The sequence below is a fragment of the Scyliorhinus canicula genome, unplaced genomic scaffold (genome assembly GCF_902713615.1).
Source record: "Scyliorhinus canicula unplaced genomic scaffold, sScyCan1.1, whole genome shotgun sequence".
Lineage (NCBI taxonomy): Eukaryota > Metazoa > Chordata > Chondrichthyes > Carcharhiniformes > Scyliorhinidae > Scyliorhinus > Scyliorhinus canicula.
In genome coordinates, this window is record NW_024056011.1 from 1,000,969 (window position 1) to 1,062,065 (window position 61,097).

The 61,097-nt window shown below is 46.8% G+C and overlaps 1 protein-coding gene and 1 long non-coding RNA gene across 2 annotated transcripts; both read left to right on the forward strand.

Annotated features, from left to right (window-relative positions):
- The first annotated feature begins 5,960 nt into the window (after positions 1–5,960).
- Positions 5,961–20,645, forward strand: LOC119961489. The gene is made up of 3 exons (XR_005459670.1): positions 5,961–6,132; positions 7,484–7,599; positions 20,451–20,645. It is a non-coding gene; the product is annotated as an uncharacterized LOC119961489 (long non-coding RNA).
- Positions 20,646–20,649: 4 nt separating this feature from the next.
- LOC119961495 (zinc finger protein 585B-like) lies at positions 20,650–52,999 on the forward strand. Its single transcript, XM_038788848.1, has 2 exons — positions 20,650–21,566; positions 51,986–52,999. Exons 1-2 carry the CDS (start codon positions 20,892–20,894, stop codon positions 52,922–52,924), a joined length of 1,614 nt encoding a protein of 537 aa, XP_038644776.1. The 5' UTR covers positions 20,650–20,891; the 3' UTR covers positions 52,925–52,999.
- Positions 53,000–61,097: the final 8,098 nt, after the last annotated feature.

A 61,097-nucleotide genomic window follows, 5' to 3' on the forward strand; every position in this document is an offset into this window, starting at 1 on the left:
GTGTGGGAAGGGATTCATTTCATCATCCAACCTGGTGAGACACCAATGGATGTTGGTGAGACAAGGGAGACGATATTCACCTGCTCTGTGTCTGGGAAGGGCTTTACTCAGTCTTCCAACCTGCTGAGACACCAGCAAGTTCACACTGGGGAGAGGCCGTTCACCTGCTCTGTGTGTGGGAAGAGATTTGCTCGATCGTCTCACTTGCTGACACACCAGCGAGTTCACAAATGACTACGGAAGTCAGGTTCTGCTGTTAATCACATCATTTGTTTGTTTATGTTGCTGTTAGTAACTCCTGTAACTGAGACACAGTTTAATTATCTGGATATCTGTTAAATAAATTGGTGATGATGAAAGCAGACAATGCCGTTGTACGCGGATAAGGGTTAGGAGCAGGATCAGACCAGACAACCTGTCTCACCTACACTGTTATTCAATACAATCATGGCTGAATGAGCCTCAATTCATCCCTCCTGCCTGTTCACCAGAACCTTTAATTCTCTGAGAGTCCAAAATTCAGTCTATTTCAGTCTTAAATATGCTCGACAATGGAAACAGAAAATTTAAATTCATAGGACCAAAGGAGGCCAGGTGGCCCATCTCTCTCTCTCTCCTCTCTCGCTCCCTCCCTCCCTCCCTGGAACAGTCCCTTGTTAACACTCACCATCCTGCTTCAGCCACTGGAGGATGGTTCACATCAGAGGATGGGGGAGGGGGGGATAATAAATAAGAGCTGACACTTTGCACTCAAATGAATGAGGACTCTGAGCTCTGGGAAACTATTAACAAATGTCTCCATGTGAAACATCAGCTCAGGATTACATTGGGCAGGAAGAGAGCCAGAAATTAAAACAGGACAAGACACTGAGTTTAACAGAGAGCGAGAGAGGGAATAGAGAGAGAGAAAGGCGAGGATCTGCAGTGGAATAAGAGAAAAAAATGTTCCCTAGGAACTAGAATTGTCTGTTATGCATTTCTATCTTCCACTTACAGTGATGACTTTGGTAATCTTCTTTTACAGAGCATGGGAAGGTGAGGATTTGCAGATGTTTAAAGCAGTGAAACAAAACATCATGTCAAGATCTGACAGTCATTTGATTCACCAGGACTTGAATATCATCAGCCTTTGAATGTGGAAGGAGAAATGTTTGTCTATTCTGTCTGTGGGAACAGATTTCAAATATAAGTATGACTGGAAAAGCACCGATCCCACACAATACACACCCAAGTGAAAGTGTTCCAGTGAACTGACTGTGGAAACATCAGTATGACTGGAAAAGCACCGAGACCCACACAACACACACCCGAGTGAGAGAGTTCCAGTGAACTGACTGTGGAAAGAGCCACCACCAGTTACACAACCAGAAACCTCACAGTAACATTCACAGTGGGAAGAAACTGTACATGTGTCCTGTTTGGACGAGGCTTCAACTGATCGTCCAACCTGGAGAGTCACAAGGACACCGGCACCATGGAGAAACCGTGGAAATGTAGGGACTGTGGGAAGAGATTCAATTATCCATCCCTGCTGGAAACTCATCAACTCAGTCACACCCGAGCCAGCATCACACAGAGACCATTGAAATGTGGAGACTGTGGTAAAGTTATCAGATCCCCATCAGAGCTGGAAATTCACCAACGCAGTCACACCGGCGAGAGGCCATTCACCTGCTCTAAATGTGGGAAGGGATTCACTCAGTTATCCACCCTGACTAGACACCAGCGAGTTCACACTGGGAAGAGGCCATTCACCTGCTCAGAGTGTGGAAAGGGATTCACTCAGTCATCCCACCTCACTGAACACCAGCGAGTTCACACTGGGGTGAGGCCATTCACCTGCTCTGAGTGTGGGAAGGGATTCATTAATTTAACTAACCTTACTTCTCATCAACTTGTTCACACTGATAAGAGACTTTTTAAATGTTCTGACTGTGATAAGAGCTTCAAAAGCACAAGGGATCTAAAGAGACACCAACACATCCACTCTAGACAGAGCCCATTCTCCTGTTCCGTGTGTGGGAAGGGATTCCCTCGGTCATTCAGCCTCCTGAGACACCAGCGAGTTCATACCAGGGAGAGACCGTTCCCTTGCACTAAGTGTAAAATGAAATTCACTCGGTTATGCGTCCTGCAGAGACATCAGAAAGTTCACACTTTGGAGAGTCCATTCACCTGCTCCGAGTGTGGGAAGGGATTCATTCAGTCATCTGCCCTGCTGAGACACCACCTAGTTCACACTGGGGAGAGGTCATTCATCTGCTCCCAGTGTGGGAAGGGATTCATTGAGTCATCCCACCTGGTGAAACACTGGCGAATTCACACTGGGGAGAGGCCGTTCACCTGCTCCAAGTGTGGGAAGGGATTTGCTCAGTCTTACCACCTACTGAAACACCAGCAAGTTCATGAGTGACTGCAGGGTTGGATTCTGCTCTTATTGCTTCTGTTAATCACATCCAGGACTGAACTATGTCCATTCTGACAGGGCTTGTTTTCCCTTCCATTAATAATGCCTGTGACTGGACTGGAGTTTAATATTTTGATATGCGTTAAGTATAACAGTGTTTTCTAAATACAGTGTGTTAGGTATTTGTTTTCCCCAAGAGGAGACTAATTGCTGTCCTTGTTGTGATATCAAGTTCAGGAGATTTTTTTGTGAGGAAGTAACCAGGATGTAAAGCAGCTTCCGGTCAGCAGCTAGTATTGGGTAGGAATTGCAGGTAAATCCCCAGGGTCTGAGAATCTGGATCCCAGAGTGCTTAAGGAAGTGGCTCTGGAAATAGTGGATGCATTGATGGTTATCTTCTGGGATTTTGTAGACTCTGGAACAGTCCCTGCAGTTTGGAGGATAGCTCACGTCACTCCAATATTCAAAAAGGGAGGTAGAGAGAAAGCAGGGAATTATAGACCAGTAAGCCTAACATCGGTAGTGGGGAAAATGCTTGAATTCAATATCAAAGATAGGTGCTGGTTTAGCACACAGGGCTAAATCGCTGGCTTTGAAAGCAGACCAGGACACAGTTCGATTCCCGTACCAGCCTTCCCGAACAGGCACCGGAATGCGGCGACTAGGGGCTTTTCACAGTACCTTCATTTGAAGCCTACTTGTGACAATAAACGATTTTCATTTTTTTTTCATAGAATTTACAGTGCAGAAGGAGGCCATTTGGCCCATCGAGTCTGCACCGGCTCTTGGAAAGAGCACCCTACCCAAGCCTATACCTCCACCCCATCCCCATAACCCAGTAACCCCACCTAACACTAAGGGCAATTTGGACTCTGAGGGCAATTTAGCCTGGCCAATTCACCTAACCTGCACATCTTTGGACTGTGGGAGGAAACCGGAGCACCCGGAGGAAACCCACGCACACACGGGGAGAACGTGCAGACTCCACACAGACAGTGACCCAAGCCGGGATTCGAACCTGGGACCCTAGAGCTGTGAAGCATTTGTGCTAACCACTATGCTACCATGCTACGTTATTTCATTTCAAGGACTTTATGGCGAAACATTTAGGAAGCACTAGCAGGATCAGTCAGAGTCAGCATAGATTTATGAAGGGAAAATCATGCTTGACAAATCTGTTGGAATTCTTTGAAGATGTAACCAGTACAGTGAGCCAGTCGATGTGGTACATTTGGACTTTCAGAAGGCGTTTGACAAAGTCTTGCTTAAGAGATTATTGTGCAAAATTAAAGCGCATGTGATTGGGGGAAATGTATTGAGGTGGATAGAAAACTGGCTGGCAGAGAGGAAACGAAGAGTAGGAATTAATGGGTCCTTTTCAAATTGGAAGGCAGTAACTAGTGGGATCCCTAAGGGATCGGTGCTGGGACCCCAGCTATTCACAATATATATTCATGATTTGGATGAGGGAACAAAATGTAACATCTTAAAGTCTGCAGATGATACCAAGTTGGGTGGGAGGGTGAACTGGGACAAGCATACAGGGATTCTACAGCAAGATCTGGACAGGTTGGGTAAGTGGGCAAATCAATGGCAGAGCTATATAATTTGGATAAGTGAGAGGTTATTCGCTTTGGAAACAAAAACAGGAAGGCAGATTACTACCTGAATGGTTGTAAATTGGGAAAGGGGAGTGTGCAGTGAGACCTGGGTGTCCTTGTGCACCAGTCGCTGAAGGTAAGCATGCAGGTGCAGCAGGCGGTAAACAAGGCTAATGGTATGTTGGCCTTCATTGCGAGAGGTTTCGAGTACAGAAGCAGGGATGTGTTGCTGCAATTATACAGGGCCTTGCTGAGGCCACACCTGGAGTATTGTGAGCAGTTTTGATCTCCTTCTCTGAGGAAGGATGTTCTTGCTCTCGAGGGAGTGCAGCAAAAGGTTACCAGACTGATTCCAGGGATGGCGGGATTGTCATATGAGCAGAGATTGACTCGGTTGGGATTGTTCTCGTTGGAGTTCAGATGAATGAGGGGGCATCTCATAAAATTCGAACAGGACTAGTCAGGGTAGATGCAGGGAAGATGTAACCAATGATGGGTATGTCCAGAACCAGGGGTCACAGTCTGAGAATTCAGGATGAACCATTTCGGACAGAAATGTGGAGACATTTCTTCACCCAAAGAGTGGTGAGCCTGTGGAATCCATTACCACAGGAAGTAGTTGATGGTAAAACATTGAATATATTCAAGAGACGGCTGGATATTGCACTTGGGGTGAATTTAATCAAAGGCTATGGGGAGAAAGCAGGATTAGGCTATTGAGTTGGATGATCAGCCATGATGGTGATGAATGGTGGAGCAAGCTCAAAGGGCCAAAAGGCCTCATCCTGCTCCTATCTTCTATGTATCTATGTACTGTCTGTAAATAATGGTTGCTGAATCCCAAGTGTAGATCTGTCTACTGAGCCACCTTGTCATGTATCTTCAATTAAACCAAAGCTATGACTAGTTCAGCAATCCTGTGTGACATTGGTTAATTGGTGCAAAGACACATCAACACAACATGGTGACAGCAGTGGATTTGCGAACCACAGGAGCCGCCATGGAAAAGATTTAATGCAAATCGGAAGCTGTATGTGTATGGAAGCCACAGAAGGAAGAGTCCCTCCACAAACAGTGATTTGCAGAACAGTGAATATCTGATGTGTGGGGTTACTGGATTGAGGGTGAAAGTAAAGCCACAAGTGAGTTCAGGGTCGTGCTGTGCAATCAGTTTTGAATCTGGCATTAAAAGCTGCAGGGCCATTGAAACATCCTTGGGGCCATTCCTGTGCAAAAGACAACAGTACGTGAGGAACTGCTGTCAAAAGAAGAAAGGAAAAACAAACCCAGCAGCTGCAATGTGAATCTCCCCACAGAGCAGAGAGGTTACATATCCCTTTCATATCAAGGTTGTCCGTAAAACACCGGGAACATCAGGAAGGTGACCACCAAATCCCCTAGCAGGAATTGGAAAGCCACAGATATCCAATCTACATTTAGGCTTTTCAAACAAAGGATGGAATTACACTTCTGATTTATCCATCACTTAACTGGATGAACGTGCAGTGAAAATGAAGATAGGTCATGAATTCAAAGGGCTGTATCGAGTCAACACTTGGGGTCTGTCTGAGGAGTATCAGAACAAGCCTGTTAAACTATGGAACATGTTGAAAGAGCAGCTTCATATAAAGGTGAACTTTAGAATACACTGAATGGAGCTGATCACTTACAGGCAACGGCCAAATAATCAATCAGTTCGTCAGTAGGCACCGTGATAGGAGAAATGAATATGATTTTTTCAGAAGCTGAGCTATCTGAACAGAGTTATTTTGTATTATCTATTTGACGTTTCAATTACCCATGATTCACCGCGGTTGTGAATGTGCCCTATTCACTGCACAGGGGCCCAGTGCGCCGACGCAGCTCTGGGCTTTATCGGGAGCATGCGCGGTTTCATATTGCTCGGAGACCTTCGAGTGCGGTAATGGCTTGTTCTGTGGGTGAGAGTCGGTGGGGCGGAAGGAGGAATTAAGCGGGAGTCGGGATGCGGAGGGTGCAGAAACTTTATAAACAGCCGGTGTATGCCCTAGGACCGGCGTAAGACCCTGAAGTTCCCGCGTTTGCAGCTGTGGAGCTTTTCCCTGGGATCAGGCCCAGTTCCAAGGCCGCCATCTTAGTTCAGAGGTGAGCAGAGCGCATGCGCGGCCATCTTTGTGACGTAACGGAAAGTAGGCGCACCGTCAGGGTTCAAGTGACCAGGAGAGAAAATGTTGGATTCCTGAATTGACAGGGGGCCGGGTTGACCGACACCTCGACATCGCAGAGCGCATGTGCGGCCATCCGAATCACAGAAGAATAAGATTGTAGAATCTGTACAGTGCATATGGGGTCCATTGAGTCTGCACAGACCCTTCTAAAGAAAACTCTACAGATGCACTCACCCATCAATCACGCGCTATCTCTGCAACCCCATAATCGAACCTGCACATCCATGCACACTAAGGAGCAGTTTATCATGGCCAATCCACCGAGCCCTCACTTCTTTGGACTGTGGGAGAAAACTGGAGGAAAACCATGCAGACACCGGGAGAACTTGCAAACTCCCCACAGACAGTGACTGGAATTGAACCTGGGTTGCTGGCACTGAGGCAGCAGTGCTAACCACTGTACCACCATACCATCCTAGCACTGAGGCCTCAGCGCCAGGGACCCAGGTTTGTATCTGACCTCGGGCGACTGTCTGAGTGGAGTTTGCACATTCTCCCTGTGTCTGCGTGGGTTTCCTCCGGGTGCTCCAGCTTCCTCCCACTGCCCTGAGATGTGCAGGTTGGGTGACTCGGCCATGCTAAAATTGCCCCTTAATTTGTCCAAAGATTAGGTGGGATTATCGACATTGGGGGAAGTGGGCCTAGATAGGGTGCTTTCAGATGGTTCATGCAGACATGATGGGCTGAATGGCCACATTCTCCACCATAGGGATTCTATGTTTCTAATTAGGAGCAGGAAGAGGCCACTTGGACAAACCGGCTCCCTAACCTTTGACTCAGTTGTAGGTAGAAATCTCTCCGAGGGAAAGAATTCTGCCGGCTCTCTGAGTCACAATTTCTCCACATCTCTGTTTGAGACTCTTATTTTTAAACTGTCCCTGCAGATTGAGATTTCCTGTGAAGAAAAATCATTTAAGCAGTTACCCTGTCAAGCACCCTCAGAATCTTCAAAACTACCTTTCATTCATCTAACTCCAATCAGTTATAGAGACCCCGTCCAACTTTCCCCCATAAAACCCTTCATACCAGGTATCAGCTGAGTGAATCTTGTCTGAACTGCTTCCAATGTCAGTGTATCCCATATTCTGTAATCCTGCACCAGGAAACCAGAGAGGATGTTATGAATTTATATCCCGGACTTTGAAAACTCCTTTCAGAGGGAGTTAGAAGGGGAGGATTTACACACAGCAATCTCAAATTTAAGTTAAAATGTTTCTCTTCATTTCTAACCACAATTGACACATGACTCTTGTAATCTTCTTTTGCAGGGAGTGAGAAGGTTTGAAGACTGAGAATTTTCTCTGATTCCAGTGCTTCTGATATCTTTCCAGCTGCAGCTCCAGTAGGTGGTTTGAAATTTGAAAACAGTGAAATTGTTCCAGAGGTGAGTATTATCGAGCATTCATCCATAATTTAAAGTTTTTAGCATTGTGCTTTGTTATCTGTGCTCTGGTTTCAGGGCTCTGGGGCAGGTTTGTCTCCTTTATTGTGGATCTGAATCCATGTTCACCCATTGCTCTGTTTCAGCTCTGCCCTCCCTCATCACCTCTCTGCCATTGTTTAACGTTTTCTGCCTCTAATCGTGGATTTATTTTAACCATGTTTGGTATTTTATTGTTATTTCTCCCAATGTGTCTCAATGAAGATTTCACTGCTGCCCATCGCTTGGCTGTAGAACATAGAACAGTACAGCACAGAACAGGCCCTTCAGCCCTCAATGTTGTGCCGAGCCATGATCACCCTACTCAAACCCACGTATCCACCCTATACCCGTAACCCAACAACCCCCCCTTAACCTTACTTTTATTAGGACACTACGGGCAATTTAGCATGACCAATCCACCTAACCCGCACATCTTTGGACTGTGGGAGGAAACCGGAGCACCCGGAGGAAACCCACGCACACAGGGGGAGGACGTGCAGACTCCACACAGACAGTGACCCAGCCGGGAATCGAACCTGGGACCCTGGAGCTGTGAAGCATTTATGCTAACCACCATGCTACCCTGCTGCCCTGTGTGCTGCTGATTTACCATCTTTATCTTCCCATGGTCAGGAATTGTTTTTCCTGCACTAGAGATCATTTCTCTTCTGTTCATCAGCTAATATTAACCATCAAATTCTGCACCATATTTATTCCGTGTAATTGAAGATTTGAGATTACTATCAGACCAGCCACGACCTTATTAAATGGTGGAGCAGGATTGAGGGGCTGAATGGCGACTCCTGCTCCTTGTTCTTATGTTTATTGATTCTGTCACTCTGAGATGTTAAATCTGTTTCTCTTGCCACAGTTACTCACTGACATAATGAGTAGTTTCATTTCAGAATATTTTTATTTCAGATTTTCAGCAACCAGTATTTTGCTATTATTTTGTTGCAGACATTTCTCACAGAAGCAAGTCTAGAATCAGAGATAGACCAATTAAGAACTGATTTGTGTTGGGGGGGGGGGTGGGGTTTGTGGAGGTTAGTATCTGGCCTCCAGTTACAGTCCTTTTTCACAGAATCATTGAATGATTACAATGCAGATGGAGGCCATTCAGCCCACCATACCTATGCTGCCTCATCCCACTCCCTTGCCCTTTCTTCACTTCCTTGCAGTGTTTTTTTCTTTCCAAGGTCTTGTCCAATTCCCTTTGGTTTGTTGTATCAGTTTGGCTGGAATGGAGATGCAGGAGAAGCTGCTGGGTTTAACCCCGAGGACTTTGTAACCCAGTATTGAGCAATAATTTCAGATGTGAAGTTGTCAAGGGAGGTACGGGGAACGGCACCAAGTCATCATCCTCATTTGGAGATCCGGTGCAGACACAATGGGGATTCTGCACCCTAACAATTCAGTGATTGGGTGATCTATAATAGTTTGCTCTGTGGCCAGCTGTTCTTAAGAAACTGCCCCCAAAACACACTCTATGTGCTCATCTGCAGGGAAGCACGGTGTTGCAGTGGTTAGCACTGCTGTTTCACGGCACTGAGGACCTGGGTTCGATCTCAGCCCTGGCTCCCTGTCCGTGTGGAGTTTGCACATTCTCCCCATGTTTGTGTGGGTTTCACCCTGTAGCCACCTAAAATGGATGCTGAGCTACAAAATAGGTCAACCGCTAAGACTGCTGGGAAACAGACAGTTTAGCCAGAACAGCAGTCTGCAAAGAGCAGTTTGCATTCTGCAGCAGCAGAAACCAGTTTGGGCTCAGGTGAGAAGACCTTAGCTAGGTGCAAATGGCAAAACGCTTTGCATGCTAATGAGGCCATCAGACTTGAACACCCACACAATAGATACATTTGGTTCTGAATGGACACATTCTAATCAAGGCCCAGACATCGAGGCACCAGAAACCTCCAAACAAAAGGACATAAGAAACGCCCCCTCCATCACGGAGACCCCCTCGCATTGGGGAATTAATCCAGTATCGATAAGAAATTGATCCAATAGGTAGAGCCCGCCCGAGAAGAGGGAAGGACAATGGAACCCCTATAAAAGATAGGGACCTCGTGTTGTCCGGTCTGTTTTCCGTGCTCCGGCTCAACTTCGGTCAAGGTCTGTTTTTCCGTGCTCCGGCTCTGACCACGACTTAGAAGATCCACTCCGACTCCAGCCGTTGAGCACCAGCCGCCGAACCGTAAGTGCCAGTACGACGCTCGCTACGCGAACTAAGCCCGCTAGAACCCCCGGTGACCAGAACGCTTGCTGAAGGTTGCAGCCCAAGACCAGGACGAAGGCCGCGCTCCCTGACCTTGCCTGTTCCTGTTAGATAAGTATTCTGATTACTTTAGTTTAGTCATAGCTTAGTCTCTTAGTGTGTGCATGAATATTTATTATTACTGTATAATAAATATTATCGTTTGGACCTTACTAATCGGTGTATCGTCTTTATTACTTTGAACTTGACCTTGGAATACTAGTGACGTTGTCTAAACGGCAACTGGCGACTCCTAAAGCTGAATAAATACATACAACAGAGCCTAGCGGTGTTAAGCACTTGGAAGTTAATACACCCCAATAAACGCGTTTTGCGCCCATAGTAAAACGTGCAACATTTAGTGGCGACTCCCTGACGGGACACGGTTGTAAGTGGAAACCCCACACCGTCCAGGACCCTGAAATTTGAATTAGAACTCCATATTACAGAGAAAGTAAAGAAAATCACGAGTATTCAAGGTGTTCAAACTAATAAGCGTAATTCGGAAGTGTGTTTAGTGCATGCGTACTAACAGGGCTGTAAGGTAAAACTGAAAGCATTTTGTTGCGACAAACTTTCGGCAGTTTTGTGAACGGAACATAGCGTAAGCCGTACCCGTTTCTTGAAACACAACCCCAGCAACCCCCTGTTCCAAATTAACTAAAAGAGAGTCAGAGAAAATGGCCATGCAGGCAATGGAACGTCTGATGGATCCAGAAAAGTTTGTGGTCGCAGCGACCAGCAACAGTAGCAGGGTAGGCCAGTGTCCCACGTGGGAGCTGGAACTCCGCAAATATTTACAAGGAAAGGGATGGCCCCTTTGGAAAGAGTTTTGCTTGAATGAGGAGACAGGTCCCGGAAGTATAGGACATACTTGGTGGGAGAACCTCTCTCAAATTCACAAAAAGAACCTCAGTAAAGCACGTAAGCCGATGGCGATTGTGTCCTGTTTGGCACAATTGCGAGGCACAGAGGAGGTCGTCAGGACGCTCCGGGCAGAATTAGAGGAAAGGAACCGCATGAGTAAGGTCGATGTCAGGGACATTGAGAAGGAAAATCTGGATCTAAGAGGGAAGTTGATGGAGAAAGGTAGAGAGGTGGATGATGCCAAGAGGGCACATCAGTCTTGTCTAGCCCATCTCAGCAGTTCCCAGACCCAGTACGAAAAGGCTTATCAGGACGTGCAACGTGCCGTTCTGATAAGGGAGGAATCAGAGAAGCAGGTGGAGGCATTGCAGAGGCAATGCTCTGATCTCAAAGCAGCTTTGAGAGCACTCCATGCTGCAACCACAGAACAAAGGCAAAGTACTGTGGATCACGCGAAATGCAGGAAACAGATTGCAGAGCTGCAATCGCTGCTTTCGGTGCAAAATGGGTTCCAAAGCACCTTTGGGACCCAGTTAGATGGAGAAAATGCCCCAGATTGGCAAGAATTAAGTGAAACAGCACAGCGATATGTTCAGGGAACATGTGCGCCAACAACGCAACAGAAAAGGCAGGCACCCCCACCCCCCACAGATCAGATCATATCCGCACCCATGAATCCCGTAACCACGCAGAGAAAAGCCATAACAGAAGGCGCACCAGATATAACCTACACCACCCCCTTAACTGTAACCCAGCTCAGGGACGCATGTGAGAAGATCACTCCGTTCCTCCCCACCGCAGACCCCCACCAGTTCTTCGCTAAAGTAAAACAGCAGGCTACCATGTACGGCCTGGATGAGAGAGAGCAGGTTAAGCTCACCGTGCTGAGCTTAGACCAGTCAGTAGTAGCAGCCCTCCCCGACCCACAGAACGTTGCAGGAGGCACCCTAGAGGAGATGCACACCTCCATTTTAGATGCCATCGGGTATAATCGAGGTGACCCCGTGGAAGGTCTTAATAAGTGCCGGCAGAAAAGATCCGAACACCCCACAGCATTCGCAGGAAGGCTGTGGATTCACTTCAATGCAGTTTTCGGCGAGTTAAACAGAGCGCATTTGAACCGGGAAAATATGGTCAAATGGACGCGCACCATAATCTCACACGCGACAGAGGCAGGACAGAGCGCTTGCAACAGTTATGACCCCTCAGAAGAGGCCCATAATGAGAAATGGGTCCTGAAAAGGTTGTCCCGCGCTTGGGAGCAATCAATTCAGGCAAAGAGTAAGGTTTAATCCCCAGAAGAGGCTCAGGCTGCCGCAGATATTCAGGCAGTGAGAGAGCATCAGAAACCCGCATGGGTCAATGAAGGGAAGAACAGCCCACAGCAGAAAGGCCAGGAATGCTATAACTGTGGACAGTTAGGGCATTGGGCAAAAGAATGCAATGCACCCCAGCGATCTCAGAGAGGCCAGCAGACAGGCACTCTGAACCGCAGTAAGGCAAAACCCATCCACAATGTAGCAGTACAGTCAGGACCCACCAATGTGGACAAGACGAACTGACGGTGTTCGGGCTCCCCCACTTGGGTCTGTGACACACTCTGGGACTCATCAGGGAGACCCGTAGTCACAGCGAGAGTAAAAGGGAAGCCCATAGAGTTACTGTGGGACACAGGAGGCTCCCGCACCACCATTAACTCTACGACCACGGCACACGCAGACACGTGGCCGACCACCTCCACCATTACACTTAGCGGGTTCACCAGACACTCGCAGCAGGGACATATTACAGCACCCGTAGCGATCCAGCTAGGGAACATCACAACCAAACACTCCGTAGTTCTAGTAAATCTTCCCCGGACAGCAGAACACATCCTGGGGATAGATTTTATGAACGCTCATAGCTTGTCGTTCGACCCAGTGAACCAGTGTGTCTGGCGAATGGCTAGATCAGACAGAGCACCAGCCACCCTCACAGTAGGAGACTACGCTAATCGGATTAGCGCAGTGGGAGAGTACTCATTCGACCTGACTACACTCCACACTGACAGACAAATAAAAGCCCTACTGAACAAACACAGGACAGCATTTGCAAGTCACCGTCATGACTGTGGCAGAATGACTGGACCAGTTCACGTTACCGGACAGGACCCCCGACCACATAAACAGTATAGATTTCCCCTGGAAGCAGAGGTGGAAATAGAAAAGGTGATAGGAAGCTTATTGGAGCAAGGTGTGCTCAGAACGGTAGCCTCAACCAATAATGCCCCCATTTGGCCAGTGAGGAAGCCCGATGGATCATGGCGTCTGACCATCGATTATCGGGAACTCAACAAAGTCACCCCCGCAGTAGCCCCAACGGTAGCTACTAGTCCCGAGACCATGCTCAAGCAGGGACTCAACTCCAAATACTTCACGGTATTGGACATCAGTAACGGATTCTGGTCAATACCATTGGCAAAAGCGTGCCAGTACAAATTTGCCTTCACTTTCAAATCGCAGCAGTATACGTGGACATGCCTTCCACAAGGATTCCACAATTCCCCCTCCATTTTCCACCGACAGTTGGCAAATGGTTTAGAGAAATTTTCCCGCCCCGAATGTCTGGTACAGTATGTAGACGACCTACTACTGCAGACAGACACAAAGGCAGAGCACATTACGCTTCTGGCCGAACTCCTGGAACTGTTGACTTCAATTGGATGTAAAGTTAACCCAAGAAAGGCCCAGATTTTGGAAAGTAAAGTGATGTATTTGGGAACAGTCATCACACACGGCAAACGCGAGATCGAATTCAAAAGAATTGATTCGATTGTCAAATTGCCCCTTCCCCAAAATGTATCAGCCCTCCGGTCGTTTTTAGGACTGGTTGGCTATTGTCGGAACCACATCGACGGATTCGCGACAAAAGCCGCCCCACTCTCAGACCTCCTTAAGAAAGGAGCCCCCTGGGAATGGCTTCCGCAGCATACAGGCGCTGTGGAGGAGTTAAAACGAGCCCTTAGTGCAGCACCCGCGCTGCTAGTCCCAGACCAACTTTCACCCTACGCAATCGAGGTAGCGAGCACCGATCTGACCCTGTCGGCCGTGTTGCTTCAGGAACGGCACGAGCAACTAAGACCAGTGGCTTATGCCTCCCGACTGTTAGACCCGGTAGAACAAGGATTCTCTGCCTGTGAGAGGCACCTCCTTGCTGTCTTCTGGGCAGTACAATACTTCTCATACATCACCGGACTCAACCCCATTACTATTCTGACCGAACACACACCCACACAGCTACTCCTAGACGGTCGATTGAAGGACGGTTCAGTTAGCCAGATTAGGGCAGCTAGATGGACACTACTTTTACAAGGACGGGACATCACAGTAAAACGGACCCGCACACACACATATTTAGCAGACAACCTCCAATACCCAGGACAGCCCCATGACTGTGAAATTGTAGCTCCCCTGCATAACACAGGACCCTTTATCGCAAAAACACCCCCCAGGAAGATAGGGAACCCAAAACAAAGCCCCCAACCCACAGACACGTGTGGACCACTGAGGATTTATGTAGACGGTTCCTCCACAATTTTAAATGGTGAGCGTATCACAGGATGCGGCATCTATGTCGAGGACGCGCAGGGTCGCGCTCTCGAAGAAATCGCTCTTAAATTACCAGGTCACTTAGGCGCGCAGGCAGCAGAGCTCGCGGCCATAGCGTATATAGTGGACCACCCCGCTTCTTTCCCCAGCCCAGCAGACATATATTCAGACAGCTTATATGTATGCAATAGCTTAACAGATTTTCTGCCCCTGTGGAGGACACAAGGTTTTGTCTCCGCAGACGGGAAACCCCTTCCATCAGCCCCTCTACTCCAGCATATCTTAGAAAAAGCGAAGGACAGGACCTTCGGCATAATAAAGGTTAGAAGTCACCATAGGTCATCACCCCCTGGGAATGTAAAGGCCGACGCACTGGCTAAGGCAGGTTCCAGGCGAGGACACTTATGGACCCCCCCAGCTAGCGCCCCTGTGAGCGCAGTCCAAATCTCACAGACAGATATTAAAGATCTTGTGGCAGCACAAAAACAGGATAAGGACCTCCGGGAGGTTTTTAAAGGCAACTTTGTGCCAGAGTACGAGAAATTTAAACACGCACTGACCACACATGAGGGTGTGATCATTAAGGAACAACTTTATGTGGTCCCGCAGCAGGACAGGAATGCAATGATTGCTTTATTCCATGATAACCACGGGCATCAGGGAATTGATGCAACAACGAGGCACCTCAGGCAACTCTGTTGGTGGCCTAATCTCAGGACTGATGTCACACATTACATTGAGAATTGCCTTATTTGTGCACAGAATAACCCGGAGCGGTATTCTAAGAAGGCACAACTTCGGCATACTCGCCCAGTAAACGGCCCCTGGACAAACCTCCAGATCGATTTTATAGGACCATTGCCCCCTTGTAGGAATGGCTATAAATACGTTCTGGTGGTCATCGACACCTTTACCAAATGGGTAGAGGCATTCCCCTCCAGAACAAATACAGCTAAGACAGCTGCAAAGATCCTGACCCACCACATCTTCACGAGATGGGGTTTACCCCGAAGTATCGATTCGGACCAGGGATCTCACTTTACAGGACGGGTCATGAGGAACGTCCTGACAATATTCGGAATAAAACAAAATTTCCACATTGCGTATCATCCACAGTCCAGCGGGATTGTGGAGCGCATGAATCGGACTCTAAAAACTACCCTTAGGAAAATGGTTCAGGAGAATAACTCCACATGGGATTCAGTGCTCCCATTTGCACTCATGTTCATAAGGAACACTGTCTCCACTTCCACAGGATACACACCACACACACTCATGACCGGACGCCCTATGAAAGGTACAGAATTCCTTTTAGGACTGGACATGACCAGCCCCGAGGTGACAGCCCTCACACACGAAAAGACGGTTAAAGACTTGGTTGAGACTGTGAGGTCTGCACAGCTTGCAGCCGCAGTTCAGCTAGGCAAACGCCGTCAACAACGCACCGCTTGTTTTAATAAGACCGTACACCCCACAGAATTCCAGGTTGGGCAACAGGTAATGTTATCGGTTTACAACCCCAGCAGTTTTTTGGCTCCAAAATATTCCGGTCCCTACTCAATTTCGGATAAAATTAGCCCCTCAGTTTACAGGGTAAAATATCCTAATGGGAAGACCGCGTGGTTCCATATCAACCAGTTAAAGGCATATGGGACACAGTCTAACCATGCTCACCATGTACTGCTAGATGCAGCAGAACACTTCACCCCGCCCACTAGAGACACTTTTCCACCATCCCCCTCACAGACCAGTTCATCAACGGACTCGCCCACGACTCCGCCCACAGACCACGACAGACCACGCCCCGAAACGCCCACAAGCTGCCACAGCAGAGACAGCAGGACAGACACTGACTCTGAAGACAGCGACAGCACACAGCCATACAGCCCACACTGCACCAACTACGACCCCGACTCCAGTGACCCCATGGAAGTCACTTACCTTAAAAACCCAGAACCACCACCCGACCCCGACTACCCCGACAACACACTTGACACAACACTATGGCACAGGGACAATTCCTACAGACTTGTCCGCAATGACGAGAGTGACCCCCGGTCACACAATTCGAAAATAGCATGCCTGATCCACACAAGGGTGTGGGATCCGGGAGAGCAGGACGACACGGTGTCTGACTCCCGACACGGCAACCCCTTTGTGACCCTGTTCACAGAGACAGAGAAAAAGTGAGGTGTCCAGATGATGTAAAATAGGAATCGTTTGAGGGAAACGATGTCCTTTCTGATGGAACCTGCACGTATGTTTGTCTTCGTTTTATGTTTGTTTTGTTTCAGGATTGTAAATGGTTCAGCTGGAGGATGGACATCTTCTTTTCAGCTGAAAAGATTGTGACCACCTCACATACACGTTAGCTTGTCCGCCGATACCTTTGAGAACTTCGGTTCCAACACACACAATAGTTTCTCTGCAGATACGTCTGAGAACTTCTATGGTGAGCAGCTCACCTTATCGGCTAAATTGTCTGAAGCCCAGCTCAATTTCCCAAAAGGAGCATCTTGGCTCCCTTGTGTTTAGGTGCCCCTCTATTCGGTGAATAGAGGCTGCAAGTCACGGTAACCACATTCGTACCCGTTTTACCCCAGGTTACTCAGGCAGTGGACAAACGGCACTGAGGACCCGCCCTGTCTGAGAACCCACTTTGGTCAGCCAAGCTCGGGTATGGCGCAGCACGCCCTACCCGGGGATCCCATCCAACTCGTACCCGTAGCGGCCCATACGCAACTCATTCGGACGTTCCTTTCAAAATTTTGTTTTCATTTTTCGTTAGGCAGCCCTTCGGCCGCCATCCCACATGCTATTTACATCCAGGAACATTCGGATGGTAAATGAGCAAAGCCTGCGAGACGGCTCGCAGGAGAAGGATTGTTAGGTGTATTCTGGTCTTCAAATTCGCTTTTGAAAAAGAAAAAATGAGGGGAGTCACAGGGTGTGACTTGGCCAGTCATTTTTAAAGGGTCAATCGGAATATAAAAGACAGATGCAATAACAAGTAAAGATCTTAAACTGTGTATTGACAGATACTGTGCTTGATCCCACAGCTTTCGAAGGTCGAGACAGGGATCGAAGCAAGGATTGTCCATACAGGAGGAAGAAAGAAGAATACCAAGATAAAGATGATGGAAGCTCACCTACTGTTGTTAACTGTTGTATTTGTTTGTGTAGAAACAAGACACGTTTCCCCCACAACCCCCACCGTAAATGTTTCCCTTACAACCACTCCCCAGTGCTCAGCTCTGATCAGTGAGGTTCAGACCTGGTGCACTAAATTTATGACATGGTACTCCATGTCATATGTAATCGAATCACTACTGGTGATTGCGATCCTCGTTATCCTTGTACAGACCCTCAGGTTGAGGAAGTGGAAGAGGAGAGCCTCCCGTTCTTGCCCTTCCGTCTGTGGAGTTCGATCTCCGATTTTTCGATTTCATCAATCCCCTCTGCCCCATGATGAATAAAGCACTGTGTAAAGAATGAATAAAAATTCGACCCTGTATTGTATTGTCCTATACTCGACTGCCGAGTTAGGAAATGTGATGTTGTGGTGTGAATGGTTAAGGTTTTAGAGTGTGAGGAAATGTTTAAGTAAAGTTAGGGATAATTGTGATAGGTAGAGGTTCCCAGTTTATGGTAATGCATGTCCCCTTTGACATAGCGCCAAGTAGAATGTTAGGTAAAAATTTTTTCTTCCCATAGTATAAGATAGAGTAGCCCAGGAACTGGCAAGAGGTCAGGGGACACAAAGAAGGCAACCCAGATGCACTCAAGGCGACGTACATTGTGATCCTTCACAATATTTTGATTGTGAGGATCACAAGGAGGGAATGTAGCCACCTAAAATGGATGCTGAGCTACAAAATAGGTCAACCGCTAAGACTGCTGGGAAACAGACAGTTTAGCCAGAACAGCAGTCTGCAAAGAGCAGTTTGCATTCTGCAGCAGCAGAAACCAGTTTGGGCTCAGGTGAGAAGACCTTAGCTAGGTGCAAATGGCAAAACGCTTTGCATGCTAATGAGGCCATCAGACTTGAACACCCACACAATAGATACATTTGGTTCTGAATGGACACATTCTAATCAAGGCCCAGACATCGAGGCACCAGAAACCTCCAAACAAAAGGACATAAGAAACGCCCCCTCCATCACGGAGACCCCCTCGCATTGGGGAATTAATCCAGTATCGATAAGAAATTGATCCAATAGGTAGAGCCCGCCCGAGAAGAGGGAAGGACAATGGAACCCCTATAAAAGATAGGGACCTCGTGTTGTCCGGTCTGTTTTCCGTGCTCCGGCTCAACTTCGGTCAAGGTCTGTTTTTCCGTGCTCCGGCTCTGACCACGACTTAGAAGAGCCACTCCGACTCCAGCCGTTGAGCACCAGCCGCCGAACCGTAAGTGCCAGTACGACGCTCGCTACGTGAACTAAGCCCGCTAGAACCCCCGGTGACCAGAACGCTTGCTGAAGGTTGCAGCCCAAGACCAGGACGAAGGCCTCGCTCCCTGACCTTGCCTGTTCCTGTTAGATAAGTATTCTGATTACTTTAGTTTAGTCATAGCTTAGTCTCTTAGTGTGTGCATGAATATTTATTATTACTGTATAATAAATATTATCGTTTGGACCTTACTAATCGGTGTATCGTCTTTATTACTTTGAACTTGACCTTGGAATACTAGTGACGTTGTCTAAACGGCAACTGGCGACTCCTAAAGCTGAATAAATACATACAACAGAGCCTAGCGGTGTTAAGCACTTGGAAGTTAATACACCCCAATAAACGCGTTTTGCGCCCATAGTAAAACGTGCAACAACCCCCACAACACAAAGATGTGCAGGATAGGTGGATTGGCCACACTAAATTGCCCCTCAATTGGAAAAAATGAACTGGGTACTCTAAATTTAAAAAAACAAATGAGCTCATCTGCCTGGCTACCTTTGCCAATCTGATTTCCACAATCTATATGTGGATAAAAATCACATGATTATTGCAGTACTTTTCTCACAAGCCCTTATTTCTTCCTGTATTCTCCGTCCTAGTGTGGTTATTGTTAGGGGGTGCCTAGAAACTACTCCCACAAGTGACTTCCTACCTTTATCATTTTTTATCGTTACCCAATGTGATTGTACATCTTGATCTCCAGAACTGTCATCTCTCTCTGTTGTAATAATGTCATCCTTAATTAACAGAGCTGCCCCTCCGCATATTCCCAGTTTCCTGTCCTTCTGAAAAGTCACGCAGCCGTGAATATTCAGGTCCCAGCCTTTGTCATCTTGCAGCCGTGTCTCTGTAATGACTATCAGATCACAGTACCTGGAGTACGGTGCACACTTTTAATCTCCTTCACTAAGGAGGGTGATTCTTGCATTGGGAGCAGTTCAGAGAAGGATCATTGGGCTGATTCCTGGGATGAAGGTGTTGGGTTGTGAGGAAAGGTTGGGCCTGGACTCATTGGCGTTTAGAGGTGATCATATTGAAACATAAGATTCTGAGGTAACATGATAGGGGAGATGAAGAGAGGATGTTTCCCCTCATGGAGGATTCAGGAGCGAGTGGGCAGATTGTCAAAATAAAGGGTCCCCATTTCTGATGGAGATGAGGGGAAATGTCTTCCCTCAGAGGGGGGTTAGTCTTTGCAATTCTCTTCCCCAGAGAGAAGTGGAGGCTGCATCGTTAAATATATACAAGGCCCAGTTAGAGTTTTGATCAAAAAGGGAGTCGAGGGTTACGGGTGACAGGAAGAAAATGAAGTTCAGGTCACAATCCGATCAGCCATGATCTTATTAAATAGAAAAGCAGGTTTGATGGGCTGAATGGCCTTCTCCTGCTCTTATTTCTGAGGATATAAGATCTCTTGGTCGAGAACAGGAAACGCTGAGTGTTGATCTGTCGATCAGCGTGAATTAGCACCTTCTGGAGAATAGGCAGTGTGTATCTTAGATACAGCAGAGTGAGAATGGAGGGAGAGAGCGAGATAGAGTGTGTGTGTGTGTGTGTGTGTATGTTTGTGTGTGAAAGTAACTAGAATTGTCTGTTCTGAATTTTTGAGCTGTACTGACAGTGATGATATTTGTAAACTCCTTTAACAGGATATTCAAAGGCGAGTATTTGCAGCCAGAAATCTCAAACCAAACTTCACATCAAGATCTGACAGAGTCGGCCATTTTACCATCAGTGTGACTGGAAAAGCACCGAGACTCCCGCACCAGGGGGAAACCGTAGGGATTGTGGGAAGGGATTCACTTCCCCATCTGAGCTGGAAACTCATCGACTCACTAACACAAGAGACCGTTCACCTGCTCAGTGTGGGAAAGGATTTACTGCTTCATCCAACCTGCTGACACACCAGTGAGGTCACAGCGGGGTCACACTGTTCACCTGCTCTGTGGGGGAAGGGAGTTACTACTTCATCCAGTCTACGCAAACACCAGTAAGTTCACACTGGGGAGAGACCATATACCTGCTCGCTGCGTGGGAAAGGATTCGTCCATTCATTCATTCTGCTTACACACTGGCAACTTCACACTGAGATGCCGTTTATCTGCTCCGTGTGTGGGAAGGGATTCGGAGATTCATCCAAACTGCTCACACACTCCCGAATTCACACTGGGGAGAGGCCGTTCACCTGTTCTGATTGTGGGAAGGGATTCGCTCAGTTATGCAGCCTGCTGAGGCACCAGCGAATTCACACTCGGGAGATGCCGTTTATCTGCTCCGTGTGTGGGAAGGGATTCGGCGATTCATCCAACCTGCGCACACACTCCCGAGTTCACACTGGGGAGAGGCCATACACCTGTTCTGACTGTGGGAAGGGATTCACTCAGTTGTCCAGCCTGCTGAGACACCAGCGAGTTCACTCTGGGGAGAGACCATTCACCTGCTCCGTGTGTCGGAAGGGATTTGGAGATCCATCCAGCCTGAACAGACACCAGCGAATTCACACTGGGGAGAAGCCGTTTACTTGCTCAGTTTGTGGAAACAGATTTGTTGATTCAATCCACCTGCAGAGACACCAGCGGATTCACACTGGGGAGAAGCCGTTCACCTGCTCAGTGTGTGGGAAGGGATTCACTCAGTTAACCAACCTGGAGACACACCAGCGAGTACACACTGGGGAGAGGCCGTTCACCTGCTCTGTGTGTGGGAAGAAATTTGTTAATTCATCCAACTTGTTAACACACCAGCGACTTCACACTGATGAGAAGCCGTTTATCTGCTCCGTGTGTGGGAAAGGATTCAGAAGTACAGCCCACTTGCAGAAACACCAGCGAGTTCACAAGTCATTACAGGGGTTGGATTCTGCTGTTGTGGCTGCTGTTAATCCCATCCAGGACTGACCCACGTTCATTCTGACAGTGGGTGAAGTGGGAGGGTCGGGGGAGGTTTCTTTCCGTTGCACTGGCCAGTGTCCCAATTTTAATTTCTGTCGGCTGAATCTCTGAGCGAGGGCACATTTCCACTGAAATGATCCACAGAAGCAGATGAAATACATTAATTTTATCCTGGACAGTTCTGATGAATGTAGGAAATTATTATACATATACAATTTTATATATATTGCAGTAATATTTTTGAAAATGCATATTTACAGTATCACTGTACTCTGCGTCACCCAATATCTATGTCTATGCATTTACATTGTGTATTTATCGTATGTCCTATGTTATTTCACGCATGGAACGATCTGCCTGGATTGTATGCAGAATAATACTTTTCACTGTATCTCTGCACGTGACAATAAATCTAACATACAGGCAGATGGTATGTTTGCAAAAGATGCAATTAAAATGTTGTAAAAATGGGATAATCATTGAATCTAACCATTTAATTGTTTCTCTAAATTGGGCGAATGAAATCTAGTTTATAGAAAGGTTCACCGGGGTTTAAGATAATTGAGGAATTGTGTTTAGCCTTATTAAAATGGCAATAAGACAGTTAGTGGGGTAGCGAAATGTAACTAATGAGTCAAAGACGGAAACCTGAAAGGTGTCTCACTTTTACTGAAAGCAACTCTACATAGAGGACAGCAAGGATCCCTGTGTTTGCTAACTTTATTTCCAAGTGGCTTTTGACCAGTAATAGCCTTTGATTAATTGGAGAATAAAAGGTCTAAGGTAGTAATTAAGAATAGTTTAACTGTTAATTGCAGCTATTCTCTGTGATGTTAGTTTAGTTGGTATTGTGTTACTAATAAAGTTTGTTTTAATATAAAAGATCGCTGTTAGTCAGTGGAATCACTCCGGGAGTGAAGTATCTTTTCCTCACAGTTTTATAAATTAAAAAACATTGGGGTCTCATCCGGATTCCTAATATAAATTGGGGTCTGAGCCGGTATCAGTAACACAGTAAATAAATGATGCAAAGGGTGAACTGCGAGGAGGATACAGAGATGCTTCAGCAGGATTTGGACAGGCTGAGTGAGTGGGTCTATACATGGTAGGTGCAGTATAGTGTGGATAAATGTGAGGTTTCAGCTTTGGTAGCAAAAACAGGAAAGCAAATGATTTGTTGAATGGGTGTAAATTGGGAGAGGTGGATACTCAGCGAGACTTTGGTGTCCTCATGTATCAAACGCTGAAAGTAAGTGCTCAGGTACAGCAGGCAGTAAAGAAGGCAAATGGTATGTTGGCCTTCATAGCGAGAGGATTTGAGGATAGGAATAGGGATGTTTTACTGTGATTGTACAGGGCATTGGTTAGGCAAAACCTGATGTATTGCGTGCAGATTTGGTGTCCTTATCTGAGGAAGGAGGTTCTTCCTATGGAGGGAGTGCAGCAAAGGTTTACCAGGCTGATTCCTGGGATAGTGGGACTGTCATATGAGGAGAGACTAAGTATAGTTAGGATAATATTAATTGGAGTTTAGAAGAGTGAGAGGGGATCTCATAGAATCGTATTCCAACAGGATTAGACAGGGTAGATTCAGAAAGAATGTTCCCGGTGGTGGGGGAGTCCAGAACTAGGGGTTACAGTTTGGGGATAAGGGGTAAACCTTTTAGAACTGAGGTGAGGAGAAATTTCTTCACCAGAGAGTAGTGAATATGTGGAATTCACTCCCACGAAAAGTAGTTGAGGCCAAAACGCTGTTTAATTTCACGAAGGAATTAGATTTAGTTCTAAAGGGATCCGGGGGTAGTGGAGGCAGGATCAGGGTATTGAATTTGATGATTAGCCATGATCAGAATGAATGGTGGAGCAGGCTCGAAGGGCCGAATGGCCTCCTCCTGCTTCTATTTTCTGTGTATATTTGAAGTAAATAGTCTTTTTCTTACCACTACAGGTGTCTTGTCTTTCATTTGTCCTCATTCCGGAGGTTGGCCGCGCTCTGAACAATCTTTCTCCACTGACATTTAATTAGTTAATTTAATTAATATCTATTTGAATTTGGTGGACTTTTCATTGTTAGATTGATGCCCTTAAGGGAAAGTGAGTGAGAGGGGTTGACAGGCTCTTTAACAGAAAACCAGTCCCTCCAAGGCCATTGGCAAAGGAGCCAGAGTGGGAGAAGAGATTTCATTTTTCACAGAGTTGTTCTGATCTGCCTGAAAGCAGATTCAATAGTATCTTTCCAAAGCGTAAGTACTTGAAAGGGAAGAATTTGCAGGGCTGTGGGGGAAGAGCAGAGCAGGTGGATGAATCGGAGTCCTTTCAAAGAAATAACAGGGGAATGATGGACCAAACGGATTCCTCCTGCAGCCTGTGAATTTGAACCTCTTTTTGTGCAGGTTAAAAGGGACAAATTTCATTTCAGCCCCTTCCCTGTTTATGTATTTAAAGAGAAGATATAACAATGTTTTCCTCGGTGTATTTTAAACATTGAAGTCTTGCACGGCCGAATATAGTCAACAGCCTTCCTGTAGCCCTCTCTGGACACACCAAGAAAGCGTTTGACTGCTTAACAATAGCAGGTTCCACTGAATATGATCTAACCACAACAACAAAACCTTGCATTTGTATAGCACCTTTAAACTTCCCCGAGAGCTTCACAAATGTGAATACCAAAGAGAATTTGACGCTGAACCACAGAGATATTAGTTCAGATGACCAGTCACTTGGTCAGAGGTAGGTTTTAAGAAATGTCCTAAAGAAGCAAAAGAGATCGAGGGGCAGAGGTTTAAAACAGTCGTTAATTTAATGGCAGTCAATGTAGATCAGGGAGTGCAGGGGGTGATCGGTGAATGGGACTCAGTGTGAGTTGGGACAGGGGCAGCAGAGTTTCTCTATTAAAGAAAACTGGGACAGTTTTGAAAACTGGGTCTGTAATTTTCCCATCACACTGCTTAGGTCTAAAGTCCAGCTGACATCACGGAGTTCCATTGGGATTGTGGAATCCACTGATGTCATAAAATGACATCAGCCTCTTTATGATTCCATAATCAGCTGACACCAGACTGGGAGTGTGGGATTAGCTGATGGCAGCACATTCCTTAGTCATTGTACAGTGAGCAGAAATGATTCATTTTAAAAATTAATACATAGAATTTGTACTACATGTATACAAGGGGAGTTTAGTAAGTCTGAGTCTGAGTGGGAGATGGAGCGGAAGAAAGTCTGAGCAGCTGGGAAAAGAACAACAAAAAGGCTGATTGAATCTCCAGAGGCGGGAATCCAGCAGTGAGAGATCCAGAGGTGGGGAATCCAGAGGCGGGAATCCAGCAGTGAGAGATCCAGAGGCGGGAATCCAGCAGTGAGAGATCCAGAGGCGGGAATCCAGCAGTGAGAGATCCAGAGGCAGGGTATCCAGCAGTGAGAGATCCAGAGGCGGGAAATCGAGCAGTGAGAGATCCAGAGGTGGGGAATCCAGAGGCGGGAATCCAGCAGTGAGATCCAGAGGTGGGGAATCCAGCAGTGAGATCCAGAGGTGGGGAATCCAGCATAGAGAGATCCAGAGATGGGGAATCTAGCCATGAGAGATCCAGAGGTGGGGAATCGAGCAGTGAGAGATCCAGAGGTGGGGAATCCAGAGGCGGGAATCAGCAGTGAGATCCAGAGGTGGGGAAACCAGCAGTGAGAGATCCAGAGGCGGGAATCCAGCAGTGAGAGATCCAGAGGCAGGAATCCAGCAGTGAGAGAGCCAGAGGTGGGGAATCCAGCAGTGAGAGATCCAGAGGTAGGGAATCCAGCAGTGAGAGATCCAGAGGTAGGGAATCCAGCAGAGAGATCCAGAGGCGGGGTATCCAGCAGTGAGAGATCCAGAGGCAGGGTATCCAGCAGTGAGAGATCAGAGGTAGGGTATCCAGCAGTGAGAGATCCAGAGGCGGGGAATCCAGCAGTGGGAGATCCAGAGGTAGGGTATCCAGAAGTGAGAGATCCAGAGGCAGGGAATCCAGCAGTGGGAGATCCAGAGGTGGGGAATACAGCATCGAGAGATCCAGAGGCTGGGACACTTTTTTTTAAATGATGTGGAGATGCCGGCGTTGGACTGGGGTGAGCACAGTAAGAAGTCTGACACCAGGTTTAAGTTCAACAGGTTTGTTTCAAACACAAGCTTTCGGAGCACTGCTCCTTCCTCAGGTGAATGGCGAGGTAGGTTCCAGAAACATATATAGAGACAAATTCAGAGATGCCAGACAATGCTTGGAATGCGAGCATTAGCGGGTAATCAAATCATTACAGATCCAGAGATAGGGGTAATCCCAGGTTAACGAGGTGTGAATTGTCTCAAGCCAGGACAGTTGGTAGGATTTTGCAAGTCCAGGCCAGATGGTGGGGGGTGGGGGGGGGGGGGGGGGGTGGGTGGTGGGGGGGGGGGGGGGGGGGGGTGGAATGTAAGGCGACATGAATCCATGCAGTGTCTGCATGGTCTCGCCAATGTACCACGCTTCAGGACATCCTTTCCTGCAGCGTAAGAGGTAGACTACATTGGTCGAGTCGCACGAGTATGTGCCGCGTACCTGGTGCATGGTGTTTCCACCTGATGGATGGTGGTGTCCATGCCGATGATCTGGCATGTCTTGCAGAGATTGCCCTGGCAGGGCAAACCATTGTTTGCAGCAAATTACCCAGCCTTCAGAACAACGACCACGACACCACACAACCCTGCCATGGCAATCTCGGCATGACATGCCAGATCATCGACATGGATACCACCATTACACGTGGAAACACCAACCACCAAGTACGCGGCATTGTCATGGCGTCAACGGCATGACGTCAAGGCCGCGCCGCCGAGAAGAACGGAGCTCCGCTCCTAGCCCCTGGGTGGGGGTGAATTAGGTGCGGGGAGCGGGCTCCTAGGCTGTCGTGAAAGTCGGCCGATTTCAAGACGGCCTTCGCTCTCTAACTGTGCCGAACCAACATTTTATTCAGTTCCATCATAACCTCCCTGCTCTGAAACTCTATGCCTCGCCTAATAAAGGCAAGTTTACTTTACCATCGAACTGAAAACGCCCAGACTTCATGTCGAGATTGTGAAGGCAGCCAATTCTCAAATTCAGCCAGGAACACATTCCCCACTCCCCTCAAGGGATCTGGTGTGCCCCAACTCTGAGTCAGTCAGAATAATCAACACACCGTGCAACAGGATTTTGTATTCATATGAGCCCTCACCGGGTAGTTTGCCCCAACGAGCAAACGGATTCTCATCTCCGATTCCACTGTTCTCTCAAGGATGTTTCGCAGTTCATCAAAGTGAGCAGCAACAAGCTGCACCACGGAGCAGAGACTATCGGCCACAACATCCTTCCTAATGGCAGCCACCATCACAATGTCAACATCACAGCCGAGTTGTAGGCCTGCTCACCAGCAAAACCACCACTGCAGGCTGGGCCCACCCCAACCACTGAGTCCTCAACTCAGATCCTCATCGCTAAAGTCTAGCCAGGATCTTCCAGGGACATAGTGCAAGACACGTGCTCCAAAAGCACGTGCTCCAAAAGCAAGTAATTATGTAATGTCCACCCAGATTAAAAACAAGGATTAAAAGATGAGAAGTGCCAGAGCTCGAGAAAATGCAGCCGCGTCCTGTGCTCACATGTCCACCCCCTTCCTTGTTTTGCAGTTCGATGAGGGTCAGAGTTCTTACTGCCCCCACCGGGGGTTGAAGGTAAGATGGTGGACAGTGCAGGCTGCGTGCCTGGAGCTGTTTCCCGGAGATCCAGCAGAGACGGCCCGAGTTCAATTCCACAGGACAATATTACTCGTGCTACCAGCTTGGGAAAGCCTTCCATCATTCCTCCGCGATGTTGAATAAAGGATAATTTTCCCAGGGCTGGAAGCTCGAGGCATTCAGTTGTAATCAGGGTTCCTTTTATTCTTCGAGACACTGGTTTCATGTTCAAACGTTTGCTTCAGAACAGTTAATGTGAGGCCATTGGCACCATTATTGAGGGTAGCCATGATGTTTGAAACAAACCTGTTGGATTGTAACCTGGTGTTGTAAGACTTCTTACCATTATTGAAGATTAGGATTTGCAACCAGATGGCTTTGTTGGTAACTGGTTGGGGCAGACAGACCCACCGTCTGCTGGGCCACTGTGGCTTAGCTGGAATGTTCATTTGAAGCAAGATGTGTTACATTCCAGGACATCTGGGGTGTTAGCCTTTGTTCACTTTGAAACTCCTCAGAAACTTCCAGAACCCAGCATGTGACCTGCTGGATTGTACCTTCCGAAAATCATTAATAAAAATACTTTATATAGTAGCCCAGCTGACAGATATGTTTCATCTTCCGTCTTGATGGTGACGTACTTTTCATTGAAAGTTTAAGAAAATCTTTTTAACTTGTTACTTTCCTACCTCTGAACAGCTAATGAATCCTATGAATTGACCATTTGAAGTGTCCATTCTGGCTGGATGGTTAAGGCTTGTGAAACTTGATTCATTTTGCAATGGTAATTTCTTGTACCCCATAAATCAACCTGTCATTTGTGAATTTGCTGGTGTTTCTTGAGTGTGGATGACTGAGTGAATCCCTTCCCACAGTCAGAGCAGATGAATGGTCTCTCTCCGGTGTGAAGTCGCTGGTGTGACAGCAGGGTGGACGAACGACTGAATCCCTTCCCACAGGCAGAGCAGGTGAACGGTCTATCCCCAGTGTGAATTCGCTGGTGCTTTTGCAGGTTGGATGAATCACTGAATCCCTTCTCACACTGAGAGCAGGTGAATGGCCTCTCCCCGGTGTGAATTCGCTGGTGTTTCCGGAGGGCGGATGACTGATTAAATCCCTTTTCACACACTGAGCAGAGGAACGGCCTCTCCCCAGTGTGAACACGCTCATGTTTCAGCAGGGTAGACGAATCAGCAAATCTCTTGCCACAATCGGAGCAGGTGAACGGCCTCTCCCCGGTGTGAACTCGGAGATGTCTCCGCAGCGTAGATGATTCAGTGAATGCCTGCCCACAATCAGGGCAGGTGAATGGCTTCTCCCCGGTATGGCGGCGCCGATGGATTTCCAGCTGGGACGGGCAAATAAATCCCCTCTCACATTCTCCACATTTCCACGGTTTCGCCATGCTCCAGATGCTCCTGCCTCTCTCCAGGTTCAAAGATGATTTTAAGCCTTGTCCACAAACACACAGAACACAGTACGATCCCTCCCCACTTTGTGAGTGGCTCAATGTCTTTTTCCGACTGTGTCAGTGTTTAAAGCTCTTTCCACAGTTTGTACAATGGAACCCGCTAAATTGGGTGTCTGTGTGTCTGTGTATCCCGGTGCTTTGGCAGTCACACTGATTTTTTAAATCTTTTGAAACAGGTGGAACAGGCAAACATAACTCCTTCTAGATTCAAAAGCCGATGATATTCAGGTCACTATGAACTGAGTGACTCGGTCAGATCTCAACTTGCATTTGGTTTGAGATTTTCCTCCGTCAATCCTCTCCTTCCATTATCCTGTGAAAGGAATTTACAAGTATCATTACAAGATAGAAATTCAGAATAGACAATTTTAGTTGATGTGAAATTTGTTTCCTCTCTCATTTACTGAAAAGCTATAAATATTCATCCAACACATTCTCCCTCCATTCTCACTCTACTGTAGCTGATAGTCACCCTCCAAATTCTACTGAAAGTTTTGGTTAAGGTTGATTGACAAATCTATGCTCACTGCTTCCTATCCTGGACACAGAGACCTCACAATCTTCATGTAGGCTGCCAGACAGATGTATGTCCCTGGCCCAAGAATGGAATTGAACCCGGGTTCCGGCTGCTGTGAGGCAGCAGTACACCACTGTGTTGCCCTCAAGGAGATCGATAGGCCAAATGGCCTCCTTGAGGATTGCACTGTGGCAAAGTGGTTAGCACTGCTACTTCACAGCACGAGGGACCCAGGTTCGATTCTGACCTTCAGTTCCTTGCTTTGTGGAGTTTATATGTTCTCCTCTGTCTGTGTGGGTTTCCCCTTACAGTCCAAAGATGTGCAGGTTAGGTGGATTTTCCATGTTAAATTGCCTCTTGGTGTTGTTACATCACCCTGGGTTAATGTGCGGTCAATTCCAGCCCCACAGAGCCAGAGTCTCAACACGAGTGAATTAACTAACAATTTGTAGAAAGTATTCAAGATCTTTGGCCCTAAACTGCTCCAATAACTTACAAGCATCAGATTTGTAAGTGAAACACAACAACTGTTTTTTTTTACATAGAATTTACAGTGCAGGAGGCCATTCGGCCCATCGAGTCTGCACCAGCTCCTGGAAAGAGCACCCTACCCAAGGTTAACACCTCCACCCTATCCCCATAACCCAGTAACCCCACCCAACACTAAGGGTAATTTTGGACACTAAGGGCAATTTATCATGGCCAATCCACCTAACCTGCACATCTTTGGACTGTGGGAGGAAACTGGAGCACCCGGAGGAAACCCACGCACACACGGGGAGGATGTGCAGACTCTGCACAGACAGTGACCCAAGCCGGAATTGAACCTGGGACCCTGGAGCTGTGAAGCGATTATGCTATCCACAATTCTACCGTGCTGCCCCACTTAGAAATAATTCAAGCAATAATAATAGAATAATAGCCAGATAATCTACCAGTCCCCCCCTTTTACCATCTGACCCTCCACCGAAACACACACAAGACGGAGACACACAAAGGGAAGAGAAGGGGTAAAAATAAAAAGAGGATTAATATGAAATGGAAGATGGGTGTGCTTGCTTCAGATGCTGAAGTTGTTGCAGCAGCAGGCTGTCCTCCCACGCCGAGGGGTGATTGTAACCGCTGGTTGGATCGCTAATGAGGATCCTTTGGTAGTAGCATTCAGCCAGAACTCCCAGCTATAGGGTTCCCTGTGGGGAAATCACTTTAACTTGCGTTAACCCAGGGCCTTCACTCAAAACGAACAGCCTCAGTCCTGTGTAATTCTTAAGCTCTTGGTCTCACTTTCTCCTCAGCTTCAACTCCCCAGCTTCAACTTGTGATTTAAACTTCACTGCTTTCCAGACTCACCAGAATGTCCCCTAGCTTTACTGAGGAAAATGGAGTATCAGAGAAGCATCTTCTATGAGATATTAGAGAGGTCTGGTATCCTTTCAGGGAGAGAAGCCCAAAGAGTTCCCTCCAGTTCTGTCTCCAGGCATTAAACACCCACAGGCTGGTTAGAAAGGGAAAGTTGGCTGGATCCATTTCCCTGGAGTGAGCTCCAGGTTTGAGAGAGTTTTACCCTTTCAGGGAGAGAGAAACTCAAAGAGACTCCTTCAGCTCCGTTTTCAAAACAAAACTAAAAAAACGGAAAACACAGTCTCACAGACGATGGACTATTCTAGAGAAAAACCTGGCCAATCAGCACAACCCATTGATAAGGCCCGGCAATCTGAACCAGTCCATTGGCCGACAGCCAAGTCCATCAAGATGTGCCATCATTGATGTCAGGCCAAATAGCATATCCAACTGGAGATCCCGGTTTTAAACTTAAAGGTGAAGCCCATCTTAAAGACATTAGCACATTTTTGTCCATATACAAATAATGAAATAGAATCATAAAATCATCATAGAATTCTTAAGGTACAGAAGGAGACCATTTGGCCCACCGAGTGGCCCATACGGGGCAGCACGGTAGGATGGTGGTTAGCATAAATGCTTCACAGCTCCAGGGTCCCAGGTTCGGTTCCTGGCTGGGTCACTGTCTGTGCGGAGTCTGCACGTCCTCCCCGTGTGTGCGTGGGTTTCCTCCGGGTGCTCCGGTTTCCTCCCACAGTCCAAAGATGTGCGGGTTAGGTGGATTGGCCATGCTAAATTGCCCGTAGTGTCCTAAAAAGTAAAGTTAAGGGGGGGAGGGGGTGGTTGTTGGGATACGGGTATAGGGTGGATAAGTGGGTTTGAGTAGGGTGATCATTGTTCGGCACAACATCGAGGGCCGAAGGGCCTGTTCTGTGCTGTACTGTTCTATGTTCTATGAGTCTGAACCAACCCTTCGAATGAGCACTCTACCCATTTTCATTCACTCCTGCCCGCCTTATTCCCATAACCGAGAACCGAACCTGCACATCCCTGGACATTAAGGGGCAATTTAGCGTGGCCAATCTACAGTGGCACAGCAGGTAGCACTGTTGCTTCACAGCTCCAGGGCCCCAGGTTCGATTCCCGCCTTGGGTCACTGTCCAAGCAGAGTCTGCACCTTCTCCCCATGTCTGCGTGGGTTTCCTCCGGGTACTCTGGGTTCCTCCCACAAGTCCCGAAAGGTGAGCTTGTTAGGTAATTTGGACATTCTGAATTCTCCCTCTGTGCACCCGAACAGGCACCGGAGTGTGGCGACTAGGGGATTTTCACAGTAACTTCATTGCAGTGTTAATGTCAGTTTATTTGTAACACTAAAGATTATTACCTAACCTGCATATCTGTGGACTCCACAAAGAGGCCAGAATTGAACCTTAGGTCCCTGGTGCTATGAGGCAGCAGTGCTAACCACTGTGCCACCACACTGTCCCAAATAGAAAAACACCAGAAATTAAAAGGGAAAACAAGGGGCAGACAGGGATTAAGAGGATCCTTACAACGTCCAAAAGGTTAGGTGGGGTTACAGGGGAGCGGACATGGGCCGAGGGAGGGTGCTCTTTCTGAGTCCTGACAGCGTCATTCCTTTCCCTTCAATTCCTGCAAGTCAACAATTGAAGCCCAGAATGAGAAAACAAATAGAAAGCGGGAGAAAAGTGTTTTACACACAGATGTTGCTCACAGGAGGAAGTATCAGTCTGTCCAGCTCAATTTTCATTTACACAAAGCCCGCGCTGATTGACTGGAGGACCAAAGTCCTTCCGGTCGTCCAACACTTCCCATTGGTCAATATCTCAGCATGCAGCTCAGGGGATAACCCGCACATGCGCAGCTTACCCTCTCCCTTGGACATGCGCAGTCACGGGTCACGGGGGAGGGTGCCATCACCGGAGCGGCTTCTCGCTCTGGCTGGAGCCAGCAGCCGGTTGCCTGGAAACTGTGGGTTAAACACTGGAAAATGTGTCTGAGGTGGCTGGGGGAGGGGCCAAGCCTGCGCATTGGAACATGGAGACGTCACCATGGAGACGTCACCATGGAGCAGAGTGATTCCTATTGGCTGATTCAGACATCCATTGTGACGCCACAATACGGAAGTTGAACAATGAAATTGCCCCCTCTCAGCAACATCTGGGAGGAAATCAGCGTTTCCCCCTTTCCATTTCTCTTTTCATTCTGGGGCAAATTGGTGACTAAACCCTGAACTTCCTCTGGTTGCCACAGGTTCTTGTTGGACCTTTTTGGGTTCTTGTGTATTGAAGGAATATAAATAATGTAATAATTATGTCCATTCTATCAATCACCTGTGTACAGTCACACCTATTTTAATGTATTTCCCCAATTCACCACAGCTGATTTGTCCTTTATACGTTCATAATTTATTTTGTTCAAATTTAATACCCTGGCTGCAGATTGAAATATCTCACATTCAAGCATAATGTAAGTCTATCATCATCTGGTCACACATCTCTGAAGGTTTTTTATGGCAAGATTATCAATTAACCCTTTATCATTACATAATACTAGATCTAAAACACCCTGTTCTCTAGTCTGTTCCTCAATAAGGTAGTCTGCCTCAACGACTACTGACCAGTGGCTCTGACATCTGAAATCATGAAATGTTTCAAATGGCGAATCATGGGACGGATCAATGCCAGCCTCCCAGACAGTCTCGATGCATTGCAGCTCCCCTATCACCGCAATCGGTCCACAGCAGATGCTATCTCTTTGGCCCTACAATCAACACTCAAACACCTCGACAACAAGGACACCTACATCAGACGTGTTCATAGACTACAGCTCCGCCTTCAACACCATTATCACTGCTAAGACTAATAACCAAATTCTGCAATCTTGGACTTGACCCCTCCCTATGCAGCTGGATCCTTGACTCGCTCACCAACACACTGCAATCTGTCAGGATAGGTAACAGCACCTCCTCCACAATAGTCCTCAATACCAAGGCCCCACAAGGATGTGTGCTCAGTCCTCTACTGTACTCCCTATACACACACACTGTGTGGCAAGATTTAACTCCAATTCGATCTATAAGTTTGCGGATAATATGACTCTGGTGGGTTGTATCACAAATAACGATGAGTCAGACAACAGAAGGGAGATAGATCACTTGGTTGCATGGTGTACCGAAAATAACCTCTCTCTAAATGTCGGAAAGACCAAGGAATTGATCATCGACTTCAGGAAGTGTAATACGACAAACACCCCCATCTACATCAATGGCTCCGAAGTAGAGATGGTCATTAGCTTTAAGTTCCTGGGGGTCACCATCATCAACAGTCTGTCCTGGTCCATTCATGATGATGTAACAGTCAAGAAAGCCCCACAATGTCTCTCCTTATGGAAGTTAAAGAAATTTGGCATGCCCGCATGCCAAACATCTACAGATGTGCCAGAGAGAGTATCCTACCAGGAGCATCACAGCCGGGTATGGCAACTGCTCTGCCCAAGATCACAAGAAGGGCAGCACGGTGGCACAGTGGTTAGCATTGCTGCCTACGGCACTGAGGACCCGGGTTCGAATCCCGGCTCTGGGTCACTGTCCGTATGGAGGAAAAATGTTACCCAGAAACTGGAATTGTCTGTTCTGAATTTCAGTTACAGGGCATTAGGAGAGGACTTTCAGACTGGAAACACAAATCAAATATCACATCAAGCTCCAACAGTGTCATTCGGTTAATCAGGATCTGAATATCCTCAGACTATGAATGTGGAATGAGAAAGTTTCCTTTGTGGGAAAATATTCAAACATCAGTGTGACTGGAAAATCACCGAGACAGACACACACCCGAGTGAGAGTGTTCCAGTGAACTGACTGTGGAAAGAGCTTTAACCAGTTACACAGCCTGAAGGAAAGATCACACCATTCACTGCCGGGAGAAACCATCCATGTGTTGTGTGTGTGGCCGAGCTTCAACTGATTGTCTAAAGAGGAGAGGCACAAAGACACTGTCTCCATGAAGACACCATGGAAACATGGAGATTGTGGAAGTGGCTGTTCGGCAGGTTAGTGAGAATCAGGTCAAAGGAGCAATGGGCGAGTTTCACAGACAAGATGAGCTCTGAGAGAGCATGATGGGAGACAGCAGGAAAAGAGGGGAAAGATGTGAGTTCAGAACTTGGGCAAGAAAGGACTTCATAGGCAATTTTACTGAGTGGTTTAGTGAGGGATTTTCACAGTAACTTCATTGCAGTGTTAATGTAAGCTTGCTTGTGACAGTCATAAAGATTATTAGAATCAACAGAATCCGATTGTTTCAATGGGTGGAATTTTCCAGCCCTTACCGCTGGTTGGATCTTCCAGACTCACCAACCGCCTTGCGGCAGCCTCCCATGCGGCAGGACGGGTGAACCATGCAAAAGGCCATAGACTTTGACAGGACTGGAAGATCCTGCCTGTGGCCAATGGGAAGCCACAGGAGAACCAAAAAACTCTGCCCAATCTGAATGACAAAGAAGCCACAGGAGAAGCCACAGGGGTGAAGGTGGAGGAACAGGGCAGAGGGAGAACTTAGGTTAGAGATATTAAAAATACTTAACACACAGTATTTAACACAAATAATTGGCCGCAGAAAAATACTTGTCACTGTACTTCAGTGCATGTGACAATAAATCAAATGAATGGCCGACTTCTATTCCTTTTTTATGAATTTAGAGCACCCAATTCATTTTTCCAATTAAGGGGCAATTTACCATGGCCAATCCACCTACCTGGCACATCTTTAGGTTGTGGGGGTAAGATCCATGCAAACATGGGGAGAATGTTCAAACTCCACATGGACAGTGACCCAGAGCCGGGATCAAACCTGGGACCTCGGTGCCATGAGGCAGCAGTGCTAACCACTGCGCCACCGTGCTGCCCGAGCCTATTCCTGTGGAATATTCATTGTTTTATAGAATGATACAGCACAGATTGAAACCATTCGGTCTAATATACCAGTGGTGGCTCTTTGAAACATCCATCCAATTAATCCACAGTCAGGCTGGCTGAGCCAGAACAATGAATCTCTGCTGTAGTAATCTGAGAGTTTAATGGATGCAGTTGGATGCTTCTGAGGCTCTCGAACCCTTGTGGATAAAATGATTGACCTGAGTATTAAGCTATTTTAAAAGCTTACTGAAATCAAAACAGAAAGTTCTGGAAAATCTCAGCAGGTCAGGCAGCATCTGTGGTGAGAGAAACAGAGTTAATGTTTCAATGCTAATATTACCCATCTTTGAACCTGAACTGGACACTCTTTTGTCCTTTATTCTGACATTAAAACTTCCTGTAATTTCTTTCTTTATCAAAACCATTACAAGTCCACTTGCAAAGATGATGGAGTCAAAGACCTTGGATAAAAATGGACTTCCGAGCAGTTTGGCCCGGTGGACGAGTGGAAGGAGGGAATAGCAGCGACAGATGATCAGATTGTCTCAATCTTAGTGACAAACTCCACGAGCTCCTCACGCTTGTTGTTGGAAGTGAGGATGGAGGAGACGGAGAGGAGAGCCCTTCAAAAGGAACTAACTTGTTTCAGCGATATTAAAAAGACTCAATGCACTATAATTCACACAAACTAGTTTGACTTGATTTTTATTCAGAATTTAATTGCTTCTAACTGGGTTGGAGTTCATGAACATCAGCAGCAATTGACCCCAATTAACATGTTTCAGTCCAGGATATGATTACCATAAAAATCCAATCCCTGAACTTGTTGGTGCATCTGCAGTTTGGATAACTGAGTGAATCCACTCCTACACTCGGAGCAGGTGAACGGCTTCTCCCCTGTGTGAACTCACAGCTGTAGTGAGGCGAGAAGATAGTCTGAACCCATTCTACAGCGTGTACATGTTGATAGGACATCAGTTCCCCAGAATTGTTTTAAAACTCCTCACAGTCGGGATGTTTAAATGGTCTCTCCCCAGTGTGAACTCACTGATGTCTCAGCAGATTGGAGGAATGTGCAAATCCCTTCTCACAGTGGAAGCAGGTGAACAGCCTCTTTCCAGCGAGAAATGTTGGTGTGGCTGCAAGTGTTGTGAGTGTGTCAGCCCTTTCCCACACTGGGAGCAGGTGAATGGTCTCTCCCCAGTGTGAGTGCACTGATGGATTTTCAACTTGGATGGGTAATCAAATCCCTTCCCACAGTCTTGACATTTCCATGGTTTCTCCCAGTGTGACTGCATTTATATACTGGCAGGCTAGATGATTGGTTGAAGCCTTGTCCACACACAGGACACGTGCGGTTTCTCTCCACTGTGAACGGTGCTTTTTCCTGCTATGTTCAAAATCTGATTCAGTTTCCGATAAATTCGGTAAGTGTTAGATGCTGATATGATGTTTGGTTTGTGTTTCCTAACTGCAAATCCTCTCTTTCAAAGACCAACTATATTAACACCTATAACTGAGCTGGAGTTATTTTTTAATTAAGCAGAAACAGACTCAGATGGACATGGTTCAGTCCTGAATATGATCACCAGCAAATTCCAATCACAACAGTTACTTATGAATTCGCTGGTGTTTCAGCAGGTTGGATGACTGACTGAATCCCTTCCCACACAGGGAGCAGGTGAATGGCCTCTCCCCAGTGTGAATATACCAATGTGCAAGTAGGTGGGATGATTGAGTGAATCCCTTCCCACACTGGGAGCAGGTGAACGGTCTCTCTCCAGTGTGAACTCGTTGGTGTCTCAGCAGATTGGCTGAATGAGTGAATCCCTTCCCACACTGGGAGCAGGTGAATGGCCTCTCCAGAGTGTGAACTCGCTCGTGTGTCCGCAGGGTGTACGAGTGAGCAAATCTCTTCCCACACTGGGAGCAGATGAACGGCTTCTCCCCAGTGTGAACCCGTTGGTGTAATGCTAGGTTGGATGACCGATTGAATTCCAACCCACACTGAGAGCAGGTGAATGGCCTCTCCTGAGTGTGAAGTCGCTGGTGTCTCAGCAGAGTGGATGTGTGAGCAAATCCCTTCCCACACTGAGAGCAGGTGAATGGCCTCTCCCCAGTGTGGCTGCGTCGATGAGTTTCTAGCTGGGATGGGTTATTGAATCCCTTCTCACAGTCCCCACATTTCCACGGCATCTCCCTGTCCTGATTGCAATTATGTTCCGAAAGGCCAGATGACTGGTTGAAATCTTGTCCACACACAGAACACGTGAACGGTTTCCCCCCACTGTGATCGGTGCTTTTTTCTTCCATGTTCAAATTACGATGATGTTTAGGTTACAATAAATTGGCCGTCTCCATCAGATTCTGATATCATTTTCGATTTAAGTTTCCTGACTGCAAATCCTCCTCTTCTAACACCCTGTGAAATTGATTTGAAACAGAATAAAGGGAGTGAGAGAGAAACCACAAAAACACAAAGGCAGGTTGTGAAATTGAGCTGAATGAATCTGGTCATTTGTGAGGCCAGCACTAGGAAAAAGTGACCATGAAAGCTGCTGGATTGTTGTAAAAACCCAACTGGTTCACGAATGTCCTTCAGGGAAGGGAATCTGCCAAAGTTGAGTCCCACTCACTTACCCATCACCCCTGTGCTCATTGACCTACATTGAAATGAAATGAAAATGAAATGAAATGAAATGAAAATCGCTTATTGTCACGAGTAGGCTTCAATGAAGTTACTGTGAAAAGCCCCTAGTCGCCACATTCCGGCGCCTGTCCGGGGAGGCTGGTACGGGAATCGAACCGTGCTGCTGGCCTGCTTGGTCTGCTTTAAAAGCCAGCGATTTATCTCAGTGAGCTAAACCAGCCCTGGGCCCTGGTTAAGCAGTATCTCAATGGAACATTCCCATCCTTGTTTGCAAATCTTGCTCTATCCTATTTTCAGCTGCACAGATGTTTAAATCTTTAACCACAGATCAAATAGAAACACTTACATTTAGGTCCTCATGAACTGAGTGTCAGATTTTGAAGTGAATCTTGGTTGAGTTTTCTGAGGGAGGGAGGGAGCGAGCGAGAGAGAGAAAGAAGGGATTTTATATGTCAATAGCTGGTAGCCCTCACCCTCCACGGGCGTTTTGCATTGTTTTTTGAGAGTCACACCAGCTCCAGAGACATGGAACCCCTCACAGGTAACAGAGCAGAGCACTAAAAGCTCAAAATTGTTGATAAATGCTCAGAAATACTGAGCTGTGAAGCAGTTTCATTGTTTTCAATATTAAAATGTCCCACTGTTGCCTGCAGCTGGATAGATATCAGCAACTCTGGAGTCGGAGGAAAAGGTTCCTAGTTGAGGAAATATCGGGGAGTGATGTCACCGTGCAAGTGTCGGTGCGTGATGACATCACAGACAGGAAGACAGAACATCTGGATCTGTGCAAACCACATATTATGGAGGATGTGACGGTCCTTGAGAGAGTGCAGGGGAGACTTACCAGAATAGTTCCAGGAATGAGGGATTTTAGTTACAATGTTAGGTTGGAGAAACTGCGGTTGTTCTCCTTGGAAGAAAGTAGATTGATTTACGTACAAGTTTCTGATTGATCTCGGTAAAGTAGTTAAAGAAACATAGAACATAGAACATAGAACAGTACAGCACAGAACAGGCCCTTCAGCCCTCAATGTTGTGCCGAGCCATGATCACCCTACTCAAACCCACATATCCACCCTATACCCGTAACCCAACAACCCTCCCCTTAACCTTACTTTTATTAGGACACTACGGGCAATTTAGCATGGCCAATCCACCTAACCCGCACATCTTTGGATTGTGGGAGGAAACCGGAGCACCCGGAGGAAACCCACGCACACAGGGGGAGGACGTGCAGACTCCACACAGACAGTGACCCAGCCGGGAATCGAACCTGGGACCCTGGAGCTGTGAAGCATTTATGCTAACCACCATGCTACCCTGCTGCCAAACGTTGCTCCTTCCAGCTGATTGCAAAAGGATTTCAGGACACAGATTTAAGATTTGGAGCAAGAGCTACAGGGTGATATGAGGCAGAAATTGTACAGTGAGTGGTAATGACTTGGAACTCAATGCTTACACTGAAAGTGCAATAATATCCAGGTCCTGATGAATTGAGTGATGCTGTAGGAGTTTGATGTCAGGATTCGCTTGTGTTTCCTGCCTGCAAATCCTTTTCTAATACCCTGAAAATGAAAGTTACAAAAGCCATCTTTGTCAGTCCAAACAAGAAATTCAGGAAAAAAGTAAACCTATTCTTGGTTTGAGTTTGCTTTGTGTAAATCCTCCCTTTCTAACCCCCTGTAAAAGGATTTTCCAAAATTAATCACTGTCAGTCCAGGATAGAAATTCACAACATTCTCTCCTCCTGCTCCCTGGTCCAGGATGAACGCTCATACTCCCTGCTACACGTTGCCCCTCCATGTCATCAGCAGTCCCTCTATTCGAGGATGATGTTTACTCAGGGTAGAGATTTGACATGGTTCTTCATGTGACTGGACACAGTCGTAGATCTTTGGACACATGGAGGAGAATAGCCCAAGAGGTAGTGAGAACTGAAAAGCAGAACGTCTTTCTCTTCTTTTCCTGCTCTGCTTCAACAATAAGACGTTGGGACTCAAAGGCTAATGTAGATTGATGGTTGGCTTCATTCTGAACATAGGGTAACAAATGCCTCCCAAAACAATCACCTCCTTCAACACATCCCAAAAGACATGCTGTTAGGCGAGTTGGACATTCTGAATTCTCCCTCTGTGTACCCGAACAGTGCAGAAAGAGGCCATTCGGCCCATTGAGTCTGCACCAACCCTTCGAATGAGCGCTCTACCCATTTACATTCCCTCGTCCACCCACCTTATCCCCATAACCAAGAACCTAACCTGCACATCCCTGGACATTAAGGAGTAATTAAGCGTGGCCAATCTATGGTAGCACAGTGATTAGCACTGTTGCTTCACAGCATCAGGGTCCTAGCTTCGATTCTTGGCTTGGGTCACTGTCTGTGCAGAGTGTGAAGATGTGCTGTTAGGTAATTTGGACATTCTGAATTCATGCTCTGTGTACCCCAACAGGCGCTGAAATGTGGCGATAGGGGATTTTCACAGTAACTTCATTGCAGTGTTAATGTATGCCTACTTGTGATGATAAGGATTATTCTTTTTTAAAAAACATTGCCTCCAACAAAGATGGCGGCTCCACATTGGCCCTGGTGAGCTTTCCCCCAATAAAGGTGGTGGCCGTTCACCCAGGCCTAACATGAGGATCTGCAGCCCCGCTCGGTACAAATTGGGTCAGGTAAGCTCTTTTCCCAGATTTGCAGCTCACACAACATGTTTACGGAGCTTTTCCGCCTAACCACATGCTTCTTCGCTCCCTCCGCCCCGTCAATTGCCTCTTCCCGATTTTAGATCTCAACAAGGAGCTGCTGTCCATCGCCATTACCCACAGTGCGCATGCTTCAATCAAATCCCCTCATTCACTCCGATTGGTTGGAGGCCCAGCCGCGCTCGGTCGGTCCTCCAGCCCCACCCATGCTCTTCCTATTGGTCCAGAGCTGTCGTCAATCACCCGGGCATTGTGACGGTTCCAGATGGTGAGAGCGGCCACAGGCTCAGACTGACTGGCTGATTGTCCAATAATAACAGTGAGAGTCTCAGTGGGACAATCAGACAATAATAGTGGAGATGGGGCCCAGAGGAGAAACAGCAAAGGATTCACTCAATTTGAGAGTAAGAAACAGTTCATAAGTTCATAAGATATAGGAGCAGAATTAGGCCATTTGGCCCATTATTATTATAAGTGAGTCTGATCCGCCATTCTATCATGGCTGATATGTTCCTCATCTGTCACCTCATCTGCAGAGCAGGAGCTGGATTCCAAAATCAGCTAGAGCATCTCCTCCCTAGAACACATGACCTAGGAGCAGGAGTAGGCAATTTAGCATCCAGAGCCTAAACACCTTCAAAGTGATCATGGCTGATCTCCTCGTGGCCTCAACTCCAATGTTCTGCCCGTTCTCCATAAACCTTTATCCCCATTACCAATTAAAAATCTGTCTAACTTCTCCTTAAATTTACTCACTGTCCCTGCATCCACCGCACTCTGGGGTAGCGAATTCCACAGATTCACAACCATTTGGGAGAAGTAGTTTCTCCTCAAGTCTGTCTTAAATTTTCTACCTCTTTAATATGGTCTTAAGAAAGCAAAAAGGGAGCATAACAGAGAGGCCACAAAAACAAGTAGACAGGTTGTGACATTGGGCAGAATCGATGGGACCAGCATTAGAAAAGGAGATCATGAAACTGCTGGATTATTGTAAAAACCCAACTGTGATGTTAATATCCTTCAGGGAAAGGTACCTGCCATCAGCTCTGAACCTACACAAGAGTTTGCCAGGAGATTAACAGAACCTGTCACCACACCAGCTACAAAGATGAGGGCACCGGTGTAGACAAACACCATCACCTACAAATCCTCTTCCAGTCACACATCATTCTGAGTTGGACATTTATCCCTGTTCCTCCATCGTCAGTGAATGGAAATTCTGCAATTCTACCAAATGTATTTTGGAACACCGTTGTAGCTTGAAACACTCAATGGATATACTTGTTAATCAAACAATGCTGTATTCTATTGCAATGTTGGACAACGTCTGCTTAAAAAATAATTTCTCCTGGAACCTACCTCCCTTTAGTGTCCCACATTGGAAATTTCCGGACCCAACAAGTCAACTGCGGTTTGGACCCGTGGGAAAGACTAGAACGAGGTGACACACTTTAAGAATGAGACATGGGGGGCAGCACAGTGGTTAGCATTGCTGCTTACAGTGCTGAGGACCTGGGTTCGAATCTCGGCCCTGGGTCACTGTCCATGTGGCGTTTGCACATTCTCCCCGTGTTTGCATGGGTTTCACCCCCACAACCCAAAGATGTGCAAGTTAGGTGGATTGGCCATGCTAAATTGCCCCTTAATTGGAAGAAATAATTGGGTACTCGAAATTTATTTTTAAAAAAAGAAAAAAAAAGAATGAGAGATGGGGAGAACATGAAGGCTAAAATGAGGATAATTTTTTTTCCCCGAAGTTCATTAGTCTGTGGAATTCACTTCCCAGAGAACAGTGGAGGCTGGGATATTGAATTTATTTAAGGCAGAGTTAGACAGATTTTTGATAGACAAGGGTTCTGGGTGCAAGGGTTGGTGGTGCAGACAGGCAAGGGGAACTGAGACCACAACCAATTCAGCCCTGATTTTATTGAATGGTGGAACTGGCTTGGAGGGCTGAATGGCCTGTTTCTGCTCCTAAATCATAGTCAAATGGGTTAAACCCAACAGTATCTCCTCCATCTCCACTTCAGCCCAAATTGCTTTGCATCCAATGCCCATTCTAATTGAACCCTGCTCTGCTTTTTTGTACCTGTGCATTCAGTCTTTTGGATTAAGATAAGATGTATTCACACACACAACTGTTTTTTTAGATTGAACTGTGCTCCTTGGGAGAGGTGTACTTTCGCTCTCGCTCTCTTCCGCCGTGCCCCATATCGGTGTGTGCTTTACCAGTGGTCTGTGCTGCCCGTTTGGGAGCATTTCTGCTGATGTGGTGGTGGTGGGTGGTGGTGGCTTGAAATCTGGTGGTTTTGTTTTCTTGTTTATTATTCATTGGTTTCTATTTTATAACAATAACTTTTACTGTCACAAGTCGGCTTACATTAACTGCAATGAAGTTACTCTGAAAATCCCCAAGTCGCCACATTCCGGCCCCCGTTCTGGTTTACTGAGGGAGAATTCAGAATGTCCAGTTTTGGTGTATTGTGGATATTTTTACTGTATTGCTGATTGTTTTGTATTCAGCTGTGTTCTTTTGTAATATGGAGTTGTTCATAAACTAAAATATCTGTATTCGCCCATGCAGGGAATTCTGGGTAGCATGGTCCACCATTTAAATGGAAGAAAGGAGAAAGATGATGTGTCAAAATCATAGAAAAGAAGAACGATATAAAACAACTAACATAATTCGCTTCCATTCCCCATCAGTATCAGCCAAAATTAATATATTCATTGCAATCAAGTACTTTGACTTAAATCCTTAAGTTTATCAATTGAATCATGTTTCTTTAACTGTACTTCTGAATTCAGATTCATGTCCTCATTTTTTTCCTCCTCTGAGCCCCTGAACTCTATCAGATAGAGTAATGTAGGAGAGTGGACACTGATTGTCCTGGGAAACAGCAGCAAGAGGAGCTCACAGGCCAGAAGGGCAAGGGAGCCGTGAGGTCTGTCACCAGACTTGAGGGCTGGAACCCGAGTGAATGTAATTTTTTAAATACTGTCACAAGTAGGCTTACACTGCAATGAAGTTACTGTTCGGGTACACTGAGGGAGAATTCAAAATGTCCAATTCACCTAACCTGTGGACTGTGGGAGGAAACCGGAGCACCCAGAGAAAACCCACACAGACACGGGGAGAACACGCAGATTCAGCACAGACCGTAACCCAAATGGGAATCGAACCGGGGTCCAACAATTTATATTTTAAAAATGTCTTCCAACAACTCAGCACTATGCTATTGGTCAGCACTTTGATTTCCTGAAGCTCCTGTTTTGAGTTTTTGACAGTTCTATGCCAAGTGAGGTGTTTAAAGGCCTTTCATCTTCCTCTCTGCATATCGATGTTCATTAAGGATACATAAATTGTTCTCCCCGTGTCTGCGTGGGTCTGACGCCACAACCCAAAGATGTGCAGGGTAGGTGGATTGGCCAAACTTAAAAGGATACACAAATTGATTTTCTTCTCATTAGATATCTATTTTCCAATATTAGATGGATAGGGTTTCCTACATCGATGCTGCGACCAAGAAAGCATAACAGCGCCTATACTTCCTCAGGAAACTCTGGAAATTCAGCATGTCCACGTTGACTCTTACCGGTTTTTACAGATGCAGCATAGAAAACAGCCTTCTGGATCCATCACAGCCTGCTGTGACAACTGCTCAGCACAAGACCATCAGAAACTACAGAGAGCCATGAACACGACCCAGTCAATCACGCAAACCCGCCTCCCATCCATTGATTCTGTCTACATCCCCCACTGTCTTGGGAAAGTGGGCAGCATAATCAAAGACTCCTCCCATCGGACAGGAGACACAAAGGTCTGAGATCACGCATTAACAGATCCAAAAACAGCTTCTTGAACGCTGTTATCACACTCCTGAATGACCCTCTTATGGACTGATCTGATCCCTCCACGAACTTCTCAACTGAATAATGCTGCACTCCGTATGCTTCACCCGATGTTTGTGTTTATGTATTTACATTGTGTATCTGTTGTATATCCTCTGTTTTTCATCTAAGGAATGATCTGTCTGGATTGTACGCAGAACAAGGCGCTAGATTCTCCGATTCCCGACACGGAAATCGCGTTCAGCGACGGGGCAGAGAATCTGTTTTGACGGCGAAATCAGGATTGGCACCAGTTTTCGGAAGCTCTGCCTCCTGAAAATCGGTGTATTCTAGTTTTTCTTGTTTTTTTTTAAATCTAGAGGTGATGTCAGGGAAGGCAGTACAATGCTCCTCCTGCAGAATGTTTGAGGTGAGGGACGCCGTCAGTGTCCCTGCTGATTTCATCTGTGGGAAGTGCACCCAACTCCAGCTCCTCAAAAACCGTGTTAGGGACCTGGAGCTTGAGCTGGATGAACTTCGGATCATTCGGGAGGCAGAGGGGGTCATAGATAGGAGCTTCAGGGAAGTAGTTACACCAAAGACTGGAGATAGGTGGGTAACTGTAAGAGGGACTGGGAAGAAGCAGTCAGTGCAGGGACCCCCTGCAGTCGTTCCCCTGAGTAACAAGTATACCGTTTTGGATACTTGTGGGGGGGGGGACTTACCAGGGGTAAGCCATGGGGTACGGGCCTCTGGCACGGAGTCTGTCCCTGTTGCTCAGAAGGGAAGGGGGAAAGGAGTAGAACATTAGTAATTGGGGACTCAATAGTCAGGGGCACAGATAGGAGATTTTGTGGGAGCGAGAGAGACTCACGTTTGGTATGTTGCCTCCCAGGTGCAAGGGTAAGTGATGTCTCGGATCGTGTTTTCCGGGTCCTTAAGGGGGAGGGGGAGCAGCCCCAAGTCGTAGTCCACATTGGCACTAACGACATAGGTAGGAAAGGGGACAAGGATGTCAGGCAGGCCTTTAGGGAGCTAGGATGGAAGCTCAGAGCGAGAACAAACAGAGTTGTTATCTCTGGGTTGTTGCCCGTGCCACGTGATAGTGAGATGAGGAATAGGGAGAGAGAGCAATTAAACACGTGGCTACAGGGATGGTGCAGGCGGGAGGGATTCAGATTTCTGGATAACTGGGGCTCTTTCTGGGGAAGGTGGGACCTCTATAGACAGGATGGTCTACATCTGAACCAGAGGGGCACCAATATCCTGGGGGGGAGATTTGTTAGTGCTCTTTGGGGGGGTTTAAACTAATTCAGCAGGGGCATTGGAACCTGGATTGTAGTTTTGGGGTACGGGAGATTGAGAGTATAGAGGTCAGGAGCACAGATTTGACTTCGCAGGAGGGTGCCAGTGTTCAGGTAGGTGGTTTGAAGTGTGTCTACTTCAATGCCAGGAGTATACGAAATAAGGTTGGGGAACTGGCAGCATGGGTTGGTACCTGGGACTTCGATGTTGTGGCCATTTCAGAGACATGGATAGAGCAGGGACAGGAATGGTTGTTGCAGGTTCCGGGGTTTAGGTGTTTTAGTAAGCTCAGAGAAGGGGGCAAAAGAGGGGGAGGTGTGGCGCTGCTAGTCAAGGACAGTATTACGGTGGCGGAAAGGATGCTAGATGGGGACTCTTCTTCCGAGGTAGTATGGGCTGAGGTTAGAAACAGGAAAGAAGAGGTCACCCTGTTGGGAGTTTTCTATAGGCCACCTAATAGTTCTAGGGATGTAGAGGAAAGCATGGCGAAGATGATTCTGGAAAAGAGCGAAAGTAACAGGGTAGTTGTTATGGGAGACTTTAACTTTCCAAATATTGACTGGAAAAGATATAGTTCGAGTACATTAGATGGGTCATTCTTTGTACAATGTGTGCAGGAGGGTTTCCTGACACAATATGTTGACAGGCCAACAAGAGGGGCAGCAGGGTAGCATGGTGGTTAGCATAAATGCTTCACAGCTCCAGGGTCCCAGGTTCGATTCCCGGCCGGGTCACTGTCTGTGCGGAGTCTGCACGTCCTCCCCCTGTGTGCGTGGGTTTCCTCCGGGTGCTCCGGTTTCCTCCCACAGTCCAAAGATGTGCGGGTTAGGTGGATTGGCCATGCTAAATTGCCCGTAGTGTCTTAAAAAGTAAGGTTAAGGGGGGGTGTTCTTGGGTTACGGGTATATGGTGGATACGTGGGTTTGAGTAGGGTGATCATGGCTCGGCACAACATCGAGGGCCGAAGGGCCTGTTCTGTGCTGTACTGTTCTATGTTCTAAGAGGCGAGGCCACATTGGATTTGGTTTTGGGTAATGAACCAGGCCAGGTGTTAGATCTGGAGGTAGGTGAGCACTTTGGAAACAGTGACCACAATTCGGTGACCTTTACGTTAGTGATGGAAAGGGATAAGTATACCCCGCAGGGCAAGAGTTATAGCTGGGGGAAGGGCAATTATGATGCCATTAGACATGACTTAGGATGTGTTGGTTGGAGAAGTAGGCTGCAAGGGTTGGGCACACTGGATATGTGGAGCTTGTTCAAGGAACAGCTATTGCATGTTCTTGATAAGTACGTACCAGTCAGGCAGGGAGGAAGGGGTCGAGCGAGGGAACCGTGGTTTACCAAAGAAGTGGAATCTCTTGTTAAGAGGAAGAAGGAGGCCTATGTGAAGATGAGGCATGAAGTTTCAGTTGGGGCGCTTGATAGTTACAAGGAAGCGAGGAAGGATCTAAAGAGAGAGCTGAGACGAGCAAGGAGGGGACATGAGAAGTCTTTGGCAGGTAGGATCAAGGAAAACCCAAAAGCTTTCTATAGGTATGTCAGGAATAAAAGAATGACTAGGGTAAGAGTAGGGCCAGTCAAGGACAGTGGTGGGAAGTTGTGTGTGGAGGCTGAGGAGATAAGCGAGATACTAAATGAATACTTTTCGTCAGTATTCACTCAAGAAAAAGATAATATTGTGGAGGAGAATGCTGAGACCCAGGCTATTAGAATAGATGGCATTGAGGTGCGTAGGGAAGAAGTGTTGGCAATTCTGGACAAGGTGAAAATAGATAAGTCCCCGGGGCCGGATGGGATTTATCCTAGGATTCTCTGGGAAGCCAGGGAAGAGATTGCTGAGCCTTTGGCTTTGATTTTTAGGTCATCATTGGCTACAGGAATAGTGCCAGAGGACTGGAGGATAGCAAATGTGGTCCCTTTGTTCAAGAAGGGGAGTAGAGATAACCCCGGTAACTATAGGCCGGTGAGCCTAACGTCTGTGGTGGGTAAAGTCTTGGAGAGGATTATAAAAGATACGATTTATAATCATCTAGATAGGAATAATATGATTAGGGACAGTCAGCATGGTTTTGTGAAGGGTAGGTCATGCCTCACAAACCTTATCGAGTTCTTTGAGAAGGTGACTGAACAGGTAGACGAGGGTAGAGCAGTTGATGTGGTGTATATGGATTTCAGTAAAGCGTTTGATAAGGTTCCCCACGGTCGGCTATTGCAGAAAATACGAAGGCTGGGGATTGAGGGTGATTTAGAGATGTGGATCAGAAATTGGCTAGTTGAAAGAAGACAGAGAGTGGTAGTTGATGGGAAATGTTCAGAATGGAGTTCAGTTACGAGTGGCGTACCACAAGGATCTGTTCTGGGGCCGTTGCTGTTTGTCATTTTTATAAATGACCTAGAGGAGGGCGCAGAAGGATGGGTGAGTAAATTTGCAGACAACACTAAAGTCGGTGGAGTTGTAGACAGTGAGGAAGGATGTTGCAGGTTACAGAGGGACATAGATAAGCTGCAGAGCTGGGCTGAGAGGTGGCAAATGGAGTTTAATGTGGAGAAGTGTGAGGTGATTCACTTTGGAAAGAATAACAGAAATGTGGAATATTTGGCTAATGGTAAAATTCTTGGCAGTGTGGATGAGCAGAGGGATCTCGGTGTCCATGTACATAGATCCCTGAAAGTTGCCACCCAGGTTGATAGGGTTGTGAAGAAGGCCTATGGTGTGTTGGCCTTTATTGGTAGAGGGATTGAGTTCCGGAGCCATGAGGTCATGTTGCAGTTGTACAAAACTCTAGTACGGCCGCATTTGGAGTATTGCGTACAGTTCTGGTCGCCTCATTATAGGAAGGACGTGGAAGCTTTGGAACGGGTGCAGAGGAGATTTACCAGGATGTTGCCTGGTATGGAGGGAAAATCTTATGAGGAAAGGCTGATGGACTTGAGGTTGTTTTCGTTAGAGAGAAGAAGGTTAAGAGGTGACTTAATAGAGGCATACAAAATGATCAGAGGGTTAGATAGGGTGGACAGCGAGAGCCTTCTCCCGCGGATGGAGGTGGCTAGCACGAGGGGACATAGCCTTAAATTGAGGGGTAATAGATATAGGACAGAGGTCAGAGGTGGGTTTTTTACGCAAAGAGTGGTGAGGCCGTGGAATGCCCTACCTGCAACAGTAGTGAACTCGCCAACATTGAGGGCATTTAAAAATTTATTGGATAAGCATATGGATGATAAGGGCATAGTGTAGGTTAGATGGCCTTTAGATTTTTTTTCCATGTCGGTGCAACATCGAGGGCCGAAGGGCCTGTACTGCGCTGTATCGTTCTATGTTCTATGTTCTATGCGGCATGGCCTGAGGCGATTGCCGGAGAACCGCCCCGGAATGCTCCGTCTCCAACCGGCCGAGTTCGCGACGACGTCGGATTCTCATGGTCCCAGCCGTTCGGCAACCTTGCATCATATTCAGTCGGGGAAGGGCCGATCCGCGAGCAGGGAGGGCTTCAATTGGGAGCACTGTAGGGGGGAGGTCCGGGGCATGCGAGCGGCCTAAGGGGATACTACTTTTGCGGTCCGGGTCCTGGGCATGGTCTGCCTTGAAGCACAGCGAGGCCGCTGCTGGTCTCACCCTGCGCATGCGTGGCCACGGACCCAGCAATCCTCCAGGCTGTATCAGAATCTAGAGATGGGAGCTATACGCTGCCTCCCTGCTAGTCCCCGACTCCCTCCCTTGGAGCAGGGAATCAGTGGCTGTTTTGTGCCAATTTTCCTGGCATAAAACACCAACTCTTGCACGCTGGCGTGGGGACTTGGTCCAGCCCAATACTTTTCATTATACCTCAATGAAAATTAATTTGTACTCCCCTTTGTTCTGGTTTATAATTGAGGGCTGCTCACTTGGATTTATGTATAATTTTTATCCCATCCACCCAATCTTCACAACATAGCAAACAAAAATCACTATTCACTAATTGGGATGATGAATGGCGTGTTCATTAACCGGCATTCCCCGCGGTGGTGAATGTCCCCGATCGACACCGCAGGACAGCAGTGCGCAGGTGCATTGCCTGGGAGTAGTTGGAGCATGCGCAGTGTGTGATGCCGCCTGGGAAAGAGACGCTTCTTTGTGTCCTCGGCAGCGGGTAAGGATGTGGAAATCCGAACGAAGCGATAGAGCCAGCTCTGGAAGGAGAGAGTTTTTAAACACCGCGTGAAGGCCCTAAACCAGGAATACGTACCTGTAGGTCCTGCGTTTGCAGCTTCGGGTCTTTTTCCCGATAACAGGCCCAGTTTAACGGCCGCCATCTTGATTCAGATGGAGCGGTGCGCATGCGGGGTTGTGGTGACGTCAATAATGGGCGGGGCTTCATAGTCTGTTCCAGGCCAGGTCCTAGTGCCCGGAAATACTTCACAGGCTGCAGGGTCCCTCAGCTTGATTCATTTATTTGTCAAGTTAAAAGGATGATCTCTTTCCTAATGTTCCCAATTAAAGGGCTGGTTTCCCCAGGATATGGCTGACATTTCAGGGACAGTAAATTAACATTTGGCAGAGATATATCTAATGTAGCGGCACGGTTGACAGTGGTTAGCACTGTTGCTTCACATCGCCAGGGACCTGGGTTCGATTCCCACTTGGGTCACTGTCTGTGCGGAGTCTGCACGTTCTCCCCGTGTCTGCATGGTTTCCTCCCGGTGCTCTGGTTTCCTCCCACAAGTCCTGAAAGATGTGCTGTTAGGTAATCTGGAGATTCAGAATTCTCCCTGTGTACCCAAACAGGTGCCGGAATGTGGCGACTAGTGGCTTTTCACAGTAACTTCATTGCAGTGTTAATGTAAGCCTACTTGTGGCAATAAAAAAGAATATGATGTTCTGAAGGTTTGTCTTTGGATTTCTCTACACAGTGAGCAGCGAAGTCTGGGGGTCATTGATTATATTCAAACACGGGTTTGACAGATATTTGATGGACAATAGAGTTAAGGGTTATGGGGTTCAGGCAGGAAAATAGACAGAAAGCTGAGCTGAGGAGGGATTTATTCACTCAGGAAGTGGTGAAGCTTTGGAATTCTCTGTCCCAGAAGAATGTGGAGCCTCAGTCATCAGGTATGTTCAAGACAAATATTGATAGGTTTCTAGATATTGAAGATATCGAGGGATATGGGGATTGTGTGGGAAAATAGTGTTGAGGTAGATCGGCCAAGGATCTCATTGAATGGTTGAGCAGAATCGGTGGGCTGAATGGCCTACTCCTGCTCCTATTCTAATCTCTGTGTCCTGGTCAGGAAGCAGTGAGCTGAGCTTGGATCTGTCAATCAACATGAATCAGCACCTTCAGGAGAATTGGGAGGGTGAATATTAAATACAGCAGAGTGAGAATGGAGGGAGATTGTGTGTGATGGAGATTTACAATGAGAGAGGAAATAATATTCCATAGGAACTAGAATTGTCTGTTCTGAATTTCTATCCTGTACGAACAATGATAACTTTTGTTAATTGTTTTTAAAGGATATTGGAAGTGCTGGAATTATAGACATAATCTCAAACATCATGTCGTGATGTGACAAACTAATTCGATTCCTTCTGATCTGAATATCATCGAGCTCTGAATATCATTGGCGAGAAGGAGAAATGTTTGTCCGATCTATCGGCTTCAGAAGATTTTAAATATGAGTGTGACTGGAAAAGCACCAAGACCCACACAACACACACCCAAGTGAGAGTGTTCCAGTGAATTGATTGAGGAGAGACAGTGAACATGTTCTGTGTGTAGACAAGGCTTCCACTGATTGTCCAATCTGGAGAGACACGAGGAGACCTAAAACATGGAGAAACCGTGGAAATGTGGGGACTGTGGGAAGGGATTCAGAGTCCCGTCTAAGCTGGAGATTCATCAACGCATTCACACTGGGGAGAGGCCGTTCACATGCTCTAAATGTGGGAAAGGATTCACTCAGTTATCTAACCTTCAGGCACACCAGCGAGTTCACACTGGGGAGAAACCATTTACCTGCTCTCAGTGTGGGAAGGGATTCACACAGTTATCCAGTCTGCAGTCACACCAGCGAATTCACACTGGGGAGAGGCCATTCATCTGCTCTCAGTGTGGGAAGGGATTCACACAATTATTCAATCTGCAGACACACCAGCGAACTCATACTGGGGAGAAGCCATTCACCTGCTCTCAGTGTGGGAAGGGATTCATTGATTCATCCAACCTGCGGACACACCAGCGAATTCACACTGGAGAGAGGCCATTCACCTGCTCTCAGTGTGGGAGGGGATTCAGTGACTTATCCAGTCTGCGGAGACATCAGCGAGTTCACACTGAGGAGAGGCCATTCACCTGCTCTCAGTGTGGGAAGGGATTCAATGATTTATCCAATCTGCTGAGACACCAGCGAGTTCACACTGAGGAGAGGCCATTCATCTGCTCTCAGTGTGGGAAGGGATTCACTTGGTTATCCAGTCTGCAGACACACCAGCGAGTCCACAGTGGGGAGAGGCCATTCACCTGCTCTCAGTGTGGGAAGGGGTTCAGTGATTTATCCAGTCTGCGGAGACATCAGCGAGTTCACACTGGCGAGAGGCCATTCACCTGCTCTCAGTGTGGGAAGGGGTTCACACAATTATTCAATCTGCAGACACACCAGCGAGTTCACACTGGGGAGAAGCCATTCACCTGCTCTCAGTGTGGACAGAGATTCCGTGCTTTATCCAGTTTGCAGAAACATCAGCGAGTTCACACTGGGGAGAGACCGTTCACCTGCTCTTAGTGAGTGAAGGGATTACATAGAAAATAGGAGCAGGAAGAGACCATTTGGCCCTTCGCACCTGCTCTGACATTCATTATGATCATGGCTTATCATCCAACTCCATAGCCTAATCCCGCTTTCCCCTCCATATCCTTTGATCCCTTTCGCCCTCAGTGTTATATCTAACTGCTTCTTGAAAGCAAAGAACGTATTGGCCTCAACTATATCCTGCGATAAGAATTTCCACAGACTAACCACTATCTGGTTGAAGAAATTTCTCCTCATCTCATTTCATACCCAGAACAAAGAGGGTCAAATATAATAAACTTATCGTTCTTTAATCTCCTACCTGTGAAGATATTTGATTGTGTTTAAAATCTGACATGGGCAATCTCAAATGAACTCAACAGAACTTATATTACCCAGTGACTCGATTTATTTTGTCAGTCATGTTTGCAATTAAATGTTGTATATTTCAGAGAGTCACATTTTAGGATGAGGACATAAATATCAAATAATATCACGTTTGGAGTAATGAGCAAAATTGTTTGATGTTTTTCAAAGGAACATAAGAATGATATTATTACTGAATGAGAGGAAATCATTTCGCCCTTAGATATTTGCTGGGCGGTCATGTCTACATTTCATAGTTAATTTGAAATCTAATAAAGTAAACTACTTCAGCAAAGTCATCTCTAGAAGGCTTTGTTACACTTTACAAATCCCTCTCTAATAGACAGACTCTGTAAACAGGATGTAGATCAAATGTATTAAATTCTGTTATCAACTCAGAAATAATGACAAGATGCTTCAGCAGAAAAATACACTTTTGTAAATTCAATATGAAACCAATTGCATGATTACATAATGTTTATTTCGTAAACTACACCATCTTCATGTCCAAATCTTCTGGTCATTGGACATGGGGAACATTGTCATTAAATCAAACTGAGCAAGGATTCTGCAGAAACTCCTTTTTCAAAAGCAAATTGGAAGAATAATTGGAATAGAGAATCCTCACGATCACAGAAAGAGAAAGACATTGAGACTAATCGATTTGCTCTTTTTCAATCTATATTTTGATTCGACTTTTATCACTTTTACAGATAACACAACATATTTTCCAAACACCAGTCCAATGGGCTCATTGCCAATCAGCTGTTTTTTCAGTGTACTGGTTATCACGTTCCCCTCACACACCAAATGTCCCATATTATTATTATTCGAAACATTATTGACGTTACACATTAAAATTTGCAGATAAGTTGTATCATTGTTATTTATTGTTCAATAGTTAAACAAATGCATTACCTTGCAAAATACTCTGTGATGGAGAATGGCAGGAATCGCTTTCAGAGTTCACAGGTATTAGTTGTGAATGGTTTTCTAATGTGCTGTGGCATTTTATGATTCTAATGTCAGATCAATTTCTCCGCCAGTTGCCTAATTTTCAGACAAATTGTACTCCCACAACAGCAGGTTCTTCAAGGCAATAAGGACGCATAGTTTACTATTCTCGTTCAGTGCACTAAGCGATGTTTCCTGTTTCTGTAGTGTAGTGATTATCAAGTTTGCTCAAAGGCCCTTGGTTTAAACCCGCACAGAAACATCATCAAAGCCCATTCATTTGTGTGTGTGGAAAAGTTACATGATTGACATTTTCATTATTCATTTACACCCATCTCGAATTGCCCTTGAATTGGGTTGCTCAGTTGATCTGCCGTGTGGAACCCCGATCCCCAGAGCTTCAGCCTGGTTCTCTGCTTTACTGGTCTAGATGTGGAGATGCCGGCATTGGCCTGGGGTGGGCACAGAAGAAGTCTTATAACACCAGGTTCAAGTCCAATAGGTTTGTGTCACATCACTAGCTCTTGGAGCGCAACTCCTTCCTCAGGTGAATGAAGAGGGCAGCACGGTAGCATTGTGGATAGCACAATGGCTTCACAGCTCCAGGGTCCCAGGTTCGATTCTGGCTCGGGTCACTGTCTGTGGGAGTCTGCACATCCTCCCCGTGTCTGCGTGGATTTTCTCCGGGTGCTCCGGTTTCCTCCCACAGTCCAAAGATGTGCAGGTTAGGTGGATTGGCCATGATAAATTGCCCTTCGTGTCCAAAATTGCCCTTAGTGTTGGGTGGGGTTATTGGGATAGGAGGAGGTGTTGACCTTGGGTAGGGTGCTCTTTCCAAGAGCCGGTGCAGACTCGATGGGCCGAATGGTCTCTTTCTGCACTGTAAATTCTATGAAAAAAACATATATAGACAAATTCAATGATGCAAGATGATACTTTGAATGCGAGTTTTTGCAGGTAATTAAATCTTTACAGGTCCAGATGGTGCAATTGGAGAGAGGGCTAATCACAGGTTAAAGAGATGTGAATTGCCTCAAGCCAGCACAGTTGGTAGGACTTTGTAAGCCCAGGCCAGATGTTGAGGGCATGAACGTAATGCAACATTAATCTAAGGTCCCGGTTAAGGCCGTACCCCTGCGTGTGGAACTTGGCCAATCCACCTAACCTGAACATCTTTGGACTTCTGTCTGTGCTATCACTAAGACTGCCTGTTTCCACTTACGTTACATTAGTAAGTCTCCTGGCCCTGATGGAATGCATCCCAGAGTGCTAAAAGGGATGGCTAGGGAAATTGCAAATGCACTAGTGATAATATACCAAAATTCACTAGACGCTGGGATAGTCCCTATGGATTGGAAATTAGCAAACGTGACACCACTGTTTAAAAAAGGAGGTAGGCAGAGAGCAGGAAATTATAGGCCAGTGAACTTAACTTCAGTAGTAGGGAAAATGCTGGAATCTATCATCAAGGAAGACCTATTGGGCAGACGCAGCATGGGTTCGTAAAAGGCAGGTCGTGCCTAACTAATTTAGTGGAATTTTGTGAGGACATTACCAGTGCAGTAGATAACGGGGAGCCGATGGATGTGGTATATCTGGATTTCCAGAAAGCCTTTGACAAGGTGCCACACAAAAGGTTGCTGCATAAGATAAAGATGCATGGCATTAAGGGTAAAGTAGTAGCATGGATAGAGGATTGGTTAATTAATAGAAAGCAAAGAGTTGGGATAAATGGGTGTTTCTCTGGTTGGCAATCAGTAGCTAGTGGTGTCCCTCAGGGATCCGTGTTGGGCCCACAATTGTTCACAATTTACATTGATGATTTGGAGTTGGGGACCAAGGGCAATGTGTCCAAGTTTGCAGATGACACTAAGATGAGTGGTAAAGCGAAAAGTGCAGAGGATACTGGAAGTCTGCAGAGGGATTTGGATAGGTTAAGTGAATGGGCTCGGGTCTGGCAGATGGAATACAATGTTGACAAATGTGAGGTTATCCATTTTGGTAGGAATAACAGCAAACGGGATTATTATTTAAACGATAAAATATTAAAGCATGCCGCTGTTCAGAGAGACTTGGGTGTGCTAGTGCATGAGTCACAGAAGGTTGGTTTACAAGTGCAACAGGTGATTAAGAAGGCAAATGGAATTTTGTCCTTCATTGCTAGAGGGATGGAGTTTAAGACTAGGGAGGTTATGTTGCAATTGTATAAGGTGTTAGTGCGGCCACACCTGGAGTATTGTGTTCAGTTTTGGTCTCCTTACTTGAGAAAGGACGTACTGGCGCTGGAGGGTGTGCAGAGGAGATTCACTAGGTTAATCCCAGAGATGAAGGGGTTGGATTATGAGGAGAGGTTGAGTAGACTGGGACTGTACTCATTGGAATTTAGAAGGATGAGGGGGATCTTATAGAAACATTTAAAATTATGAAGGGAATAGATAGGATAGATGCGGGCAGGTTGTTTCCACTGGCGGGTGACAGCAGAACTAGGGGGCATAGCCTCAAAATAAGGGGAAGTAGATTTAGAACTGAGTTTAGGAGGAACTTCTTCACCCAAAGGGTTGTGAATCTATGGAATTCCTTGCCCAGTGAAGCAGTTGAGGCTCCTTCATTACATGTTTTTAAGGTAAAGATAGATAGTTTTTTGAAGAATAAAGGGATTAAGGGTTATGGTGTTCGGGCCGGAAAGTGGAGCTGAGTCCACAAAAGATCAGCCATGATCTCATTGAATGGCGGAGCAGGCTCGAGGGGCCAGATGGCCTACTCCTGCTCCTAGTTCTTATTAAATAGCGAGGCATCTGGATAGCAATTGTCCCATTGGGCAGACACAGCATGGGTTCATAAAGGGCAGGTCGTGCCTAACTAGTTTAGTGGAATTTTTTGAGGACATTACCAGTGCAGTAGATAACAGGGAGCCAATGGATGTGGTATATCTGGATTTCCAGAAAGCCTTTGACAAGGTGCCACACAGGGGCTGGTTTAGCTCACTGGAGGGGCTGGTTTAGCTCACTGCGTTAAATCGCTGGCCTTTAAAGCAGGCCAGCAGCACGGTTTGATTCCTGTACCAGCCTCCCCAGACAGGCGCCGGAATGTGGTGACTAGGGGCTTTTCACAGTAACTTCATTAAAGCCTACTCGTGACAATAAGCGATTTACATTTTCAAAAGGTTGCTGCACAAGATGAAGATGCAATTCATTAAGGGCAAAGTAGTAGCATGGATAGAGGATTGGTTAATTAATAGAAAGCAAAGAGTGGGGATTAATGGGTGTTTCTCTGGTTGGCAATCAGTAGCTTGTGGTGTCCCTCAGGGATCCTTGTTGGGCCCACAATTATTCACAATTTACATAAATGATTTGGAGTTGGGGACCAACGGCAATGTCAAGTTTGCAGATGACACTAAGATGAGTGGTAAAGTGAAAAGTGCAGAGGATACTGGAAGGCTGCAGAGGGATTTGGATAGGTTAAGTGAATGGGCTAGGGTCTGGCAGATGGAATACAATGTTTTTTTTAAATAAATTTAGAGTACCCAATTATTTTTTCCAATTAAGGGGCAATTTAGCGTGGCCAATCCACCTACTCTGCACATTTTTGGGTTGTGGGGGCGAAACCCAAGCAGACACGGGGAGAATGTGCAAACTCCACACGGACAGTGACCCAGAGCCGGGATCGAACCTGGGACCTCAGCGCCGTGAGGCGGTTATGCTAACCACTAGGCCACCGTGCTGCCCTAGATGGAATACAATGTTGACAAATGTGAGGTTATCCATTTTGGTAGGAATAACAGCAAACGGGATTATTATTTAAATGATAAAATATTAAAGCACGCTGCTGCGCAGAGAGACCTGGGTGTGCTAGTGCACGAGTCACAGAAAGTTGGTTTACAGGTGCAACAGGTGATTAAGAAGGCAAATGGAATTTTGTCCTTCATTGCTAGAGGGATGGAGTTTAAGACTAGGGAGGTTATGCTGCAATTGTATACGGTGTTAGTGAGGCCACACTGGAGAATTGTGTTCAGTTTTGGTCTCCTTACTTGAGAAATGACGTACTGGCACTGGAGGGTGTGCAGAGAAGATTCACTAGGTTAATCCCAGAGCTGAAGGGGTTGGATTACGAGGAGAGATTGAGTAGACTGGGACTGTACTCGTTGGAATTTAGAAGGATGAGGGGGGATCTTATAGAAACATATAGGGCAGCACGGTGGCCTAGTGGTTAGCACAACCGCCTCACGGCACTGAGGTCCCAGGTTCGATCCCGGCTCTGGGTCACTGTCCGTGTGGAGTTTGCATGTTCTCCCCATGTCTGCGTGGGTTTCGCCCCCACAACTCAAAAATGTGCAGAGTAGGTGGATTGGCCACGCTAAATTGCCCCTTAATTGGAAAAAATAATTGGCTAATCTAAATTTAAAAAAAATAGAAACATATAAAATTATGAAGGCAATAGATAGGATAGATGCGGGCAGGTTGTTTCCACCGGCGGGTGACAGCAGAACTAGGGGGCATAGCCTCAAAATAAGGGGCAGTAGAATTAGGACTGAGTTTAGGAGGAACTTCTTCACCCAAAGGGTTGTGAATCTATGGAATTTATTGCCCAGTGAAGCAGTTGAGGCTCCTTCATTAAATGTTTTTAAGGTAAAGATAGATAGTTTTTTTTAAGATTAAAGGGATTAAGGCTTATGGTGTTCGGGCTGGAAAGTGGAGCTGAGTCCACAAAAGATCAGCCATGATCTCATTGAATGGTGGAGCAGGCTCGAGGGGCCAGATGGCCTACTCCTGCTCCCAGTTCTTATGCGGCCTCTCTCCTGTGTCTGTGTGCCTGGGGCTGAAACCTCAGTCATGGCTTTGTCACCTCCCGATTCGACAATTCCATTGCACACCTGGCTGCTCTCCCACAGACTACCTCTGTAAACTTAAGGCCATCCAAAAGTCTGCTACCCATGTCTTAATTCACAGCAAGTTCCTTTCCCCTACGATCCCTGTGCTCCGAGACTTACATCCGCTCCCAGTCAATTCTCACCCTTGTTTTCAAATCCCTCCATGGCCTCATCTCTCCCGATCTCTGCAATCTCCTTCAGCTCCATAACCCTCTTGAGAAATGTGCACAGCTCTGATCCTCGACTCGTGCACACTCCCGATTCTAATTACTCCGCCATGGTTTTAAGTTCCCTCGGCCCCACGCACTGAATTCCCTCCCTAAACCTCCCCGTCTCCACCTCACTTACCTCCTTTCAGACTCTTCAATACTCACCTCTTTGACCAGGTTTTTGGTCACCTGCCCTAATATCTCCTTTTGTGTCTGAGTGTCTCACTTTGTTTTATAATGTTCCTGTGAAGTTGACTGGGATGATTTATGATGTTAAAGGTGTTATATAAATAGAAGTTGTTGTTGTTGACTGTAACCCTGACCTCCTGTTTTACAATATCCCATTGGTTTCACAACAAACTCTATCTCTGATGTTTTGCCCCCTGCGGGTTTGCAGCCTCTATAAAGACGGCGGCCGTTAACTCAGGCCTGTCACCGGGAGCAGGCCGCAGCTGTCCCCCCGCTCGATGCAAACCCGGGCCCGGAAACTTCTTATTGGGGTTTACCTCCCAGCCGAGCCCAGCATCGGCACTGCGCATGCTCCAGTTCACAATGCCTACGGAGTGATTGATGGCAGGTCTGGACCAATAGAAAGAGAGGGGTAGGCCAGGAGGACCGAGTGGTTCAGCGGATCCTCCAACCAATCGGAGTGAACGAGGGGCGGGACTGAGCCCGGTCTCCCACGTGAGGTAGAGCATACGCAGTGCTGATGATTGCTCAGGATTCCGGCGGCCGGGTGGAAATCCTACGCCGTCAGATGCCGCTCGGTGAGTCATGAGGGAGGGATGGAGCCGATGGATGGGTCGGGAGGCTTCATAAACATTCGGTGTAGGCCCCAAGCCCCGGATATGAAGCTCGGATACGAAGGTTGAACCGGCGAAAGCTGCTCGGGCTTTTCTCCGAGACAGGGCCGGGAGCAAACGGAGGGAGCGAAGCCCCGACCCTGTTCCGCCTCCCATTCACTCTGATTGGCTGGAGGACCAGCCGCTCTTGTTCGGTCCTCCAGCACTGCCCCCGCTTCCTATTGGTCCGAACCCGCCGTCAGTCAGTCCCCGGGCATTGTGAGCTGAGCAAACCCTTCACCATCATTGTCAGCTCCCTGGTTTGCAGCTGCGGAGCTTCTCCCTCCCTCCCGGGAACAGGCCCAGGTTAACGGGCACCTTCCTGCTTCACACACTGGAGGGTGGTTCCCATCACAGGATGGGGGAGGGGGATAATATATAAGAGCTTCAACTTTGCACTCAAATCAATGAGGACTCTGATCTCTGCCAAGGAAGGAAACCCTGGCAGGTGGGCGGGGAGGATTCACAAACACCCGCTGGAAGTCCCAAACCCCCAATAAGACCCATTGATTTTATTGTCAGTCTGCAGACAGGAGCTGGAGAACTGAACCCAGGCAGAGGAGATAGAGGGAGAAAACATGGAGGAAAGAGATGGTGAGATGGGTTTGGATTTCAGCCCAGGGAGGAGGGAGAGTGTGTGGGACGGGGATTTACAGCTTTGGGGGAACAAGAGAGGAGAAAATGTTTCAGAGAAACTAGAATTGCCTATTCAGAATTTCTATCCTGGACTGACAGTGATGGCTTTTGTGAACTCCTTTTACAGGGGGTTAGAAGGAGAGAATTTACACTCAACAAACTCAATCCAACAGAAAGGTTTGTCCCTTTGCGATTTCTGTCCTCGAGTGACTGTGATAACTTTTGTAAAACGACAGATTACAGCTCTCAGGAAGGAATAAATGGGCATTTTTTCTATCGCAAACAAGGAATAA

Excerpts from the sequence above, each read along its gene's own strand:
- LOC119961495 (XM_038788848.1), top strand. The coding sequence starts at position 20,892 with ATGCCGTTTATCTGCTCCGTGTGTGGGAAGGGATTCGGAGATTCATCC. Across the intron at positions 21,567-51,985 it reads GACTTCACACTGATGAGAAG|TGGAAATGTGGGGACTGTGG; the intron begins CCGTTTATCTGC and ends ATGGAGAAACCG.